Source organism: Rhodamnia argentea, chromosome 4 (assembly GCF_020921035.1).
Source record: "Rhodamnia argentea isolate NSW1041297 chromosome 4, ASM2092103v1, whole genome shotgun sequence".
Lineage (NCBI taxonomy): Eukaryota > Viridiplantae > Streptophyta > Magnoliopsida > Myrtales > Myrtaceae > Rhodamnia > Rhodamnia argentea.
In genome coordinates this window covers 4,804,405-4,876,493 of record NC_063153.1, presented here as the reverse complement: position 1 = coordinate 4,876,493, position 72,089 = coordinate 4,804,405, and the positions used below count along the sequence as shown (strand labels likewise).

Genomic DNA, 72,089 nt, shown 5'->3' with positions numbered 1-72,089 from the left:
TGATCTAATGTTGCCATTATACATCAAACAAGTTGTACTTATACCCCTCGGGAAAATGGTGTGGCCAACATAAAGAACTGTCATGTCAGAGAAGTTGCTTGTTCACTCTTGTTTTGTATGCAAGTCCCAAAATCATTTTGGAGTGATGTTGTCCTTGTTGCCTGTTACCTAATAAATCGTATGCCTTTCACTGTCCTCAATAATAAGTCACCGGTTAATGTTATGTTCCCTAAGCTGTTATTCTCTCTTATCCCTCGCATTTTCAAGTGTGTCTGTTTTGCCCATAACTTACGTCCTGGTGCTAATAAACTATCCCCTCGTGCCACCAAATGTGTTTTTTCTCGGGTATTCAGGTACTCAAAATGTATATCGGTTATAATCCTATGACTTGTACCCAATATGTCGGTGCTGATGTTACTTTTTTTGAGTGCACACCATGCTATTCTATGAGGGTAAAGAGTTTTCAAATGTCATCGTAGCCAATCCTCCTAGCCCACAATACATCCCCTTCGACTCTATTAGTCCTTCTCCTATATCTCCTCTCTTGCAGGTGTTTATATCACTAACGAAAGCGATCTACACCACCATCAATCTCGAGCTCTTCCATGCCCTCTGTCTAATCTACTTCCTTGTCTCCTAGTCTAAACGATCTTTCAATTGGCCTTCGCAAAGGTACTCATTATTGGACACAAAAATCCTCTTTTGCTTATCCTATCAAGCGTTTTCTATCTCTCTCACATCTTCTTTCCCCATTGCATGACTTTGCTCTATCATACATACTCACACAATTTGTACCTCTACTATTGAGGCCTTGTCTTAGAGAGCTATGGACGTGGAAATGAAAGCTTTTTAATCGCGCTAGCCACGGTCTTTGGTTGATCTTCCTCTTGGGAAAGATGCGGTGAAGTATAGGTTGGTATACACTATTAAGTACAATCCAAATGGCTTAGTTGAGCGTAGGGGTGATCATGGTTCCAGGGGTAGAACCGGGAACCGAGAACCGAACCGGCGGTTCCGATTCGGTTCTAGGTTTCGATAAACTAGGATCCGGTTCCCGGTTCCACATTTTTAGGAATCGCAGGTTCCGGTTCCGGTTCTCGCTTCTTTATGGAACTGAATCGGAATCAGACCCGGAATTGGAACCTAAGTGTCTAATGTTCTAAACCCTAGTTTTAGCTTTCTAGTTTCTATTTTCATCTATCGTTTTATCTTAGTTCACATTTTCCTCTCAACTCAGCGCACTTGATTTTCAGATCTCAAACTCTTGCTTCCTTGGCTATCATCGTCTCCCAAGTCTCCTTTGTTTCTTAATTCCTTGTCGACTATCACCGCAGCCGACCATGTGAAGGCACAAGTGACGAGCTCATTTGCAACGGTTTTGCTAAAGGACGGTTCAATAGAAAGAAAAAAGAATAAATCATCTCGATTTACTTCTGAAAATCGAAAGGCGTGCTCAAGGAATCGGCATAAATCTGCGACCACGATCGATTTCAAGCCCTTGGGGAAGGAGAAAACTTGTTATCCCTCCCTTTCTCGAGCCATCGAAGATTTGATCTTCGAAGGTACTCTAGAGAGTAACAAAAATGATATTTGATGTAATATAATTATATTAATTTGTTGTTTCGTTTAATTTCAAGTCGTTTAATTTCGAGTCTCGTATGATCAGAAGAGAGGCTCGGGATAAGTTGTATGCATGTGATTTTTCAATTGGCAATTTGTGTTTATTTCATCACATCATGATTTGTGATTAGGATAATTGGCTTATTGTGAGAATGATGGAATTCGTGTTTATGGGTTAGAAAGATGTCAAGGTTGAGTTTGTCTCGAAGGAAATTGGTAGGTTCGCGGGTACCTTGAAACCAGACCCTGGAACCCGTGACGGGGTAGGTTCCAGGTTTCGGGGTATGAAGGATAGGTTCTAGGTTTCGAAAATTAAGGAACCCGTACTAGCGGTAGGTTCCACACGGAATCGCTCATCCCTAGTTGAGCGTCTTAAGGCCCGACATGTTGCTAAAGGTTTTTTACTCGTATTTATGGGATGGGCTATTTTGAGACATTTTTCTCTTGTAGCACATCTCAATTTTGTTCGTGCTAATATATCTCTTACTATGAATTTTGATTTGCCATTATATTAACTATATGTGAAGAATGCTTTTTTATTTTTTATTTTTATGGTGAGTTGTATAAGGAAGTATTTGAAGTTATGATATCCTCAATTTTAGCGGTTAACACATCGTATATAGAATAAACTATTGACTTAACCATTAAAATTTAGAAACCATAACAGAGTGGTTTAAATAATGAGCATGGACGACGTGGGCTAGAGAGAGGACCGCCGACCCCGCCCGACCTACCATGACGGAGCTAGGCACAAGCCCATCCGGCGATGGACATACCCTACCGGTGTGGGGGTGGGTCATACCCTACTACTGTCTGCCCGGTTGGCTAGGCGAATTGCTCGGTCATATCGCCGAGGTTCCGTCTCCATCTCGAAACTCCGTAGTCAAAAGTCATTGGTTAAAAAGTAAGTCAATGTACAAGTTAATGCATAGGTCAATTGATAAGTTAATGTTCAAGTCAATACAAAGTCAATTAGATAAGGATAAGATTAATATCATTTTCAAGAATTAAATGTTAGGATAAGGTCAATGTCATTTTCAAGCATTAAATGTTAGGATAAGAGAAATATCATTATCAAGCATTAAATGTAGAGATATGGATCAATATTAACTATACAAGTGGACCAATCAATTAAGGATAAGTGGCTACTCTAAAACCTAAGATAGCTAGCTTAAATAATTGGACCAATGAGAAGTAAGATCATTAACAAAACTTGGAAAATAAGTTAGGAAAAAGTCAAGATAAATTAAATGCATTTCACATTAGCAAACTTGGGAAGCAAGCTAGAAACTTACTATAAATAGGGATGAGATCTCTTTAAAATTTTCACAACTAAACCATTCTCTCTTTCTTTTCCCTCTCTCTAGCTCACGCCTAGCTCTCTATTCCTCAAGTGGTCTCTCTTGTTCGATAGCAATCTCGCTCGTTCTCGTGTGTTCTCGAGCGATTTCTACATAAAAAAGATAGAGGGATTACTAGTTTTGACATATGGATGTTAGTTTAATGCTTAATTGAAGTGGATGCATGGTTATTCTTTATGAATGAGATGAAATGCATGCCGGAATGTGTGTATAAAACTTGCTAAAGATAGATTAAGAAATCACACAATTCTTGGGTGTATAACTATTTATTACATGCAGTATAGGAATTTTCTTAGAATGTATAGATGGTATGATAATCCTAATCAAAGATAATGAAGAGATTATGCATGTACAAGTATGTAATTGCCATTAAAAGACATCGACGCGCCTCCGTTAGCTTGAGAAACTACGGGGTAGGGGATCAGAGGTAAACAACGTATTTTTCTTGTGGACGTTGTTCGCAACAACGGAATCAAGTATCTTCATCCGCCAAAAGTTTACTTGAGGTGATGGCATAGATGTCGTTTATCATTATCAAGTGATTGAACAAATGTACCATCGTACACGTATAGGGACGATATTGCCCGGTACCGGAAGTCCCGATATAACCTCGAGAAAAAGGATGCCCAAGAAAGTGAAAAGAAAAGAATGCATATTGCATGTATTAACTAATACTTGGCGTGATCATTTATGTCAAACAAGATTACTATGAGAAATGAAAGGATAAAAAAATTAAGACCCAAAAGTGAAAAAGAAAAGCCCATGTCATGTATTAATTGTGTTCTTGATGTGATGACTAATATCGTGCTTGATGAATTCGAGTAATGGATTACATGATAGCTTTGTAGTTCACGACATCGGGTGTTATACCTTCTACTCTATCTCGGAACTAGTGCTTTTTCCACTAGGTCGTGTGCTCATCCCTTAATTTTTAAGGGAAATAAGCATGGCTCGATCGGTCTTGCGCATAGGCATGGACACCGGAGTGGACATTCAAGAAAGAGACATAGAGTATGGTAGCTCCGGTGTGGTGTTTACTAGAATAAAGTCTGTTGTGTGGCTTAACGTAGGTAGGATGGAGCGAGTTCCGGTGCGGTTTGTGGCCTGGTTCTTGAATAACAATGGCAAGCTAATCGGACTTATTCGAGACTTTGACGGTCCCCCAAGTTTTTAGGGAGGACACTCGCTTGCATGAGATTGAGCTGCCGTAGAGTTCCAGCCTTGAGATTTTGATAGTCATTTTATGGTGAGTCCGTGGGCCGAATCGCCTAATGAGAAGTTCAATATGTATGTTTGTTTAATGGAGTGGTCATGAGTCTTCCCTTTTCTTTTCCCCATGAGCTGGACCAAATCCGTTCCGTAAGGTAAATTGTGTAAGGTTTACATTATAGATACTTTTTAGTAAGTAGAAGGGTTGTTAGCCTCTAACGATGAAGTATATTTCCCGATGTTTTGGTTGCTTTTTGTCAACGCGTAAAAGTTTTAGGGAAAGTTCCATCACGCAAATCATTGGTTAAATAAATTAGAATGAGTTATTAAGTAGGGAATGATCCTAGGTCGTCACATCCCCATTTTAGTGGTATCAGAGCCTAGGTTTATAAGTTGGAGTAATAAGATAAAAGTGGGAGTATCTAAGTCTTAGGAAATGTCCCGATCGAAGTCCATCCAAGTAACCCGCCGGATGCACGGGGTAAGTTACATGAGTAGTACAAGTTATTTGTATATCATTGTGTGATAATTGTGTGGTGACTATTTCATTTAGTTTTAATCTTATCCAAAGAGCATGGCCACCAAAGGAGAGAACGCTAAGGGAAAGGCTAGGCACGACCATCAGATCGAGAGAATCATTCAAATTAACCTAATGGAACAACAAGCCCAACAACGTGCTAGAAATGGAAATAAGAATGGAAACAACGAATGACATTTGCAGGGATTGGTAAAACAGTTTCTGAAACCGAAACCGAAACCACTAAAGTTTGTTGGAGAAGGAAACCCAAAAGACGTAGAATCTTGAATAGAGGAACTTGAGAAAAATTTTGCCCTTCTAGAACGTGCTGATGTTGATAGAATTGTACTGGCAGAATACCAACTCCAAGGAAATGCCATTTATTGGTGGAAGCGCACAAAGGGCATTATATTTCTACCTTGTACGAAAGTGCGCTTAAGTACACCCCAAATGCCATAAGTTGTGTACGACGCTCACTTTAGTGCCAAAACTTTCAAATCGATCACTTTAGTGCTAAGTTTTTGTAACTTCGATCACTTCAGTGCTAATTTTGGATAAAATTGTGCACTTCAATGCCATTCCAACCAAAATCCCAGCGAAATGAATTATGTGGATTTTATAATTGATTTTTATTATCTTACGTGACGAGTTTTTAGAAGCAACTGCCACGGTGGAATCCGACGTGGCTTAAAAGGATGGAAATGTAAAATGACATCGTTTATGTATTCGGATAAACGACGTCACCGAGTGTTGTCTTCTTAGGTATTGTGCGAAGGAGCCGAGGGACCCGGGCAAAATCCGGTTGCGGTCGTCGCTCGTGGAGTCACAGCCGTCGGTCGCCGGCCATCGTTCGTCTTCGGTCGGTAGTCGCCACCACCCGCTCGCCGTTGTGAGGTATGCATCCATGTCCTCTGTCCCTCTCTCGCTTAGACCAGAGCCAAAATTAGGGCTTCATCAAGGTGAAATTAGGGCTTCAAGGGGAAAATTAGGGTTAAGGGCAAAATTGGGGGTGAATATGGTAAAATGAAGGCTCGAGATTGATGTGTTGGGGATGTATACTACTTTAATCACAGCCTCTATCTTCAGTTTCTTGATAAAGAAAAATAGTGGCCCCCGAGATTCCTTCGATCCATTTCGAATTTGTATTTTTTGCATCCCTTTTGGTCCACTTGTTTAATCAAACCTCTGACACCTTTGCAATGTAAAATTGCTTTTTATTTGCTATGAACTAATGAACTGAATGCCAATGGACCTCAAAATGTGGAATCGAATACTTGTGCTTTGGATGTCTATCCTATTGCTTTGTTGATACTAGACAACAAATAATGAGTCTTTAATCAAAAGCGAGGCTGTGGGGACCTCCATGTGCATTTGTTGATTGTGGTCCCAAAAGCCGATACCTTCATTGATTTTTTTTACTCTTTTCCTACAGGCATGGACAAGAATCTTGTTGCTGTCATTATTTGTTATGGTGGAAATTTTGTCATTGGCACTGGCAAGTGAGACTACGAAGGTGGAAATGAAGAAACAATTTTCCTCAATGTCGGGACGTCGTTGTATGTTTCTTTCGTGAGGGATATAGTACATTTATACAGCTGCAAAGTAGGTAAATTACTCTATTGTCTTCCTGGGAAGGGTTTGAGGGATGGGCTGAGAGAGTTGTGGGATGAGAATGGGTTTAAAGATGTGATTTATCACTATCTCCATGGCAACGAAGCAAAAGTGTATATAGACAGTGATAGTGATGATGATGCTCGAGATGAAGACATAACCGAAACAAGAGAAGTAAGCATTGATTCCACTTCTCATGGAGGTAAAATTGTTGTAGAAGGGCATGAGGAATGGGCGGAGAGGGAAGATTGGGCTAATAGGCAGAATTATGGGGAGAGGGAGGACAGTGAGAAGAGGGAGGACAGGGAGGAGGGAGGAGTAAGCAATACAATCGATGAGGCAATCACTGGATTAGATTGGGATGTTGCGGAATCCAAGGATGACGACGACGATGATGAAGTTGTGGGAAATGTCAGCTTTGTAGGAGACGACGATGACGATGAGGAGTCAGAACGGTCAAGGCAAAACCGTAAGGACTTTACGAGGAGAAAACATGTAGCATTTGCAGAATTAGAGAGAGGTGAAGCAGCAAATGGAGAAGAACCTACACCTGCTACAACTACCGGTAACGAAGAGGAAATTGGCAGTGGCGACCGGGTGGTACTTCTGATGACGAGCCCGAACAAGAAGAAGAAGTCGCAATCGTGCGTAGAAGGAAAAGTAAGTATCCTTCTTATGATCCAACCGTAGCGAGTCTTGTTTTGAGCCTTGGTATGAAATTTGAGGATGAGAAACAGTTTAAGGATGCTATTCCCAAGAGCTCTATTACTAACCGGAGGACTTTAGAGTTTCTTCGAAATACGAAAGAGTATGTGAGAGCTAGATATCTACAACGTAATTGTGGATGGAAGATCTACGCAGCACTAAGCAAGAGGAGCGGGTCATTTCAAATTAGATCATTTCGGGAGGAACATACGTGTTAAGTTGTTTTTGACAACAAAAGGATAACAAGTAAATGGTTGTCGGAGCGGTTCTTTAACACGATCAAGGCGATGTCGGAGATTAGAAGTCCTCGCTTGAAGCAGCTAGTGAAAGAACAGGTAGGGATTAATGTGTCGGAGAATCAATGCAAGAGAGCCAAGTATAAGGTGATGACAACACTCTTGGGTCAATACAAGTAAGAATATGCCCAGATTTGCGATTATGCTTATGAATGTAGGCTTTAAAACCATCCAAGTAGGGTGTATGTGGAGGTTGTAGAAAGGCCACTGCCCGATGAAGGGACTATGTTTGACGGGTTCTACGTGTGCTTTGATGCATGCAATCGTAGATTTTTATCCGGCTGTAGAAAAGCAATAGGATTGGATGGGTGCTTTTTAAAAGGCTTATGCAAGGGTGAATTGTTGGCTACAATTGATAGGGATGACAATAACCAAATGTTTCTAATAGCTTGAGCTGTCGTGAGGATAGAAAATAAGGACACTTGGTCCCGATTCATGAAAAATTTGATGGGCGACTTGGAGATTACCGATAGGAGCGGTTGGGCTTTCATGAGCGATCAATAAAAAGTAAAGCCATAGTTAATGCATTCTTTTGAAATGAGCTTATTATGGTGTATTTTCCCTTTTCTTATTATTATTCCTTGGTTTAATATTGTATGGGCTTGTTCCTACATTAGGCGACTTGATGCCATATGCCGAGCATAGAATGTGTGCGAGGTACATATATGCGAACCGGGCAAAGAAGTACAAACGGGATAAGCTGTAGAAGCAATTCTAGCAAATTGCAAAGAGCACGAACATAGTTAACTTTAGGATAGTAAAACAAGGTTTGCTTGAGCTGACCAAGGATGGTTTTGATGCGCTATTCTAAACTGAAGCAAAGCATTGGTGTAGGGCTTTCTTTAGCGAAGAATTCAAGTGCGATATCATCGACAACAACCTTAGCGAAGCTTTCAATGGCAGCATATTAGCCGCTAGGTGCAAGCCAATCATTGCTATGCTTGAGGATATACGACTTATGGTCATGACTAGGCTATGAAATAAAAGAGATGTTGTTGCGAAGTCGACTAGAGAATGTGGTCCTCGGATTGTGAAGACATTAGATGACAATGTGGCTGCTAGTAGGTTCCGCCATCCAATTTGGAATGGCGATGACGGGTTTGAGATCAAGAAGAATGAAGACACATATGTTGTTCACCTCCGGAGGAGGAAGTGTTCATGTCGGGCATGGCAACTTAATGGAATTCCATGCACACATGCCATTTCTGCCATCCACCACAAAGAAGAGAATCGAGAACATTACCTAGCTGATTGCTACAGCAAAAGGTCCTATCTCGATGCGTATAAGTTCATGATGTAACCTATTAGAAGTAGCAAATATTGGGAGCCAACCAATCGTGATGCCCCCGCACCTTTTCCATTAAAGAAGCAAGTAGGAAGGCCAAAGCGGAGACGAAAGCTGCAAGAGGGGAGATTTCAAGACAAAGGATGAGCAAGGCTAGTGCAAAGATGATGTGCTCGTACTACCGTAAGCTAGGGCACAATAAGAAAGGCTATCAAGTGAGGAAGCAACATGAAGGGCAAGTGGTTGCTACAAATCCGACACAAGAACGACCCGAAGGCCACACCGTGCAGCCAGGTGAAGGGTTGCCGAAGAGCACAAGCGAGTCAACAGTTCACCAACCGAGGATAAAATATATGGTAAGATGTTACATTATTTGTTTTCTTTGTCTTCCTATAATATTTGCAAGAACATAACCTCATTTCTACATTTCAAGGGAGAAGAAGGGCAAGAGTTAACCAAACCGCCCAACCGCCACCACCCGAAGAGCCAACACAAGCTGCCGCACCATGGTATGTTATGTAGTCACCTAAAGAGCCAACACAAGCTGCTGCACTATAGCATGCTGTGCAGCCACCTCAAGGCCAACAGAAGGACAAGTTGGACAACCAACCGAAGTGCCAATAACTCGGAGAACAACTCGGCCATCTCCACGAGACCTCGCTGAATCTACCGTTGAACAAACGAGGAGAAAATATCCAGTAAGATATACATTCTTTGTTTATGTTACTTTATGGCTCGTAGTGTAACTTTGTTTCCACACTTCATGTGAGAATAAGACCAACCGAGAGAACAGTCCGGCCACCACCACCACCACCACCTCCGGAGCCAAAAGAACCCGCTGCACGCCCACCACTTCCCCGGCTAACAAGAGGGGCTCTTGAAAAGAGGTTGAAGGAATATAGTTATGGCGTATTCATAGACGAACGCACCGGAATGACTATTTTACATGTAAGTTTCGTAAGACATGTCCATTTAAGGATATCAATTTAAAATTTTTTGAATCATTTGCTTTTGTTAGTATGTTGTTGTAGACTGGGAGAAGCTCGGAGATGCTTATTTCCAAAGGTGGGCCAACCCAAGAGTCAACGGCTGCGTCAAACAAGAGTTTGCGAAAGACGAGGACAAAAGCTGCGGCTTCGAAGCGACCACCAAGGAAGAAGCCAGCAAGAGTTCCATCTCAACCAGTTTGGGATACACCACTTGAAGAGCCGTAACCCGCACATGTTAGAAAGAGTGCTAAGATCATGAACCAAGTCAAAAAGGCATCGAAAGGAAAATGAGCTGGACTGGTTGTTAATGTTAACTGATATGATTGGAGTGGAACTTGTATTTAGTGTTGTCATTTTTTGTTGGGAACTTGTATTTGTATTTTTAGTTAATGTAAACTATAAGCTTAATGACGATGGAACTTCTTGTTGTTGAATTATGCATTTACATTGCTGTGATTCCACTTCTTATTGTGTTGTTTGGTTGTTTGTGAATGACAAACGGTTATAGTTGCTGGTTGTTGGCTGGTTATATTTAGTTGTGGTGGATGGTTATATAGTTGGGGTTTTGTTTTGGCACAAATTTGGGATCTGCAGGTTTTGATGCACCAACAACTTGCTGGTGTAATTTTAATGCACTTAAGTGATCGCTTTCAGAGTAAGTTGGCACTCAAGTGACCAATTTTCAGAAAAATTTGGCACTTAAGTGATCACTTTTTAACCCCGACCGGCACGTAAGTGATCAATATGTACAACTTATAGCACTAACATTATAACCGATAACCAGCATTTGCAGCAACAAAAAATTACCAGTAACAAGATGTTTGCAACCTTTAAACAGCTCCAAATATGAAAGCTTGCAAACAAATATCTCCCCCAATACAACTTTACATACTAGCTTCAACTCAAACAAAAAATGCAATAGCAAACCTTGAGCTCCAGCAAATTGAGACTCAACATAGCAACAGCCAAACTTTGTAGTAAATGAGTATGATCACAATACAAGATACATTTCAGGCTTCTAAAAATGGAGAAACGATTTCAACCGCGGTTGTAGTTCCATGTGAAGTAAATCGCTCACCTCAACATATGAACCAAAGTATCGGCAAAAAAACATGTCGAAAACCTCCCCAATTATATGCAACAAGACTAACAAAAAACACGTAAAAAACCCGCAACAAACTACCTGCCATTTTTGCAGCAAGCCAAACAATTAAAACAAAAACTATGCAAAAAGTATTGACAATACATAGCTAGTCCAAAAACTGCCCAAAAACTAAGCAAATACTGCATTATAACCTTCCATTTCCAACAAAATACTTCAGCAAGATCCTTTATTCATAGAAAAGTTGTCCATTACTTATACATTAGGCAATACAAATACATATCGAACTCAACTTCACCTACGGAAGACTAAGAAAGTTCCTTTCATCACACACCTTACACTTGAACATTGCATAGGTTAGACAACATAACAAAACGATAATTAAGGCTCGATCACACTTTCTTTGTCTTTGTATCGTTGACACTTCCTTCTTCAATTGATTCGCGGGAGATGTTATAGCCTTCATCTCAGCTTCCCTTGAATTGATATCATCCAATTCGTCCATGAATGTAGGTAGAGGTTCATGCCGTCTTTCAAGAAGCTCCAATATCACTTCTGTGGCTCGATTGAAGAATTTTTTATCAACCCATTTGAAATATTTGCACTTCAACCCCTCTCTATACCTGCCACATCCCATGAATCTTCTCCCGGGATTCAACCGAGTTCAAGATGTTCTTGTTGGACTTAGTAACCCACAATAACAGTAAATCTCACCATTATCTTTGCTTCGTTGAACCGAATTTGAGCTGCTACTCAAGCTCCTTCCCTCCATTTCGACCTAGGGCTGTCAATTTTGGGATGAAATCAAAATGTGGACTCAAATTTCCCTCCCAGCCACGAGTAGGGTTTCTATGGGGTTCAATTTGGGGATTTAGGGTTTATGTTGGGTGAAATCGGTTGTAATGATGCCGTATTACTCTTCAGAATGCTGAGTCGACCTCCGGCGAGACACATCGTTCTCCTTTTTTGTATGTAAAAAGTCCACATAGGCTCTACGTACACTTTCCGACGGCCACATATGCACTTAGCACTCAAGTGATCGAAGTTTCAAAAACTTAGCACTAAAATGATCGATTTGAAAGTTTTGGCACTAAAATGAGCGCCGTAGCAACTTATGGCATTTGGGGTGTAATTAAGCCCACGGAAGTGATATAGAATGCTTCTATTAGAGCATTTCTTAGAAAATATTTCTCAGATTGTGCACGTGATAAAAAGGTGATGGAATTTATGTAGCTAAAATAGGGAAACTTGATAGTAGATCAATACAAGGCAAAATTTGTCGGATTGTCAAGGTTTGTCCTTAGACCGATGGATGAGCTTGAAGATCAAGCGAAAAGGTTTAGAGAAGGCCTTAGACTTGACATCAAGAGTGAGCTAGTGCCCCCGAATCTGAAGAATTATAACGAGCTATATGAAAGAGCTCGGCTTGTGAAAAAGACATTATGGAATGGTCCCAAATGAGCGAGCCACAAGGAAGACATATTTCTCATGACCTCCGTCATGATAAGAAGAAGAAATGGCCTTTTGAAAAGAGTGACAACAAAGCTCTTGAAGGACTAGTGAAATACTCAAAGGTGATGTGTTCGTTACGTGCGAAACTACATAGGGAGGAGCCATGTAGAGTTTAGATTGGTGCTTGTTTCGGATGTGGACAACAAAAGCATATGATACAAGATTGTCCTATGACGACTCAGCAAGTGGCACCAATAGGACAACCTGTTCAACCCGGCACTATACAACAAGGAAATGCTCAAAGAACCCCAGCTCAAGGTCGAGTGTATGCAGTGACTCAAGAGGAAGCTATGAATTCCGAGACCGCCATATCAAATATGATCTTAGTATGTGGTAGGATTGCTCATGTATTGTTTGACACTAGTTCTACACATTCATTCATCTCTAAATGATTCGCACGACTAGCTGAATTGAGACCTAAGTCGCTTGAAGTACCCCATCTCTATGCCATTAGGAAAGACTCTTTTATCTACCTTATATTGCGGAGGGTGTAGAGTAACCATTAATGGGAGAGAGCAAGAGATAAACCTCATAGTGTTGGCCATGTACGATTATGATATTATCATAGGCATGGATTGGCTAAGTGGACAATGAGCCAATGTGGATTGTTATAGAAAAGTTATCTAGTTTTACCTGCTCGAACATCCTAGCTACGATTTCTCGGGGAAACAGAACAGAACCTTCAATACCTCTTATCTCAACATTAGAAGTTTACCAACTCCTTGAGGAAGGATATCTAGGATACCTAGCAACCGTAATAGATAAGTCAAAGGAAGAATTAAAATTGTAAGATATTCCAATAGTATGAAAGTTTCCTTATATCTTTCCAAAGGAATTACCAAGGTTACCTCTAGAACGGAAAATAGAATTCGTCATTGAGCTAGCCCCAAGAACAGATCTTACTTTCAAAGCCCTATACCGAATGTCTCTAGCAAAGCTGAAGGAATTAAAAGTGCAGTTGCAAAAACTATTTGATAAAGGCTTTATTTATCCAAGGGCATCACCTTAGGGGGCACCAGAACTTTTTGTCAAGAAAAAAGACGGGTCATTACGTCTTTGCATTTACAACAGATGATTGAATTAAGTTACCATCACGAACAAGTACCCTTTATCAAGAATCGATGATCCGTTCGATCGGTTATAGGGAACATCAGTGTTTTCCAAAATCAATATGAGCTCTAGATATCATCAATTGAGAATCAAATTGGAAGACATCCCCAAAACTGCTTTTCAAACCCGGTATGGCCATTATGAATTTCTGATTATGCCTTTTGGACCAACGAACGCACCTGCGGCATTCATGGATTTGATGAATCGGGTATTCAAGCCAAATCTTAGAGCACTTCATTATTGTTTTCACTGTCGATATTTTGGTGTATTCCAGAATTGCTGAGGATCATGAACAATATCTGAGAATGGTTTTATAGAAGCTTCATGCGCAAAATTATATACCAAATTCAACAAATGTGAATTTTGATTAGACCGCATGATCCAGCAAAGGTGGAAGCTATGGTAAATTGGTCAAGACCAACAACAATAACGGAAGTTCGAAGTTTCTTGGAATTGGTCGAATATTATCGAAGGTTCATCGAGAAGTTTTCAAGCATAACGGCTCCATTGACAAGTCCGACAAAGAAAGCCGTCAAATTTGAATGGACAGACAAACATGAGTGAAGTTTTCAAGAACTAAAACGAAGGTTGACAACGTCTCCAAGATTAACAATACCATCGGGATCGGGAGATTTTATCATCTATAGTGATGCATCTCATAAAGGATTAGGCTGCATTCTCATGCAGCATGGGAAAGTTATTGCGTATGCCTCCGGGCATTTGAAGCCATATGAACTAAACTACCCAACTCACGATCTCGAACTAGCTGCTATTGTGTTCGCCTTGAAGATTTGGAGGCACTACTCATATGAAGAAAGGTTTGAAATTTATACAAATCACCAAAGTTTAAAATATTTGTTTTCCCTGAAGGAATTAAATTTGAGACAAAGACGATGGATAGAATTGCTGAAAGACTATGATTGTGAGATATTGTATCACCTAGAGAAAGCAAACAAGGTTGCAGACTCTCTCAATCAAAAGTCCACAATTGCACATTTAATGGTTAAGAAGTGGACCCTCTTAGAAAAGGCTCGAGATGCGAAGTTCGCGTTCAATATCAGACAATTATCTAGCTTGGTTACTATGCTTCTAATTGAGTTAGATATTATATCAAGAATCAAAACCTTGCAACAAAGTGATCTCGAAGTCTGCAAGCTTCGAGAAAAAGCTCTAAATGGGAAGAAACCCAACTTCCAAGTTACTGACAACGGAATTAAAAGAGGAAATCCTGTTAGAAGTCCATCGGACTAATTACGATATCCATCTCGAAAATACGAAGATGTATCGGAATCTTCGTCAACACTATTGGTGGAATGAAATGAAGACAGACATTGCAAGACATGTCTCCAAATGTTTAACATGTCAATAGATAAAAGCGCAGCACTATTAGCCCAACCAAATGTTGAAACCACTTGAAATTCTCAAATGGAAATGGGAACATGTGACTTTGGATTTTATCATGGGACTGCTAAGAACTCAGAGAGGACACAACTCTATTTAGGTAATAATGGATCGATTGATAAAGTCAGCACAGTTCTTGGCAACATGGACTGATTCCACTATGGAAAGTATGCAGAATTATACGTTCAGCACATAGTACGATTACACGGAGTTCCAATCCCAATCCCTTCGGATTGAGATTCAAGATTTACGTCAATTTTTGGGAAAAAGTCTACAAACGGCGTGAGGAATGAAGCTCCAATTTAGTATGGCGTATCCTCCTTAGGGTCGACGGTCAATCGAAAGAACTATTCAAACTTTTGAGGATATGCTACGAACCTACACAATTGATTTCAAGGAAATTGGGATGAACATTTACATCTTACGGAATTTGCATACAATAATAGCTACCAGCAAAGGTTGGTATGGCATCATTTGAAGCCAAATAGGAAAACGAAGAAATTATGAAATGCAAGTACCCTCAATTATTTATTTAGAGAATAAGGTACATCCAAATTTTGAGGATGAAATTTCTTAAGGGGATGAAATTGTGACATCCTTGATTTTAGTGATTATTAAATTGTATATATAATAGATTATTGACTTAACCATTAAAATTTAGAAAACATGATAGGATGGTCTAAATAACACGAGCATGGATGAGGTGGACAGGGGGGAGGATCGCCGACCTCGCTTGGCCTACCACGGCATAGCCGGGCGCATGCCCAATCGGCAGTGGACATACCTTGCGTTGTGGGGGCGGGCCATATCCTACGGCCATCCGCCCGGTTAGCCGGTGGCGATCACTTGGTCGTGTCGTTGAGGTTCCATCTCCGTCCCGATACTTCGTAGTCAAAAGTCATTGGTTAAAAAGTAAGCCAATGTATAAGTCAATTGGTAAGTTAATGTTTAAGTCAATGCAAAGTCAATTAGATAAAGATAAGATTAGTGTCATTTTCAAGCATTAAATGTTATGATAAGATTAATGTCATTTTGAAGTATTAAATATTAGGATAAGATCAATGTCATTATCAAGCATTAAATGTAGAGATAAGGATCAATATTAACCATACAAGTGGATCGATCAAGTAAGGATAAATGGCTACTCTAAGACCAAAGACAACTGGCTTAAATAAGTGGACCAATGAGGAGTAAGCTCACTAATGAAACTTAAAAAAGAAGTTAGAAAAAAGTCAAGATGAATTAAATGCATTTCACATTAGCAAGCTTGAGGAGTAAGCTAAAAAATAACTATAAATAAGGGTGAGATCTCTTCAAAATTTCCATAAGCAAATCATTCCCTTTTTTTTCTCTCCCTCTAGCTTACGCCCTCTCTCTCTCTCTCTCTCTCTCTCACGCTTATCTCTTTATTCCTCGAGAGCTCTCTCTTGTTCAACTATAATCTCGCTCGTCTTCATGTGTTCTTAGGTGGTTTCTATATGAAAAAGGTAGGGCATTCCTAGTTTTGACATAGGGATGTTAGTTTAATGCTTGATTGAAGTGGATGCATGGTTATTCTTTATGAATGAGATGAAATGCATGCCGGAACGTACGTATAGCACTTGCCAAAGATCGGTTGAGAAATCACGCTATTCTAGTGTGTATAAGTATTTATTGCATGCAGTATAAGAATTTTCTTAGAATGTGTGGATAGTATGATAATACTAATCAAAGATAATAAAGAGATCATGCGTATGCATGTGATTGCTATTAAAAGATATCAACGCGCCTCGATTAGCTTGAGAAGCTACGGGGTAGGGGCTTGGGGGGTAAAAAAAAAAACATATTTTTCAAGTGGCCATTGTTCCCGACAATGGAATCAAGTGCCGTCATCCGCCGAAAGTTTACTTGAGGCAATGGCATAGACATAGTTTATCACGATCAAGTGATTGAACAAATGCGCCATCGTACACATGCAATGATGATGTTCCCCGATACCAGAAGTCCCGATATAATCTCGGGAAAAAGAATGCCCAAGAAAGTGAAAAGAAAAGAATGCATATTGCATGTATTGACTAATGCTTGGCGTGATGATTGATGTCAAACAAGATTGCTATAAAAAATGAAAGGTTCGAGAAATTAAGACTCGAAAGTGAAAAAGAAAAGCATGTGGCATGCATTAAGTGTGTGCTTGATATTTATGACTAACGTCGTGCTTGATGAATTTGAGTAATGGATCACATGATAGCTTTGTGGTGTACGACATCAAGTGTTACAACTTGTACTCTATCTAGGAACTAGTGCTTTTCCCACTAGGCTGTGTGCTCATCCCTTCATTTTTTTAGGGAAATAAGCATGGCTCGATCGATCTTGCGCATCGGCATGGTTACCGGAGTGGACATTCACAAGATAGCTTTGAAGTTCACGGCATCAAGTGTTATAACTTGTACTCTATCTAGGAACTAGTGCTTTTCCCACTAGGCCGTGTGCTCATCCCTTCATTTTTTTAGGGAAATAAGCATGGCTCGGTCGATCTTGCGCATCGGCATGGTTACCGGAGTGGACATTCACAAGATAGCTTTGAAGTTCACGGCATCAAGTGTTATAACTTCTACTCTATCTCGGAACGAATGCTTTTCCTACCGAGCTATGTGTTCATCCCTTCATTTTTTAGGGAAATAAGCATGGCTCGGTTGGTCCCGCGCATCGGCATGATTACCGTAGTAGACATTCAAGAAAGGCATATAGAGTATGGTAGTTCCGGTGTGGTGTTTACTAAAATAAAGTCTATTGTGTGGCTTAACGTAGGTAGGATGGAGCGAGTTCCAATGCAGTTCATGGCCTAGTTCTTGAATAATAATGGCAGGCTAGTCAGACCTATCCGAGACTTTGACAGACTCTTAGGTTTTCAGGGAAGACAGTCGCACGCATGAGATTGAGCTACCGTGGAGTTCTAGCCCCGGGATTTTCATAGTCATTGTATGGTGAGTACATAGGCCGGATCGTCTAGTGGGAAGTTGAATACGTATGTTTGTTTAATGGAGAAGTGATGAGTCTAGCCCCATGAGCTAGACCAAATCTGCTCTGTAGGGGAAATTGTGTAAGGTTTACATAATAGATGTTGTTTAGTAAGTAGAAGGGTTGTTAGTCTCTAAGGATGAAGTATATTTCCCGATGTTTTGGTTGCTTCTTGTCCGCGTTCAAAAGTTTAAGGAAAAGTTCCATTACGCAAAGCGTAAGTTAAATGAATTAGAATGAGTTATTAAGTAGGGGATGATCTTGGATTGTCACAAAAGCAACCTCCTGGAAATGTTGCTTAAGGAGAGAATCGAGTAAAGTATGCCGGCTACGTAAAGCCATTAATGGGTTGAAACGAACTCCAAGATTGTCGTTTGAGAAATTAGTTCAGTGATTTTCAGGTGTGGTATACACTAGTATTATTCTGATCATTTTGTTTATTGTTCTCAAGGAGTCGAGGTGGTCATTCTTATTGAATACGTAGATAACATAATTGTTTCCGGTAGTAATGTGACCAACGTTTCTGAGGTCAACTGTTTGCTTCAACATTAGTTTTAGATTAAAGACTTGGGAATTCTTAGGTATTCTCTAGGTATTGAAGTTTTATGAAGTAGGAAAGGTATTAGTTTATCTTAGCAAAAATATATTATTGATCTTTTGTCCGAGACCAGTACACTAGTATCCAAGCTAGTAGATACTCACATGGATCCGAATTAGAAGCTTAGAATTGATGATGGAGATGATATTAAAGATAAGCATCAATATTGTCGTTTAATTGGTAACTAATTTATCTTACTATTACACATCTTGACATTTCCTTTACTATTGGTGCGGTGAGTCAATATATAGAGTCATCCAAGAAGGCTCATTGGATTCATCAATACCTTATAGGCTCTCCTAGTAACGGATTGATTTATAAACCGAACGGTCGTTCCACTATGTTTGGCTATTTTGATAATCATTGTGCTGGGTCAGAGTGTGATCGACAGTTTACAACTGGGTATTGCACTTTTTTGTGGTAATTTAGTTACCGGGAGAAGCAAGAAACAGACTACCACCGCCCGATCTAGTGCGTAAGCTGAATCTCATGCCATGGCACATGCTGTGACTGAATTGTTGTGGCTGAAATCCCTTCTCTAGGAGCTTGAATTTTCTATTAATCTACCTATTGATATGATGGGTGATAATCGGGAAGCTATTTATATTGCTAAGAATTATGTATTTATGAACAAACTAAGCATATAGAAGTTGACTATCACTTTGTTGATGATGATGTGAAGTGGAAGTTGGTTGCTACTCCTTACGTTACCTCTAGAGATCAATGTGTTGATATGTTCACTAAAGCGTTGTTTATTTCTGCCTTTGTTGCTAGTTGTTCCAAGCTAGGCATAGGTGATATATATGCTCCAGCTTAAGGGGGAGTGCTACGTTACTTGAGTGTGTCGATTTTATTTTCTAGATTTTATTCCTTTCTACATTCATGGGGGTATTATGGGCATGTACAATTTATATAAATGTATTGTGATAGATGTAGGATAAAGAAAACTCATAAATTGAGAGCTGCTTTTTGGCTTTTAACATTTGTTTTTTCATCTTGTTTTCTCTTCTTTTCCTTCTCCTCTCTTAGCTATTTACCACAGGTTCTCTAATAATCTTTGTGACAAAAATGAAATGAAGATAGTAGATTAGAGTTACTAGTCATATGATTAGTAGCTCTAGAGTTTATGACCCATGAGCCATATGTCGCAGAAAACAAACAAGATGGATTACTTTTCAAAGTTACAGTAGGAGCTAAAGATCCCGTCATCCGTTGAGAGCGAACCAATGTATCATACTCAGCACATGTCAATGTAACGTAATCGCCCGTCTTACGTATAATAGTCAAACTTGGTGGAACCGGTGAGGAAGGAACAATAGAAATCTCTACTCCCGCATAGGCAACAAGAGTTGGTCCGAGCTCTGGGTGAAGAGTATAACAATAAGCTTCTATATGGCCAACTCTTTAACAATGATGGAAATAGTGTGAGCCACCACCATTCCCAAAACTAACGATACCACGAGTACTAACCCCTCCATCACGGCCTCCACTATGAATAAAACTACGTCTACGACCTCGGTAACTTCAATCTCAAACTCCAAATCCACTAGGACAATGAGAAAGCATAGCGCTTGTCTCCAAAGTTGGCATGGAGGAAATTTTCTCAGTGATCGTGGAATGGAAACCCCGAGAGAAGACTTCATCCACTATAAGAAGAGAGCTCTGAAACGTAGCATGTTGGCGAAGAGATTAATACTCAAGCCCCAATGACTTGAGATACAACATCACCGACAAATCCTCTTGGCGTCGACCAAAACATTTGAATCATTTGAGGTAGGAAGATAATATTTTTTCCTAAGAAGAATGCCCTTGACAGTGATGTTGTGTCGGATCTTAACCAATCGCTGGCTACGGGGTTGTGAATCGAGCATAATGATTAGATAAATTTTGATCTCCACGCTGAATATCAAAAAATGCTTTCCACATGTCACATACCTGCATCATATTATTCTATCTAGAATAGAGCAACGCACATTTCTCCCAAACGGCCTTAGCAGAGTCACACTGAAAAAAGTGAGGACTGACTTTTGGGTCATTGCTAGTCCATGAAAGGGTCCGAATCATTGCATCTCCTGCAATCCGATCGACAGCTTTATCCTTGTCAAATGGTACCATGGACGTGAGATAATCAAGTTGATTGGTGGCAGTAAGATAGACCTTAATAGCTTTAGATCAGGACGGATAGTTAGTGCCATCTAACTTGACATATGTTAATTGAAAATGGTCAAAAGGGGAGCCAGAAGTTGATCCAAAAGCCATCGCCATCAGTGAACAGGGAATGTGATCAACCCCAAAAACAGAATGAATGTCGCTGCAACTGAGACTTAAACCCAATAAGTCAATAAAAAACACAGTAATTGTTAAATAAACAATGGGGATCAATCAACCACCAACAGCAGTTCACCAAAACTTTAGAAAATCATGAAATTGACACATAACGCCAGAACATATAATGGCAAGGCATTTGACTCCTCAAGAAAATCAGCAATAATATGAATCACAAAAGAAATTCAACAACCTCATTCCCAATATTTCCTTCTACCCAATGCAATATCACAAAGAGAGATAATAAGGTAGGCTACAGACAAATCAGCCGAGAACATACAAACATTAGACTTCCTGAGTAACAGTGGACTTCAACGTCAATTTGTGACTGGACATCGCCAAATCTAAGCTCGACAAAGCTTGCAAGGTGCTAGTGCTTTTTTTTTCTTAGGGGGGAGGTTTGCAGAGAGGGGCGACATGAGAGTCGCTAGGGGCTGGACAGCCGTGCGGGGGCAAGATGAGAGTCGCGAGAGGCTGTGGCGAGGAGCCAAGTTGCACAGGGCTATGTGCTTGCGTTCATCGATTGTAGAAGCTTGAGAAAGAGAGGGAAAATGGCATTGCAGAGGAGATGGGGCAGGAAAAGAGGATGTGAGGGGTTGGGTTGTCTGGGAAGGAGTCACGAGGCGCTGGGAAAGGAGATGTGAGGGGCTAGGCTTTCGCCGATGGTGCTGGCGACGGGGGTTTTTCCGATGACATCAAGGAATTAGGTATTAGGCTCTGATACCATGTTGAAGAGATAATCAGTTTCTATTATTGAATGAATTATCAGAATAGGTTTACATATATGAATATACATGAGCTTAACCCTTATTACTGTTCTACCCTTATTACTAATCTATACTTTCCAGCAGTCCTGAATGCTTATTTGTTTCTACTGACCGCGTTTTGAATAGCATAAAGATTGTTGCTTACTTTGGTTTTCCTCTGTGAAGAGCGCGGAGCTGACAAATGAAGCTATTGTTCATGTCGTGAGGATGGTTGATTTATTTGACAGTGATGGAGAATGTACCACTCTCATTTCAGTTCTCACCAATGTTGTTAGTCACAACTAGGCCCAAGGGTTTTGACAATCCCGACCTTCAGTGTATTGCTTCATAGGATGGGATCTGTGACATTTTGAATTAGACGATCTTTTCTCCACTGCGCCAGAACGGTAATCCTGTTTCTGCTCTGTGTTTTGCTGTTCATAAGCTGCTTGCCTGCTCTCTCTATAAGAAGCGGCTTCTGTACATTGCTTCACAGGATGGGGCTCTGCTTTCTCTAATTGTGCATCCAGATTGCTCCCCCCACAGGGGATTAAGGAATCATGGTAGATGACATTAATACAGACAAGAGTTTGCAATTCAACCAGCTACATATAATGCATTGGCACTTTAAATGCAGTATACATTATCCAATAAACTGTCGCGTTGAAAGGTTGTGAGCGTCATTAATTGCATCAACATGTGATTCCTAAGCCTTCGGCAATTCTCTTAGTATCTCCTCATTGATCTCCTCCCAAGAATAATCCTTTATTACAAATTTCAGTACGTTAAAAACATCAGCAAACATCTCAACAATAGACTCTCTGTCATTCATAGTGAAAAGGTCGTATGATTGAGTGAACATGCTTATCTGAAACCTCTTGACTTTGTCAGTCCCTCCATAAGTTACTTATAACTTCTCCCAGATTTCCTTAGCACTCTCACAAGTGGATGTTCGGTTTGAATTCATTAGCATCAAAAACCCAACAAAGCAAATTTCATAGCTTTAGCATTGAACCGGACTTTTTTAGTATCATTTGCATTCCACTCAATTTCAATTTTGGATTCCATTGCTCCATCCACAGTCTGAGCTGGCTCATGGGGACCATGAATAATACCACCCCGCAAATCTTGATCTCCCAATTGAGTAGAAATTCTCATCCTTGCTTTCCAATATTTATGGTTTAGAACAGAAACAAAGTGGTCCTAACAATCGATTGCCTTTCGCCTAGGGCGGTACCTACGAAATTAGAAGCCATGATGTTTTGCTCGAGAAAATTCAATCAATCACAAGGAAAACACGCAGTTTTCAAGGACATGCTCTAATACCAATTGTTTGCCCAGGTAATCAAATAAACAAGACAAATATTCAACTGCTAAGCACCAAGGTCATAAAAGCAATTTATCGAACACCTGGTACGCATGCAGTCAAAGAGTTGAACAGATTATCAACCGAATTATAGCGGTGGCGCCCGCCTAGTGCCTGCTCCATTCTCGGAATCAGCGCAGGAGTTTCCCCCCAAATCCACGAAGTCGAATCCAAGTACAAAGGTGCGTTGATCCGGAGCCAACTCTCAAAATACACAATCTCGATCCCAAGCCTCAGAAGGCTTTTTACTTCACACTCAAGTGTCTTCACTTGCGATTTACAACAGCGATTATGAGCACAAGAGGTTCCTCGCGGTCGGCTACGTAATGCAGTATGCAATTCATGCTGAACCCAAGTAAGGCTAGTCGTCGGACACATTCCAAATGGTTGATTTTTCGACCATTGGAACTTCCGAGTGTCCGGTCTCCGAATTCCGGTCACTTGTTTGCTCTTGTAGCTCGTCGATCAAGGATTGGTCAACTGTTTAACTCTTGAAAACTAAATTTTTGTGAAACTAAAACCCATGATACCCAATGAGTCAAGCATCAATACCAGTTGGAAACAAAGAGAGTGGAGAGCGTGAGAAATGTACTCATTAGTCATTACAAGGAGATTGAAACACTTCTCTCCAAGAAATCAATTTCTGATCAGAAATTGATTTCTCTACTTCTTCTCAAAAGTAGAAGTTGATTTTTCTACTTCTACTTAAGATTGACTTCCGATAAGAAAAATTCGTATGGTAACGGTTAAAAATTTCTATTTTTGAAACATTATTAACAAAATTTTCGGCGGCGATGATCGACGACCGTGGTGGTCGGCGGCCGCGGCGGCGGTTGGCGGCTACGGCGGTGGTGGTCGGCGGCCGGCGACGGCGGTCGAGGCGGCAATGGACGGCCGTCGTGGTGGCGGTGGCGGCTGCCGGCGGCGATGGGTGGGCGGTGGCCGGCGGCAGGTAGCGGCAGCGGCAGCGGCGGCGAGCGGCGATAGGTGGGTTGTGGCCAACGGCTGCAGCAGCTATGGTTGTCCACCGGCGGTCACAGCAACGGTGGTCGGCGAAGGCGAGTGTGGTCTAAGAAGTGATTACGGAATCGAAAAGTTAAATTTTTTTACTTCTCAAAATTAGCCGAAAATCCTATCAGAAATGAAAAATCTTGCCAGAAGTGAAAAATCCCGCCAGAAGTGAATTTTTTTACCAAACGGATTTCTACTTCGATCATATTTTTATCAAACACATTTCTCCGCCGGATGGGCTTCTGGCATAAACATAGAAATTCCGAAGTGATTTCATACGGGTCCTTAGAGTCTTATGTGTCAATTTTAGAGAGAACTTTGAAAGACATTACATACATACATATATACATACATACATACATACATACATACATGTACACAATGTATATAGAAATAGAAATGGATATATACATTATCTAAGTGTGTTTTCTCATACCCTTCATTACATAAATTAGGAAATTGTCGAGAAAAAGAAAATTCTTTATAGTGAGATTAATGGAGTTGCGGGGTAGGGGGAGATCTCTCTCGAGAGAGAAGGGACTTGTCGCCGACATCGAGATCTATGACTGCCGTACTTTAAGCAAAGATCAAACAAATAATCATATCCAATTAAATGTTAATTGTGACCAAACAAAAATTAAATGTTAAATTTATCTTTAACCTATCTTTTTAGATAATTATTTTTGGTCTTTTAGATTGTCCTTTTCTTTATGGATCATGTTAACAAATGCACTATTATAGGAAACAAAACTTCAATTTCCAATAAGGCGATTACATCCGGCAAGAGTCGGATAGTGCATTTCAAGCCGCACGATTTCTTTTATTACTTAACAAATGCCGCGGGACACTCTTTACAAAAAAAATTTTTTGTTAGTTGTCATGTGAAGTCTTACTATTTGTAATAATCAAATAACTTCAACTTATCTTTTTTTAATTTCTTACGTTGATTTCTCAATTAGATGGACTAAGCTGGTGATCTTTTAGTACCACCGGTGGTAATTTTTCTTTTCTTTTTTTATGTATTTAATTTGTAATTCACTTGAATTAAGGCTAAAAAGTTCATGGTGTTTCAAGTCCTTAATTTCGGATAATAGAATTTTTAAAACGGAAAAAACAACAATCTAAAAAGTGTATGATCAAACTTGCATTAAATAGGGATAAAAATTATGTCGTTGAGACTTGTGCTTGTTAAGTATTTAATTTTGGGCCAATAGGCATGCGGCCCTACTAGTGAGGACATTAGTACCATAGGTGCGGAGCTCGACTTCCGTACACTTCAAAAATGCCGAGCTAAAATTCGAAATAGGACAGATCTAAAAAAAAGTAACTAATTTGGAGGACAAAAAATTTACAGACAGATCTTTTTTTTTTTATCTTTCTGGGTATTTTGCTAAGAGAATATTTAAATGTAAATGGGTTTTTACGTCAATTTGGTTGAGAAAATTACACGTGTTATTATCTCCATCACGGTAAATAACTGCTATTCATAAAGTTTAGAAATTTACGTGTCAGGGTAAAGTGGAATTATTCTTACTTTAAAAAGAAGAGAAAAGACAAAGACGGCGGACGCCGAGGAAGAACGGACGCCTCGGAGCCTCCCTCTCTCAGTTACCTTCTCCACACTCCTGTTTGGAGCTCCGCTGAAACTGCAAGGAATGGAAGATTGCAAAGTGACCATCTTTTTCTCGGTTTCTCTCTACTCAGTTGCTTCTAAATTTTTGTGCTTTCTCATCGTATACGATCTTACTATCCTCTGTTTGGTCGCTTTGGATTCCGTGACTGAGGAAACTAAAACGAGAACGTCTTTATCACGTAATGAATGGTCAAGAAAGCCATGTTTTCGACGAGGGATTCTGAAGAGTCCATCTTTTGATTCATGGCCATTACGCATAAGCAATGGCTAAGTGTGATGGGATTTGTGTGTGTGTGTGTGTGTGTGTGTGTGTGTGTGTGTGTGTGTGTAATTTGTGGTATATGAAGTTGTGGTTCTTATGGTGCCAAGGAAGTGTAGTGGCTTAGTTTGAGTTGGTGTAGTATGCGATGATGCTGTACTTCTCTGATTTTGTGTTGATCCTGTTTTGCATTTCGTGTTCTGGTATGAGTTCCTTGTTCATCTTATGATATAGTTGGACTGAATGTTCTTGTTCGCTCTTCATATTTTTCGTGGGCACCACGGTTTTTATTGGGGTTTTACTAGTGTATCCGAGTGGATCTTGCATCACTAATCCCGTATCTAATTGCACATTCTTTTTACATTCTTGATTGTTGGACCTCAGCATTAACAAAACGCCTATCCTTCGATTGCAGAAAAGCCCCCCGGACAGTTTATCCTGCACAGATGAGAACCATACGATAGTTCTTAAGCTCTCTAAAAGAGACCCTCTATTTCACAAAAAGAAGGTCAGGGTTTGCACAGTTTTACTTATTTATTTTATGTGCTCCACTTCTTCGGTGATCTTCTTTAGATTATATGAATATCTGCATGTGTTCAGTAGTACATTTGTCCGTCAAAAGAGCACAATGTTGGGGGAATAATGAAAATAAGTGCCGGTGAAGGACAATGAAAGCGCTAGAGAACCATGTAATTTGTATTGATAACAAGTAGATGATGAGCTGTTGTTCTACACCTGTATCTCTGTTGCAGTTGCTTCCGATGCGAGAAAATGGAAATGACATTAGTACCTTTGAGTTTGTATTCCAAAATGTCGTTGAAAGTATTTCCTTGGTTTTGCTCCTCCTATTAAGTTTTCCATCTATGTCGACTGAGTATCTTTTATCCATCCCTTATCTGATAGAAATTACTGCAAAGCAAGGGATACGATGTGGAAATGCATATTCAGCTCAAGAGTGCTTCGCATTCCAAATGGGCGCGCACTACTGCTGAATCAATTCTCCAAGTATCAAGAATTATGCACCTGGATGAGGTAAAGTGATATTATGCATGTCTCCTTCTTTGTGGCCCTTTGGCTAAATATTACCTTTAGAAAGGGGGATTAAAGAAGATTGATAAGGGGTGACAAATGTGTCTGTGTAGACCACTGGGAGTGAGTGTTGCTAATTTGAGTTGATGGACTCTCCAACATGCAGGCTGAACTCTATTTTCGCGAGGATGGTAGCTGCTCACCGACGGGATACTACACCCAGAAAAATGAACTGGAAGCTCTAAATTCGATGCTTTGTTATGTCAACAGCTCATTTCTGGATGATACTTGCTCTCACAAGGACGTCCTGCGAGATTTACAGGAAGCAATTATTCAGCTGATCTGTGACTTTGGGGATAAAAACATTACAGAAACCACAGTCATCAACTCCCAGAATTGTGACAAGGAAAACTTTCTAGTACAGTGGGGTGAAAAAAGTGGTGTAAAAAACAGGTTGCAGATAGCTTGTAAGTTTTCAGCTGAAAATATTGAATCGCTGCTTCCCGTTTATAGATCAAGGAGTCATAGTTTCTGAAGGCTGCTTTAATTTGTTTTTCTATCAAGAGAAGATAATTTGTTAAGAGGGAATTGCAGTTGAGATACCTTCAATTAAGTACAATTTTTATCTAGAGAAAAGATGTGGTAGCAGTACTACTACTGATGTACCGAGATAACTAGTCCACACCAAAAAAAAAATCAATTGCTTTTTATGGAGTTTATGAAAAAAAAATTGATGGGTATAGGCAGACATATATATGTTTCATATCTAGAGCACCTTCTTACTGTATCACAATGCTTTAGTTTAGCTTTGTCTAGATTTAGTCAATAGTGAGAGACATAAGGTTCTATACTCATTCCTTTATGCTAATCCATTCAATAGATATTGAGGGGTTTGGAAGGGGGGCCATTGCTGTCACAGATCTAAAAGTTGGAGACATTGCTTTAGAGATTCCTGTCTCTGCTGTTATTAGCGAGGATGCTATGAAGAAGTCTGACATGGTATATTTCTGCGTCTCAAGACATTTCTTTGCTTTTATAGCTTTATTAGGTTTCACTCGTGTGGGTTCAGATGAATTTGCTTTGAGAAGGATCAGATATGCACTGGGGATCTTTATCAACGGAGATTATAACCAGTGGCATACATTTATAAGATGTTGTTAGTTTTTTGTGAGATGGTTGCTCTTACTTGTGCAAATAGTATTTTAACCTGAGCCCAGTTGTAAACTCTTGGAGACTTTAGAAGTGTCTGTACTTTTGGTGTGAATGGTGGATTCCTGTGGCTTTTGCTAGTACACTTTGCTTAACATGCTGTAACATCTCACTTCTTTCTGAAAGAGTAATTCCAACATTAAAACACATTGTGTGAACTGGAAGTGTGGACCAAACGAAAGGGGGGTCAATGATGCTTAGGCCATTAAACAAGTTCAATTTAGATATAGCCTAAACTCGACTTCTGCTGAAACCATTCTTCTGCACATCACCTCAGGTGTTGTTTACCTAAACTTGGGACTTAGAGCCTTTTATTTGTATAGCTCAATCAGCACATTGTTCTTTCTTTCTGATATCATATTTTCTTCAGTTTTACATATTACTCTGCTTTCAATTCTTGTTTCATTATAATTTTTTTTCTTGGTTATAGCTCCTGTGCTTGGCCTAGGCAAACCATGGATCCCTGGCAAAGAAAAAAAATATCTGGTAATGATTGAGCTGTAAATCCTCACCAGGCTGCTAGGATGCTGAACAATTAGAATTGATGCTTCCTTGAAACTTGTTTATCTGAGTTTTAGGGCACTAGTTTGATTTTGAGTGCAATGTTCTTGGTGTTGATGATGAATCAAGTTTTGAAATAAATAGATAATGATAACTGCGAAAATCAAGTCTTTTGATCTTTGCCCAGTTATATATTGTTGGCTATGCAGCAGGCACTATCCAATTCTAGAAATGTAAATTGCACAGTCCAGTTCTTGTGCTTGCCTCTATGCTCAAGCACCATGACAGAGATCCAGAGGATGCCTCGTAGTTTTATCCTACTCTGCGAAATGATGGGTCTAATCTGTAATGAACCCCCTGATGCAGTTTCCGACATTGGAAAAAGTTGATGATGGCATTTCAACAGAGACAATGCTGTTACTGTGGAGTATGAAGGAGAGATACAATTCTTCTTCAACATTCAAGAATTACTTTGACACATTGCCGGAAGAATTTAACACAGGTATTTCCGGTATCATATACATTTTAAGAATGACTCTGGTACATTATATTAAGGCTTAGCTTGAATGAGAATTCTCATGGAGTCTTTCTTCGTCAGCGTTATAATGATTTTAATAAATTTCCTGTATATGGAGTCACTGTGGGTTGAATCATCTATATTGAGATCAATCACGGTAAGGGCTTGAATTGTTGTTTGAATCATAGGATATGATGTATGGGAGTACACTGAGGTATACACTGAGTTTCTGGTTGATTACTGCATAGAAAGTAGGCAGCACCTCAATGAACTTGCCTAGAGAAAATGGTCAAAAAGCGAGTGTATACTTTGGTTTGGCTACATGTCTCAGAAAATTCTGCCTCAACCAAAATGCAATAGCAACAGATACCCACTCATTTTGCATAACATTCCCTTTCTATGTCAGCTACAGGCAGTGTTGTTAGATTGAGAGTCATAAACCTTAATTTCCAAATAGCAAGCCGAATCAATCGTGAATTGTAAGATTCGGTAAAATTCTAAAAAAACTCTGAGGATAAGCATTTCTACTAAAATTAAGATACTAGTTGCAGTAAACACATCAAGAAGCATGATATAGCCAAGAAGATTATACCCAAAACTGACTGATCTATTCTTAATACCCCATGTAACGTCTAACTTCTGAATATTATAGAAGTGCAAATTCAGAAAGGCCCGAAACGCTTAAAAAGAAAAAGAAAATAACTGTCAACAACAATTAATAACCTCAACATACACAGAAAAATCAAAACTTAAATACTATCGATTGAATCTAACTAAAGAGACGAGACTGAACTTAAAAACTCAAGCGGTGATTGTCGTCCAAACTTGTGATTTAAACAAGCTAAGTAGGAGGGTCAGAGGCATGAGAATCCGAGTCAAAGGAAACGCTATGGCCCGTGCCAGAGGCAGCGACGTCTGGCATCAATGCCAGAGGTGGCAGTAGTTGGTGTTGGAGCCGGCGACAGCTGGTCAAGATCTGGCGAGAAGCCATCTGGCAGCTTTACGAGTTCCTTCGTTAGGTTGGCCTGAGATAACCAAGGTCTTCTGGTGTGCTTTTACATTTTCTTTTTTTCTTTCCTGTTTGTTTGTTGCTCTTTTTCAAGTTGCTTTCTTCAATTTTTGGCCCTTTTTTCTCTTTAGAAGCCAATACTTTTGAGCCAAACCTCTAGTATAAAGACAACAGTGCAAATTGTGGTTGTCCTCCTGATCTGTAGGTAATCAGAGTTGTATGGATTGTACCAAATAGTATGGTTCACTAACCATGCATGCACGCATATGATTCATGATGCAAGACAAGTTGTTCGAAGGGTGAATCAAGCCGAATTGTGCAACTTGAATCATTAATCACACGCATTTTACGACACTGGCTGCAGGAATATTATTAGGCAAGTGGAATTCATGATGAACTACTAGCTACTCTCAAGGAATCTATTCTATGACACTTGTAAAAGGAATATTCTGGAGGTGATGGTACTTTAATGCATCCAAGAAGAAGTTTTGAGGGGAAAAAAAACATTTCATAATTCCTAGTCAAAGGAAAGACCGGCCACTTGTGTAAGAATAGTTTGTTCAAGTGCCTGTGCGATTGATTTTCCCCAGAGAAACAATGCTCCGCATAAAGTATGTAAAATCAAGGATGTGGTCCATCTCTTTTCTTTGTAGCAAAGGAGTAGGTAGATCCTTCATGAGAAGTAGGTCATCATGTAATTGAAGACATTAGAGTCCTTTATAGCTGGATGCTATCTTCTAGTTTTCTTGGATGAGTGACCTTAATCCACACAAGAGGATTTGAATGCTGCGGTTGCATAAAACGAGTTAATGGACAAGGCAAATTAGCATCTGTGACATTATGAGCATTACACTAAGATTTCCTGTGTGCGTGTATGTCATTTTCACTTGGGCTCCATTTGTTTCGCGGAAAATGAATGATTTGGAAAATATTTTCCTGAAATGATCGCTTGTATCGCTTAAAATAATTAGTCAATGAAAAATATACTCAGTACCGATAACAATTTATGTGGAAACATATTCGTGGGCGATGAAAATATTTTTCGTTCTTTCACTTTTGTAATTGAGACAAGCGATCACTTTTAGGAAAATATTTTCCAAATCATTCACTTTCCACAAAACAAATGAAGCCTTAAAGAAGTTACATGTTAATTGAAAATATGGATTACATGTTCATGCACTGTTGCAGCCATAGGGCAGCACTTGGACTTTTTTCGTCGTTTTCTTAGGGCTTCTGTTGCTCTTTTTTTGCTTCAGGCTATTTGAACTGTTTCTTGAAAACCAGTTTATGTTATAAATTTCGTTCCTAAGTTGCATCATTAACTCTGCAATTTGAGAATTGATTTTCACTACAGTCTGACTAATTTCTTTTCCTTGAAGCATGCTTGATATATTTTGATTGGGAAGGGACAGCTAAATTGGCATTTCACAACTGCAACCTTGAATTTCCTGTGCCCTACCTGAACAAATAAAAGAAATACTCAGGAAATAGTTCACTTAGGGACATTACTTTACCTAGACAAGTGTATTGAGACTTTCACATAATTACTGAGCAAATACTAGGATTTACTTGCCCAAAGCTGTCTTATGGTGCATTCATAAGGCAGAGCTGTTATAGCAACATGTTTAAGAGGCATGATGGTGCTGAAAGGATGGATGATATAACACGATTTGCGTTGAAAATTAGAATCTGTCAGCTCCAATCACCATTATTTCGGTGGCAAAAATAACAGGGCCTTGGAATCGTCATTAAACTTTTAACTCAAAGTAGGACTTTATTCCATTTTTCTTTAAGAAGTGAAAATGGTAACTCTTATTGGGAATGAGGAATATCTTGTGAAATTGGAAGTTACTAGGAATGGGTACGAGCAGTGTAATTTTGTTTATGGGCCAGAACGGCCATCGAGACCTCAAGAAATCATGGCTGCAAACTGAGATATCCTTTTCTTGCGGAGCTCATGGTCAAGTATTTTAGCTTCTGATATTTAGCAGAACAGAAGAATGAATCTAGTGCAGTAGGAACGTAGATTAGTGCGGTTTCCCTGAACGCATGTTTCTTGGAATATGATTTCAGCTGGTATGACTATCAATTAGATACTGTTAAATTAGTGGAGGAGGTGAAGGCTTGGGCAGGAATGGGATCGTGCGAAGACAAAGCAGGAACTCTTATGAAAGATTTCTCTTAGACCATTAGGGTGGTATAGAGGGAGAGGAATGGAAGAACGGGTCAAGGTGCAGAGAGTGATTTTTTGGATAAGCTAAGAAGTGAGAATGTGATTGATATAGTAGACGGTCTGGCATGCAACAAGTCTTGGGTAAGGGCAACATGCTCCTTGATGCCACTTCAATGGTAGTTAATTTACACCAACAGAAAGAGGATTCCCTTTTCTCCTTTTTTGGGCCATGAAGGTTCCCTTTTCTTCACTGCTGCAATGTGTCCATATAATTGTAATGTCTGTTTGCATGACAAAAAAAGATGATCTTTCGGGCCTGTCTGCTTATTGTTATGTTGTCTAGTTTGTCATTGCTTTTCTGTGCTGCAGGATTGAGCTTCGGCGTCGATGCAATTGTTGCTTTGGATGGGACACTGTTATTAGAAGAACTAATCCAAGCAAAAGAGGTTATATGATTTTCTGTCATTTTCTCTGTATTGAAGGCCAATGGGAATATGTACTCTGCTTTCTTTAACTTCCTTCTTTTTCCCTTTTGATAGGGATTGTGTTGATTCCTTAACAACTTTGCATTCTGCTGCTTTGAACTATTGATGGCTTGATGCTTGGCAATTTTTTGTTACCTAAAGGGGGAAAAAAAATTTCTTTCCATCAATTTGGTGCTGAAGGAACTCTCACATGGAAGGAAAAAAATAAAAATAAAAATAAATAAATATATATATATAAAATCCTTCTTGGGCTGGAAATATGTCTTGATAAAGCATCTATTGAGGAATCAACCTCTTCTTGCCTAACATAGCCCAAGAAAGCAAACACTCCTGAAATTGCTTAAATAAATTTGCTTATATATGTTTTTTTCTTCCATTTCATATATTAGATTGAGTTTATAGAAGATAAGCTTAGGCTTTCTATTCAAATTTGCAGCATTTGAGGAATCAATATGACGAACTTTTTCCTGCCTTATGCGAAGATCACCCTGACATATTTCCTCCAGAGCTTTATACATGGGAACAATTTTTATGGGCTTGCGAACTTTGGTATTCTAACAGCATGAAGATTCAGTTTGCTGATGGAGCACTCAAGACTTGCCTAATCCCCATTGCTGGATTTCTTAACCATTCGGTATGTCATTATTTTTTCACGATTTCACAGGTCTCTTGAGCATTTCTCCATGTTTGTTTACTCTATGTGGCGATCTTCCAATTGGCATCGGTTTATTCTGACTGAGAATCTTTTTCCTCGGGGACCTCATCACAGCAGCAGAATTACCATGGAGTAAACAGAACTGCACAAAAAAGTTATCATTACGTCTAACGGCCCAAAAAATGCAAGAATACGAGTTCAACTGGATTTTCATGTTGAAATGTGTTTATCTCCTCCTTGTCATTGATTTTGCATCTATCTATGATTTGTATGTGTTTCTGTCTCTGGATGGGTTGCCTATGGGGGATCATGGATCTTTGGCATGTATTTTGTTCATATAATTTCACCTCGTATTACCTCTCCCACTTTTCCACTTCACTCAGCATGAGTGGGGGAACCAGTCATATGTTGTTCATATTTGCAGATTCGGTTAATGGACTTCTGTTTTAATCTGTTTGGGTTCCTCCTTGTCACTTGTTTGCTCTATTTTGACAGCTGTATCCACATATCACACAGTACGGCAAAGTTGATTCTGCAACAAACTCTTTGAAGTTTAGCATGTCTAGACCATGTCATGCGGGAGAACAGTGCTATCTAAGCTATGGGAACTTCTCCAGTTCGCATCTAATTACCTTTTATGGATTCATGCCTCAAATGGAAAACCCGTATGACATCATCCAACTGGGTAATTCAAATTTCATCATATTCATTTGGGATGACATGTTGTATTTCTTGGACAATATGCAGAATAGAAGTTCTATTCCAAAAGAAACAGGATCCAGATGGAAGTGTTCATATTTGCCCCTATCTATGGCTTATATGCATTGTTAGGATATGATTTCAATCCTCTTTGTGCAGATATAGATGGTTCTCAGGATGTTTGTTCTGGTGAACTTGACGCGTCCAGTGGGACAACTCATATGGTCAGGGGAACTTGGTTTTCAGACAACCATAGCATCTTCCATTATGGCTTGCCAGCTCCCTTGCTGAACCATCTTAGAAGTGCTCGGGAACTTTTCCTGGATGCTGTTTCGCCTGTACGATTGCTTCTCTTCTTGTGATTTTAACTTAATAAGATTTAGCACATGGCCTTTTGTGATCCATTGAATTTTTTAACTCAATACTCCATAAGAATATGTGTCCAGTCCTCAACAAGACGATTGACCATACGAAAAGCATTGCTCAACCATTAACTAAAAGGCTCAGTTTGTTTCGTGGAAAATGAATAATTCAGAAAATATTTTCTTGAAAAACGGTCGCTTATATCGAGTACAAAAGTGAGGGAACGAAAAGTATTTTCACTGTCCACAAAAATGTTTGGACATATATCATTCTCTATAACGAAAACATTCTCTATTGACTAATTATTTCAAGAAATCAAGCTATCCTTTTAAGGAAAATGTTTTCCAAATTATTCATTTTCCGCGATATAAAGGAGCCCAAATGGAAAATAGAGAATTTATGAATATTACTCTCTGCATTTTAACCATATAACCATAGGATAAATGCATCTTATGATTGTCGGAATGTTTTTTCTACATGTAGGCTTGAGTCTTAAGATATATTTCTAGTGAGTACCTTTTAGTTTCTAATTGCTTCCCGCCAATACCCATTTTTTGAGCTTGTCTGAAAATCGATATCATTTGTAATATGTATGTGGGTATGACCACAAGAGAAAGATGACGATTGGAAAAAGAAAACAAATAGTTTCTTGACCATTTGAGTTTGTTATTGATTTGTTGGTTAATTTTCTACTGTGACTTGAGTCTGTCATGTAATTGCAATGTCTAACTTTTTTCTCTTTTTGTTAGCAGCTGCCGGAGAAGCTAAACATTGAAATTGAGATACTGGAGGACCTCTGCTCGACTTTCAGTGGGATGATGGAAAACCTTGGTGAGGTGGATAGTGAGTCCAGGTATATAGCCTTCTCTGGAAAATCTTCAGGAAACTATTCACCTACTTTTCAGAGAAAAATATGTGAAATTTCAGGCTTTTCTTAGTGTGTGTACCTATATTGCTATTAATGGCCCCTGTAAAATTTCAAAGAAATTCTACACAAAGTTGCATTTTCTCGAAATCCTTTCTTGTCATCCTTGCTGATTGGAAAAGTTGATTGGCATACGATAATCTGCAATATAGTCTGCGAACTGATTTGAGTATTTAGTTATAATAATTTGACATCCAAGCATCTTTAATATGTGACCACTGTCTGTTCTACATCAGAATAGATTCCATTTTGTGCATAATTGATGATTTGACTTTGCAGGGAGAACATGGATTGGGATGTGAAGCTCGCGGCGGAGTACAAAAATCTTCAGAGGAGGATAATTTCCTCGATTTTGAGCTCATGTTATGCTGGTCGCAAGTTGGTTGAGGACGAACTTTGTAAATCGATGGCCAAGGACAGCGGCAGCCCTAGTTAGTAGAAAGAGGTCACTTGAAAGTGTCGCTCTTTACCAATCAAACCTCGTCTTCTAACCGAAGAAGATTGGGGGTTGGAACCTAAGAGGCTGACCTCGAGAGGATGCGACAATGATCTCTTATCTCATGCCTCAATACATTTCATTGTTTGGCACACCTTGAGAGCTACCAGTATCAAGTGTCTTGAGCAGTAAAATCTTGCATTTTGGAACTCGTAGTCAGCACGAAGCGCCGAAGTTTGGCAATGTTCTCCGGTTGTCTGCTAAATCAAGATATGTTGCTCGTGAGGATTTCACCTGTAAAAAGTCCGGAGTTTTTCGGTGGCTGCAAACAAGCAGGATACATAATTGGAAATTCGATCTTGACCAGGTGGGGTGGTATATTTCATCTGGTGCGGCGAAAGCTGGAAGGAACAAAAAGTTAACAAATCCGGGGGACCGGACCCTTTCTTGTGGGAAATATTCCCAGCATGTTCTGGAATTTTTTTGTTCGAGTTTTCTCAGCTTGGCAGGAGCAAAGCCATGTTGTTCCCTCTGTCTCTCTCTCTCTCTCTTTGTTCTGTAGGCATTTTTGCCAAAAACATTATGCAGAAAGTCTTGCTGTTCCAGGGAGGCATATCTCATTCAAATGCTCATTCCATTTCCTTGTTTGCATCAAGATGCAGCATGGGCCACAATTCTAGGTATCGTCAATGGGCATGTGCGACAGCCTTTACACGTGTGATTCATGGCTGGTGTTTTTCCTGTATTTTGTCTTTTAACTTTTGGTCGGATGTAGTAGTTTAATGTTTAGGTCCGGCACTTTCTGTGGTCTGGAGAGGAGAGAGGCATAATGTCAGTATTTTATTTTGATTTTTTTTTTTTTTTTTGGCTTCTGTTGAGACTTCTGAAATTATTTTATGGTTGGATGGGACAATTGTATATAGGAAGACATGATTTCGGAAATATAATCATGTGGCAAACTCAATTTTGTAAGGTGCTGTGTGATTAGACTAAGGATATTTGATCGGTCTAGCTTTCGATGTGTTCGGTGCGTCACTAAATTTATATCATATATTGAAAGCACCCCATTCAACTTTGCACATCAATCATTTCGATACTAGTTTTCCTTTGTTCCATTAGTAACAGGAAATGGAAACCTGACGCGGACGCTATCCGTCCAATGTTCGGCGCGAATTGATCACTTGCCATTTTTTTCGTATTGTCGACCGACAAGTCAGCTTCCATATGTCAAAATCGGAGATCAAATGGTAATAATGGAAGAATTATGCAGATACAAGGATATGATTGTCAGAAAAAAATAAAAATCTAAGGACCACATTTAAAAAGTAGTGCAAAGTTAAGGACCAAATGTAATATTATTTTTTTCTGTAGCTTATTCGTTGCCCATATGTGTATGCATATGGTTTTGGTAACTTGATTCGACCGCAATGTTTTTGTCATTTGTCCGAAGGATATGTAGATGTTGATTAGTTGATGGCCATTCGGATGGGAACCACTAAACATTATTATCAGAACCCACCAAACCAAAACCATGTGAATGATGGAGGAATGCTAGACCATTTGATTTCCTTTTAAGGAGTGATCATCCATGAATTGACGTAATTAATTAAAAGATAAAATAAGCACGTCGAAACCATGATTGATTAGAACTGATAACTTCCCAAATTTTCCCTCCTTTTATGATAATTCCGTAAACATAATCTCCGAGAGAATTATCCATTCAGTCCTTAACCTATTGTACGGATTTCCATTCAGTCCTAAATTTATTAATTTTGTGGGTTTAGTCATAAACCTTTGCGCAAAATTTCGACATAATCCTTCCTACCCCGAAAATCGCCGATTGAACTATCACGTCGGCAATTTTCGGTGAGAATAAACAGAAAGAACTACATTGAAAGTAAATTGACAATATCGAAATAAGTTTCTAATTGGATTAACATTCGATAAAAAATAATAATAACCATTCGTATGGAGTAATTTTACCCATAATCTCCTTCCATTTAGCAAATTGGAAAGTTTGGTGGCCTATCATTATCTTTTTGCCTTTGCGTGTAGCCGTTGTGCAACATCATTGGATACCTGAGTTTCCAGGTAACAATGTGGTCAGCCTTTTGCGGCAGGTCAACTTTTGTAGGTGCGTGAATTTTTGTCCCCGTTGAAGGAAAATGGAATTATATTATGTCGGTCAATCTTCAGGTGATGAAGTCAATTGTGGGGTATATACTATTGAAATCTTCTTCGAACAGGACAAGATCCTGTTGACTCACAGCTCAAACATTGGAACTTCCTAACAGAATAACTCCAAAACATGTCAATCCTCTCATTACAAGAAACAAAAAACCCAATTTCCAAAAAATATGTTTGAGTGAACGGTTTACTTGGCAAGTGACTTAACTTGCTTTTTGGATTAAACACACGACACGAATTCGATATCTCGCCCTCGCATTTTTAATTTAAAGATTTTGTTCACCCAGAATGAGTTTCGTGTCATTAAGAAATCAAAACATATACCATCCTGGGATTGATCCATTAATAAAGGTGTTCTCATACTTTTTATCGTTGTTTCCTACATTGAGAACTCAAATTTAAGTCTAACCCGTCGTGGCAAAGGGTTATTGGGCTAATTCCTCTCCAATTAGGTCGTGCCTCCGTATAACAACAAGAGCATACATTCCGTGATTTTCCCTTCGTTTTTTGTTATATTTATTTAACATGAGGCATCTTTATTTCGCCAAAAGCTTGGATCTTCCTACCGGTGCTTGAAAGTAACAAGCGAGCGGCGGTTTTATATCTTCCGTTCTAGGTTACCACTCGACCAACTGCTATTGTGGTAGTAGCCCAATGATAAAATGGTCACACGTCTTTTAAGGAGGCACATATTAAAATTTCTAACTGCCTTACGGATTACCTCTTGTGAGAGCCTTCCTATAGCCTCAAGCACGACGGTTTGGCTATAGCAACGGGCTTATCAATCTCGGACCTTTAAAGTTACGAGTGGACTTATAAGTCATGGCTCAAATTCGACAACTTTTCGACGCCGCATGCGAGAAGTTATGGTATTTGCTCGGAGGAGATAGCAATCCTGACTTCTCGTCCTCATTGTTATCGCCTTTCTACCGGGCAAGCTCTTTTTTATTTCTCAAAAAACCTCTTTCCATATATAACGAAATTCCTTGATTGAAACGAAATACTTACCATATGAACATTGTCCAAAAGCTCAAATTTGGCCCCTTTGGTTTCATCCACATGAAGAAAAACCGACGAGGAAGGGGAACGAATTAGGGCAAGAGGGTGATTGATAGTCAAAGGTGGGTGGTCACGTGAGGTTGGGACTTATGGGGCTAGGGAGATGGCGGCGCCACGTGTCCTCGTTCCACATCAACTTCTCCATACAAACTCTTTCTCACCAGCACTTGAAAAAGAGCATGACTCATCTAATCGCTTCTTGTTGTCTAATGCTAATTCAATCTTGATAGGTCATGCCTAACAAAGTCTTTCCTTCCCCTGCCAACCACTCATTTAGGGAAGCGAGAATTCATGCGTATTTAAATGAAAAGCTTGTTTATCTACGCTTCATCGGCGGGAAAATTATCCCAAAAAAGTCCTAAACCTGTTGTACATGTGCCAATTCAATCCTAAGTTTTTTGAATTTCTGCCAACTTAGTCCTAAACATTTTGACAACCTGTCAATTTAGTCATAAACTTTTCAATTATGCGAATTTGGTCATAAATCTTTCTTGATTTGTCAAACTAGTCCTAAATCTTTTCATAAATTACCAATTTACTCATTTTGGCAAATTACTCAAATAATAGTTCTAGGACTAAAATGGCAAACTTTAAAAAAATTTAGGACTAAACTGGCGAAAATTTAAAAGGTTTAGACTAAATTGACATAATTGAAAAGTTCAGGACTGGATTAGCAAGTTGTCAAAAAATTTAGAACTGAATTGACACAATTGGAAGGTTTAGGGTTAAATTGGCACAAGTACAATGGGTTTAGAACTTTTTTGGTAATTTTCCCCTTCATCGGCCCACTCTCGACTTCTACTTGTCATCGTGATAGTTGGTTGATTGGTTCAAGACATCATTCGCGAGCCGAATGCCACAAGTTCAATTCCTCAAACTATCATTGATATCAGGAAACCTCGTTGAGCCTGCAAAGGATGGGCTTCGGTCTAGTGTATTGCTGGTCTTGAGTTCTCCATTCGCATCGTGGCAGGACAAGAGGCGACGACTCGCCCTATAAATAGTGGGTGCACGAAGCAAGCTTGCAATCTTTGATTGAACACTGGACATCCTTTTGGCTCTCACCCCTCCCAAAAAAAAAAAAAAGCTTCCACTTATATTTTTCTCGAAAATTATATGCATCTTCACATCAATATGAAGACTATTTAAAAAAAAAAAATCAAGTGGTTCGGACCCAACATAACTTGAAGTGCGGGTTTCGCAAAATCCGAAAAAGAAAAGTCCAAAAATTTATAATAAAAAAAGAAATTAAAACCACCCGGACGAGTTCATCACTGAGCGCCGTCGCAATCGTCGAACTTATTCGTGGCGCAAATCACCCTCGTCGTTCTTCTTTCCGCCTGCTTTTCCGGCGAGCATCGTTCCACTCCCTTCGAGCTCCTCGAGCGATCCGGACACGTGGCATCGGGGCCCACTAATCGCTATATTGAGGAAAAGAAATTGAAAAATAAGGATCGAGAGGGAGGACCGTGGGACCCATCCCGACACGTTTGGGCTTGGCCAATGACAGAAGGACATGCACTGGCAGTGGCTGCTGGGAGTGGTGGTGGCTGTTGGCGCTCGAAGACAACCCCCCACCCCAACACACCACCATTTGTCCTTTTCCGCCTCCGCCTCCTCCTCCGCCGACCGACGCCGCTCCGCTCTTCACCGCCACCCTTCAAAGATTGTCAAAATCGAATTGTATTCTATTCTCCAACCACCCCCATTGGAGAAATTTAAAGAAGAAAAAAATCCCAATATTCTCTGAGCCATAACCAATAATTTAATCAAGAAGAAGTGGTTGGCGATAGCATTTTCCTTTTTTTTTTTTTTTGAAAGAAATTGGGAAGGGGAAAAAAAATAAATAAATAGATAGATAAAGCCGAACAACTCGAGGAGAGAGAGAGAGAAGAATCGCTGGGACGTCTATATCATTTTGGCCTCTCTCTCTCTCCCTGCCTTTGCTTTCTCTCTCTTCCTTCTTCGCTTCTTCTCAGCAAAGAAGAAGGAAGAGGAAAGGAAGGGGAAGGAGGGGACGAGGGAAGCTTCAGCTCGATCCCGAAGCATCTTCGGTCTCAGCAGCCGGAGATTTTGTCGGCGGGAACGTTCGGGAATTTCCTCGGCGCTCGGACGGATTGAGGAGCTTTTGTTGTTGTCGTTGTTCTTCTTCTTCTTCTGCTCGTTGTTCTGCTGTTCTCTGTGGTCGGCCAAGATGCTGGTCGCCAATAGCTTCGACATGTGGCGGAAGGACGCTTTCTTCTCTGCGGCCGAGGAGGTCCAGGAATCTGCCGATGTGTACGTCCCAATCTCCATTTCATATTCGACTGCTTGCGTAAATTTATGGACACGTTGTGGCGGCTTGATTGCGGTATTTTTTTTGCAGCGCTGTGTTCTGTTCGGTTTCCTTCATCTTCCCGAATAGTTGTTCCTCGTTTCAATCATTCTTCTTCTTTTGTTATGCTTTTGTTTTGGGATAGTCTAAAGATTCTGTCTTGTGATTCATCGATCGCTGAATCTGTGTGCTTTTTCTTTGTTCATTTGTGTTAGTTCATTTTTTTGGCGGAGGTAAATCATGTATTGTGGTCTAATTTTGTCGAGTTATTAGGTGGAGCTTTTGGTTTCCTGCGTTACTGGAACATCTGATGGTTCCATTACCCTCTAGGATTAGCTGGGGAATATAGCTTGGTGCTTAGATGCTTCTGGTGCCTAGCTTGTGGACTCTGTGCTTGATTGCTTTTGAGTTTTTGACCGATTCTTGAATATTTGCGCAAGTTCATTTTTGGGTCTAAATATGCCACCAAAATTAATGGAACGGCACTTTAATTCGCATTTCATTTAGCATCTTGTCCAGTGGATGCCAGTTTTGTATATTGTCTTGGAACTGGATGCACCGACAGTTTTGATCCTGCTAGTAGTTGGAAATGAAGAATGAGTCCACGACACGGCGAAGCTTCTATTAGATATTTAGAGTTTGCATGGCAATTGCTGTCTTGCACTTATGATTGAATATCCAGAAACAAATGCTTGGTGTGGGCCTTTCTGTTGATTGGACTATCTAACATGTATTTTTATGCATTTGCTGATTTTTATTTTAAAGTTGAAGCTATTATGAGATTGCAGTTGCTTAAACACCTAGCATGAGTAGCAACCGAGTAGAAGTTGAATTCAAAAGAATTGAAGTGTACTTAAATTGTTTCAGTCCAGCTTCATGTATGAATACTTTTGTACGCAACTTTCAAAGGCTGTATTTATAATTTCACCATTGCCGCCTAGATAGGCTATCTTAACAAGCGTACACTTGCTGTCTGGCTTGCAGCTGCCCAGTTATTTTGTCGTGTCCACTATTTGCTGGCAAAATGCAGGTGGCCTGTTCTCTTATTTTTTATTTGGTTTACCAGGATGGAATCAACATACAGAGCATGGGCTAGGGAGATGAGAGAAGCATTATCACCTGAATATTTGAATGATCTCTCTAGGGACCTCCAAACTGCTTTAGGTACAGCAAAGTGGCAGGTATTTCCTTGTTTTGCCATTCTGAACATAAGATTATTCGAATTTTTTTTACCTAATATTTTTCTGTCAAAAGTTATCATTAGCACTGGGTCCTTCAAATTCTTGTCATTGGTCTTCTTTGAGATGTAGAGTAGGTCACTACCACACTCCGTTTTGGCTTTTAGCATCTTCTACTTTGTAGATTGGCGTTTTGAGGCTTACACTCCCCTGGTTTGTGGCTTGGAATTGGACATCATATTGTACCACATCTTTCAAACTCTGCTTACACACCCATTAAACATACAGCAGAATTTTTCATTTTTTATTTGCTTTTGAAGCTATCAGCTCTTTTTTGCCTCGGAACTGATATATGTCTGCTTTTGGTTCTTTTTAAGTTGGAAGAATTTGAGAGAGCAGTCAGGCTTAGCCATGGGCCTCACGGTGACAAAACTACGACAGCTCGACATGGACAGTTTATTGTGGCCATTAGAGATCAAATCTCTCGTGTTGAAGCGGCGTTGCAAGAATTTCTTGGTGAGGGGGGAAAACAGCCCCTTCAGTGGATAAATCTTGACAAAGAAGAGCGAGATGATTTAGCCTTGTTTCTCTGTGGGACTTCGGAACTATCGCAAACTGCGAAGGATGAATTTACGGAGAATGGAACATCTTTGAAGGGTCTCATTTTGGAAAGTTATGATAAGAAGGAAGATGTGGGGTCTAATACTAATGCTGCTTGCAGCAGTGGCTTAATGGAGGAGAGCAAGAGCTTAAAGGATGGAAAATCTAATGGGGATGTTCACTGCATGATAGCTCTAGACGCAAAAGATCAAGCAGATAAAACAGGTGGTACCAGAAGGACATGGAGTTCACCCAGCATGGGGGATTGGAGAATTGCTGTTGCAGATGATGAAGAGAGCAGTAACCTAATTTCCACTTTTGTTGACACACCTAAAGAAAAGGCCCCAAGAACTCCTTTTTGGAAGAATAGGTGTGGTGAACGCACTCAAACAAAGTCATTGACTAGAATGTTCAATAAGGTTTGTTTTCATCTAATTGACAGTCCAAACTACGTCGAAATTAGGATGAATGGGTCTGTGCATGATTTTCTCAGAAATTGAAATGAAGAGAAAAAGGTTGGGCCAGTGCAATGCGTTTCTTCTTTTGGCGTGGCTGAGATGTGAAACTAATTGAATTTGATGTGTGTTTTGTTTATTTTGATCGTTGATGTTCTCCATGTTCTGCAGGCATTCGGACATTGTCATGTGCTTCAAAGACAACCTCATAGTCCACGGAGTTTGCGATTTAGTTGTTCAGTTCAATTTATGCTTGCCCTAATGCTAACGATATTCCTCATTGGTAAGAGGTTCCCTTTTACTGAACATAAATCTATATAATATATATGCCATAGTTATGGAACTTGGAAGGCTTTTATTTCTTATAATTTTTTTCTTCTCTTCTGGTAATTATTATGAGCAAAGTTCAATACAATGTTGACCTTAATAAGATGAATGTGGCATTTCATTGCTTCCTTGGATGCCATTGTGAAGTCCACTTTTTCCATAGGCCACTTTTTTTGTGCAATCCATAGGCCACTTGATGCAGTCTTTTTCTCCTAAAATTCCTCGTCAAGTTTTAATCGCATTTGATTTCACTATACACATATAATCTGGATGCATAAAAAGTAATCTGGTAGCCTCTATTATTGGAATAGTTTGTGCAAATGTTGTGCTTCTGTACTCATCTATTTGTTGCAGCATAGCTTGTTGTCCGGGGGTGGAATTCTCTCCTTTTTTTTTTTTGTGTGTACTTAGGTGGTCTTGATTTGGTTTATGATGTAACCTTGATCTGGAACACCTCTTTGGTTAATGGATTTCTTTTACTCTACTTGGGGCTAGGTTTAGGCCTGTTTAAGAAATAGTTTCATGCATGGAAAATAAGTTCTACTTTTGCTGCAATGTTTTTTTTTTGGTCGGAAACTTTTTCTGCAATGTAATGAGTAGTTTTTAAGTCCAAATGAATCCAAAGGTTCTACTTCTATCTGAGATCAAGCTATTTTTTTAATATTTGCAAACAGTGATGGATGCACAATAATCTTTTAAACTCGAAACAGTCAATGTTTGTAGAAGCATGAGGAGTCTTCCTGCTTCCTAGTACTATATGATAATCCTAATAAACTTAAGTATTTCAATTTTGTAATCATTAGCTAATGACGGATGTGTTTTTACCTTGTGCAGTGCCATTTGTGTTCTATACGTCATAAAGCAAGTGCTTTAAACCTTATGACCCACATTAAAGGTATGTTATTGCTATGTGAATGACCTTTGCTTTTTGTTTCCTTTCCTCTACCGTTAGCACTATGACCTTAATAATGGAGCTCCTAGTCCTGAACATCTTTGACAGTTGAGAAAAAGGTTGTTCTATCTGTTCTTCTTTAATTAATGTGCTATCACATGGTTCTCACCAGATTTCACCTTTGAATTAGCTATAGTGGGATGTAATAGACATGGTGATCAGTTTGTTTGACTGTAATTATTTATCAAGATTAAAGGACTAATGAATTTCATAGACATTTCAAATCTTGTCTAATTTCCCTATCGGAGATGCTCATTTACATCACATTCATGATTGCTATGCCATCTGATCACACTAGCAAATGCAAACAGCCTCGTGTTTAAACACGTGTTAGGGTCTAATCTTACCTATTTCATATGTGAGAGAGAGAGAGTAGACATTGCTTCTGTCATGTGCCAAATTTCACCGTGAGTGGGTTGCTTACCCAAAATGGCTTCCAAAACAGTCCTGCAAAGTTGTCAATCCCAGTTATTTGAATTAAATGAAGTAACAAGGTCAAGACTTTTTATTTCATGTGTATGTTCATCTGTTTATCTGCAGGTGTTGGATCTGTTCTTACGAAGATTGAAAGACGGATGATTGATTTTTTTGTCTATCTAATATCTCATGAGGATCTAGTAGACCAAGAAAACTACCTAAAAGTCTCCGGAGTGTCGGTGGTTCATATGGCAAGCCAGGCAATGCTTTCTTCGAACAAGGCTTATGCTGCTTCACAAATTAAGTGGCACGCAATACAGTTGTACTCATAACCATATAAGAGGATTGAGTCTCGAGTTCAAAATGTGTAGACGAATAGAGGGATGGGTTCATGGCTTGTCACGGGGGAACTTGGGAGCTTAATTGTACTATTCTCACTTGTAAAGAGTTTCAGAAAATCGGATTGCAGCATAAAGCTAGTTGTGTCAACTCTTTTCGCGTCATTCCCAAGCTACTGGAGATGATGCCTTTCACCCTGCAAAAGCGGCACGAAATGATTGGGGAATGCCAATTTGCCTGGTGTCCAAGCCGTAGTTGATCTGAAATGTGAAGTTAGAAGGTATCTGGATTTTGGGATGCGCCTTTTTTTACTGCAGAATTGAGTCTTCTATGCATTCAAGACTGAGTTTGAATTTCTGGGTAGAGTGGGAATGTTCGCCGAAACAGAGTGAACATCTCATTTGTAAGAAGAGTTTTAGTGGCTCGGTAGCGCAATACCTCGTGTAGTACAGAGAATACCTCTGCATTGCCGAGGTTGGAGATGAAAGAAGGCCAGACTTTCCAGAAAAAAAAGAAAAGAAAAGTTCATATTTGGCTTCAGGTAGTTTCCACCAGGAGGCAGCTTTATAGATGAGTCTTATTTGGTGAATTGCCTGCAGAAGTAAACTCATGATGGAGCCAGATGAAGAATGATAAGTATGGGGAAAAGCATTAGCTGAACGTAAGATCAAAAACTAGCAATGCATAAACTGCTAAAATTCTCTGTTTTAAGAAAAGAAAAGAGAAACTAAAGAAATTAAGCCTCTGCTTTTCCCGAGAAAAATGAGGTGTCTTTGAAAAACATTTTCCATAAAGGTTTCTTCCTAATTGCAACTTCCTAAATAGTAGGGGTGAGCAAATTGGACCAGTGGTCTGGTCCCTAATTCCCGAGGATGGTGAGCCGGTTCTCGATCCTTAAAATTGGAACCGATAGCCGAGCAATCCGATTCCCGATTCCAGGGGTACAGACCAGATCGGTTGATTTTAATTTTTTTTTTAAAAAAAAATTGAACGTAACCCTAAATCTAAGGAACTTTGATGTCACTAATGCAGCTGGGTGAGCTTTGGACTTGTCGTAAGCAACTTTAAGCTCGGATGAGAGCAGTTCTCCCATGCGAAAAGAGCTGAAGGCGTGAACGAAGTCCGGCCGGAACGGAAAATAAACCGGGTGAGGTTGGTCCTTCCTGTACCGGTATTGTTCCTGGTCCTTCTTGGAAGTCACTTCTTGCAAGAAGTCGTCTCCTCCTTTCCTCTCAGGGCACTTGAAACCCACGTACTCGAAGAACTAAGTGGAGATTCTCTCGTGGACCTTGATGGACCATTCGATCCCTCGGAAAGAAGGATGAGGTCGTCACAAGGATCGAAAGTCTCGGGGAGCTGGTTAGTGGTTACGTCTATGGTATGAACCATCTGCCTCATGTTTCCGACAATCTGAAAAGTATTTGCTTGTCTCTCTCGAGGTTATCGGTCTGTTGGACCACCCGAGAATAGGATTGGACCAGTCCTGTTCCAGCGACGGTTGGTGCGGTCCACGGTTTCAAAAATTGAAAATCGGGACCATCGGTTTGGTTCTCGATTCTTGAGAAGAGCTGGACTGGACCGAGAATCGTTCGCCTCTACTAAATAGGTTCGATTACCTTATTATTGAATTTGACGTTGTTCATATTTCGTCATGGGAAAAACACATTCAAAAGTGGGAAAAATGATTTCCTCTTTTTGATAAGAGGAAAATATTTTCTCTTCACTCCGTCATATTTATTTTCTTTTTAATTATTTTTATTTTTTTCTTTGCATTTTGTTTTCGATTTCTTAAAATTTTTTTCTTTATTTTGTTTTTTGCCTTTCTCGGTAGGTTGCCGGCCTAATGGCCACAGGTGAGGCGAGCCTCAAGGTCGGCCACCCTTATCGTGCCTGTGGTTGGTCGCCGGCGTCGCCGTGGGCCGACGACTAGTCGAAAAAATAGGGGGAAAAATAAAATAAAAGTGCGAAAAAGAAAAAAAATACAAATTTGATTTTTTTAAAAAATAAAAAATAAGAGAAAACTGTGAAGTCCTGAGTTTTCACCAAATAGATTATTAAGCGGAATGGGATTTATTGGGCTTGGATTGACGGTAAGAGTGACATTGGGGAATTATGAAATCAGAACGGAGGACAATTTGAGACTAACGCTATAGTCGGGTGCGGTGTTACTGGACGAACCGTTTGTAATTGATTAATCGTTCTGCACAAGTTAAAAAGTTCGACATGAAATTGGTTCGCGATTGAACCCCGAAGCTTGAGACCTAGGCATGCTTTTATCTTACCAATAAAAATTTTCCGCTTGTCAAGGATAATACCCTTGTACAGCTGATTACAAGGGTATTACAGACCTTTAAGAAAACAACCATAAGATAATAATGGACTCAAAGTGTCCAAATTAGTAGTTTAATAATTACTATATTGATCGTACACTTAAAAATACTAACAAAAAAAATTTAATGTTATACAGATTTTGTTCTGTCTTTTTATCAATTTGTGGGGGCAAATTAAAGTGACACTATTTACTTCGACATAGTTGTATGTTTTTTGAGAAATTTAATGGGGGCAAGAGACATTTTGAGGCAAAACATACTCCCAGAGTTTGAAAATTCAAACAGATGTTTATCGAGGCATGTTTCAATACTTGTTAATGTAACTAGATGCATATTACGATTCGGTCGAAAAATGCCATTTACTGTTCGAACGCGTTCCAAACTGTCCCCGAACGAGTAAATCTTTTTGCATTTCCGATCTACTAAGCCGATTAGGAATCGATTGAGATTTTAAGATAAACAAATTTCATCAATTAAGAAATCACAAGCTCAGTTGATGGTTAGCCGGTACCTGGTAACACGAAAAAATAGAAATTATAGTTGTTGACAAATGAGGCATTTTGTGTAAGAAAGAGAGAAGTTTTTGCATTTTTGCGGCAATTCAATTTTCTTATTAAATTTTATTATTTTTGTTTTTCTGTTTTTCTTTTTGTTAAAAAATTTTATTATTTTGTTGAAATCTATCACTTAATCGCTCTTATTTCTCGCCATAGAGTCAAAGCGGCGGACTATTTCACTAATTCAAAATACGATAATCACAATTATCTATGAATTCAACTAATTATTTATTAATTCACTAAGAATAATATCAACTAAGAACACGTATTATTCTCTTATTTCATGATGTCCTTTTTAAAATTTATTTTTTAATTTGCTATGCGAAAATTTTTTATAATTCCTGCACCGTTTGATATGATTATGTAGGTCTACATTTTTTTTGGATTGAATTAGAAAGTAAAAAATAAGATTAATGTTTAACAGGATAATTCCTAATAAAGGCCTGAAGTTAACATTATTTCAAAAAAGAGCTTGAAGTGTTCTCATTATTTCAGGGAAAAATTTCAAATAAGGGCTTGAAGTGTTTTCATTGTTTCGGGAAAAAAATTTCAAATAAGGACTTGAAGTGCCGTCATTTTCTCAAATAAGGGCATAATCAAGGACATTTTTATCATTTTATTTATTCGTTGCTTTTTTCCTTCATTTTTCCCTTTTCTTTTTTTTTTCTTTTTTTTTCCTTCCCTTCTTGCCGGTGGCTAGTCTTAAGCAATAAGGAAGGGCAAAAAAATAAAAATAAAATAAAATAAACCAAATGATGAAAATACTTTTAGTCGAGCCCTTCTTTGAAACAATGAAGGCGCTTAGGTCCTTTTTTAGACAAGCTCCATTTTATATTTTTATTTGAGAAAATGAGGACAATTTATGCCCTTATTTGAAATTTTTCTTTATTTCAAAGAAGAGTCTGATAAATAATATTTTCGCCATTTTATATTTTTAAAATTTTATTTTTCTTTCACTCTTTCCTTTTTTTTTCCTTCATTTTCATCGGTGGCCAGCCACAAGAATTGGGTGAGGCTGTCGTGACCAAGGTGAGGCCATCGTGACCCTTGCCCAGGTGAGGGTTGGCCACACCTAGGCGAGGTCGCTAGCTCTCGTCCCGTGGTTGGTGAAAGTCGTCAGGCCCTCGTCGGCCCCAACAAAAAAAGAATATATAGCAAAAATAAAAGGAAAAAGTGAAAAAGGAAAAATATTTACAAAATATAAAATGACGAAAATATTTTTTTTTTCGGTGGAATGAAAAAAATATTATTGATCAGACATTTTTTCAAAGTAAGATCCACTTCGGCACATGAAAAACTTATTTGGAATTTTCCGAAGTTTAATTCTCTCACCTCTCACCCTCTTCCTTTCTCTCTCTCTCTCTCTCTCTCTCTCTCTCTCTCTTCCCTCATTTTCTTCGACTGAGCTCTGCAACATCAGATGAAACCGAGCGATCTCGACTCAACAGCACTCCTCCCCAATTCGTCATCAAACCAATCCAATTCCGACTGAATCTCTCCTCAGATCCAATCCAAAGAACCGGGTCGATCCGCCGCCTGGGTCTCTCTCAGATCTGAGCCATGTCCTGCCTCGCCCTCTCCCTCCAACCCGTCAACGGATCCGACATCCTCCTCCAGACCCGCGAGTGGTTCCCGCCCGCCCGCGCTCTCGTCGCCCTCTCCGCCTTCCGCCACACCCGCTTCTCCTACGCCAAGCCCTCCGCCTCCTCCTCCTCCTCCGCCGCCGCCTCCTCCGCCTCCGACGCCGACCCCTCTTACTCCTCCGACTTCATCGGGGACGACCCCCTCGCTGCCTCCAGCGGCCAGGTCATCGTCGGCGTCGAGTCCCGCTACCGCGTCATCTACCGCCTCGTCAACAGCATCTACGTCCTCGGCATCACCACCGCCGACCATGACAACTCCGTCAACGTCTTCGAGTGCATCCACATCGTCAACCAGGCCGTCAGCGTCGTCGTCGCCGCCTGCCGCGGCGTCGACGTCACCCCGGAGAAGCTTGGCCGCAAGTATGCTGAGATCTACATGGCGCTCGACATTGTTCTCCGCGGCGCGAGCAGCATCCGGCTCTCCGCCATGCTGTCCTCGATGCACGGGGATGGGATCGCCAAGATGGTGCACTCCGGGATCGACACCGAGAGCAAGATCCGCGGGGCGGATAGTTGGGCCGGCGTGGAGGTGCACTCGAATGAGCGCCTGGCGGGCATCCAGGTGTTTTCCAGCACCCGGTTTGAAGTGCCGCCGGAGACGCTGGCGGCGGGAGATGAAGTCGTGGCCACCATTGCTCCTGTGACTCAAACTGAGCAGAGTGATAGCCAGGATACGAAAGGTGAGGAAGAGAGTCAAGGGCCTCAGGACCCATTTGCAGCTAGTGATGCTTTGAATAAGCCTGCGGAGCTAGTGAGTGGGTTTAAGAAGAATAGGGATCCGTCGGCGACGGATTTGACGGTGGCCTTGGCAGGGCTGGAGGTGCCGACTCTGCCACCTGCCGAGGCCACACAGTCCACGCATATTGGTGTGGAGGGTTTCGAAGGGGAATATGGTGGCATAGAGTTTGGTAATGAGCAGGCTTCTCTAGGGGAGACTTTTGAAGGGTTCGGTGAAGCTTGGGGTGGGGGTTTGGACCCATCTGAGTATGTCGGTCCCACAAAAGCTCCTAAACCTCAAGGTCTTGGTGGCCTTGAATTGCTGCAAACAGGAGACGGTGATGCGGCCAAAGCGGCAGTGGGTAAAGCGGCAGAGGGTACTCCACTTGAGAATCTTTTGGTGAAGAAAACTGAAATGAAGGGTCCTGAGATGTATATCTCGGAGGAGATTAGTGCAGAATTTAGGGAATCAATGCTTGCTAGAGTAGGACTGATGGGTATTGTTTATTTGAGAACATTACCACCTAAAACTGCTGGCGATAAAGAAACTGAGTTTTCCTTCCGGGTTGATGGTACAAGTGCTGTTAAACGGTTTGTTATGCAGAGTTCTCGCCTTAGCAGCCTCGGTAGTGGTTTATTCCATGTGAGAACGGCTCCTTCAGATGAGCCTATACCTATTCTGAAGTATAGCTTGCTCCCAAGGTTAACCCCGCTACCGTTGAGGGTTCGCCTTACAAAACGACATAGTGGGACTTTACTTTCTGTGATGATTCAGTATGCTTCCAATCCTGAATTGCCAGCACCATTGCTCGATGTGTCCTTTATCCTGAAACTTCCAGTGGACCCAAGTCTACTGAAGGTTTCACCAAAAGCTATGCTGAACAGATCAGAAAGAGAATTGAAGTGGCTCGTCCCAGAGATCCCTCCGAATGGTGCTCCAGGTAAATTAAGGGTTAGAATGCCTGTGGATACGAGTGCAGAAGAGGTTGATGAGGAGATTGAGGTTGTGGGTTATGTAAAATTTTCTTCACAACACACTAGCTCCTTGTCTGGGGTTTGTTTACGGCCTGCTTCTGAAGGTAAGACAGACTTTTACGAGGTCAACCACAAGTATGAGAGCGGGGTTTATACATGTAATTGATTACGACAAAATTGACTTTCTGGTTAGATTGTATTTCACTGTGAGGTTTGAACTAGGTGTGTGAAGCTGGGATCAGCATGTAGCATTCTTTGAATACGATCTTGTTGGCTCAAATTCCATTATTCTCTGGAGAGTTTTGCCCCTTTGGTTGTTTTATCTGTCATGTCTTTCCGGTTTAAACAAGCATATAATGGTTTGGGAACCTATATAAAGTTTTGCGCTTACCTATGTAACTTAGGAGAAGCTTTAAATGCTTTGGGCCTTTTATGGTATCACTGTGGTTCAGTTTGTTGGAGCTCATGAATGAAATGCTATCCGCAAGGCTGTACAAAAGAATTTCTTACAGTACACAGCTGCTACATACTTATCGAAGAGTATAGCCTTTGCTTCTCATTCAGTAACTAAAAGAGGAGCACCCCCAACTTATTAGCTCAACCGACATTGTTAAGATAATTGGTGACATTTATGTCTTTTCACTGAAGATAGACGTAGAGCGGAAAATTATGGTGCTGAAGCTGATCCTCTTTTTCCCCCCTTTGCCCCTCTCCCTTGCCACGGTAATGGTTCTGGAAAATCATGATGCATAATTCTTTCTAAACAGAAGAACAACTAGCATTAGCCAAAATGTGGAATGATTGCAACAATAAACAGTAGATCTCCTTTTTTTGTGACTATTTCTACTAGGTGGACGTGCACTTTTGAAGTTCTTATATCATCTTACTTTTTCCTATGCAGCTTGCAACATATATTACTACTATTTTTGCAACACTTAACTGATTGTTCTCTGGTTGCATATGCACGGATACCACATATTTTCATGTGCGTGTATTGAATGAATTTAACTTTTGTTTACATAGGTTAGCTTCTTATGATTGTAATTTTTCTGATCACAAGCGGACGATGAGGAGTAAAAGGTTACGCTTTCTATCAGCTATGATCATTTGACTTTGTTCTTAGAGTGCTCAAGAAATAAATAATAAGAACTGGGTGGTCTTTCTAGCGGAATGGCTGATGATGAAGTACGGACATATGTCCCTCGATATGTTTGTGATGATTGAGCCTGCTTATTTTGGTTCTCTTAACAGAAAGTTACTTATTTACTTTCCTGGCAAAGCACAAAATTAAAGCATCATTGTATATATTAATAATTGTACACTTTGAAAACTATTGGGGGTTTCACGTTGAAGGAAAGTCAAGTTATAAGATTTGTAAGATTTGAAAAAGGTAAAATATGTGAGAATGAGAACATTATACATTTTCCAGGTCATTGGACTACTATGCAATTGAAGAGTAGGTTGGCATGGACTCTTGGTCACTAGCACAACCAGATCCAAGTGTTTGATGGACTTCTTTACGTTGGTGTAGTTTTATAGTGGCTGTTACACATCAAGTTGTTATCCTTTACTATAAATCATGGATAAGAATACACCACAACCTAATAGATATCTAAAGACCTGGGAAAAACTACTCATGCTCAGTGGACGCCCTCATAAATTGCTGATGCCTGCTGTAAATTCCAAACTGCTGGCTCAATTTTTTTTTTTTTTTTTATAGATTTCCATTTTCTTCAGTTCTCCAAAGTTCCAATGTGGCTGTTTATATTGCATGTGGTTTCTGCTGCCTTCTTGTTACTATGAGTTTGGCTTACATGTAGCTTTGTGGTACTTCTGTAATGGCTGACTATTTGGATTTGTGGAGAATGGCCTAGGCATCTCAACAAATCATTGGGCTAGGTTGGTAGGTTTGTTGTCATTTGAGCAAAGGAAGTTGGTGATGTTTTAGTTGGTCTTTTTGATGTCTGTGATGGCTATGCATTGAATTTTCGGGTGCTGTTAAGAGCGCTAGGCGCTCGTAAGGTGCCAGGACTCCTGTAATGCCTGAGGCGCTAGACACCTAACAAGGCGCTCGCCCAAGCAAAGGGAGGCGAGGTGCTAAGCTGAATTTTTAGGATAATTCCTTCACCAACAAATTATTATATCTCTAAATAACAGAAAATAAACAGAAGGAATATCCTGGCATCATATATCATGCAAGGAGTTTCATAAAACACTAGAAACATTTTTGAAATTTATAACAAAGCTAAATCCAATGTATATAATTCTAAAACTTAAACTCAGCATGCAAAATCCCTATATATAAATTCTAAAATAACCTAATCTTCCTCAATATCAACTACATCATCTTCATCATCATCAACACCATCCATGCTTTCAGCCCCTCCATCACTATATCTAACCTTTCAGTGTCCTCTGTTTCATCTGAATCGGCTTCATCATCTTCAATGCTTAGTGCTCTAGAACTTGAAGCTCTATCACTTGTTTTTGATACAGCTTGTTGTCTCGTGTATGACCTTACTTGTAAATACTGGATATTCTCTCCACATCACCCCAATTTGGATTGCCACCACAAAAAACCAGGTCATCCTCAGCAGTGCAATGACCATCTATCTCCCAAGTCATCCATTTGTTTCATCAATGTCATTTAGCGAGACGAGATCAATGGCATCTTGGAAATCATAGCTTGTACTTGACATACATGAGATTATGATCAATGCCATCTTGCAAATCATAGCTTGTACCTGACATACATGAGAATATGGCCTTTGATGCTCAAGTTTGCTTCTCTTCTTTGTGTTTAATCTGTTGCATAAGTCGAATGGTTAGAATTCAAATTTCATAAGGAGGATAGGTGAGAAAGATTGATGTATTTGAAAACATAAATCTTACTTGCTATACACTCCAGTTACGTTCGCAACCTGGTGCACTAAAAGTTAAAGTCAAGATTCTAATGGCCAACTTCTGTAGGTTTGGTGTTGAATTTCCAAATGCAAGATAATGAAAACTTAATATTTAGCTAGCAATATTCTATTGTCAGCATAAACATTTTGAGAGAAATTAAAAGCATTTTATTTACTTGGGAATTTTCTGCTCCTTGATCTAATAGCCATTGCATTGACAAAAATCCTGCATTTTATATGTCAATAGCTCAACAAGGATTTTGTCCTAGGCTTCAATGCTTGGAATTAGCATTTATAATTTTGCACCTTGTATATCAACACTTCCGGCTACAGCATCTATTGAATATTCAATATTCATCGGCTGCCTTGCATATACTAAGCCTTTTAGGACAGAAGATTGAATGGTTTTTGGGGGTGTAATAAGGTTGTGATTTGGATAAGGGTTCAAATGAAGCATTTGTTTCCCAATCTATGGACTAAAGGTCATTCTTGACATGAGAGAACGAAACCCCCTTTTGAGCAAGAGGAATAAAACATGGGATGTAGAGGACTGTCCCAAGGCAACAGTGAGAGTCATGAGGTGCTGGTTCTCAGATTTGGAATATTAATTGAGCCCAAGAAGTGCCACATTTGCAAGATGTTGTCTGAATAATGAGAATAACTTGTGTTGGTAGTGGTTGCCCTTTGAACAATCATAGTGGTGCAGCTGTGCTGGTGGGTACAAATGTAAGTTGGTTAGTTGACCATGTTATTTTGGGGAATTTGTTTTTTTTCTTTTTTCTTTTTCCTGGTCCATATTTGCGCTAAATGTTACTGTACATCATTTTGAAGGTTATGCTTGTATTTTGTGTTGCATAGGTGATGTGTCAACTTGCTATAGTTGATTATAGTAATGTCAGGGCCAAATTAGCCCCTTGTTCATAAACCTTTCCAACTATAACGTCAATCGAATGTCGCTATGGGATAGAATTGATATGCTTATTCAAGTTCTTCATTTTATAGTTCTTTCTTTTGTAATCTGGCCAAAGTAATTTAGAAAAATTAGTTTGTTTTTCGTTCTGAGAGAAGTCAAATTCAACATAACAGATGTCATTTTTTCATTGTTCAGTATTCTTCAAAGATGATGTGCAAAGTTGCAGATGTTTTTATGCTGATTAAGTACTTCATTTTGTATTCTTCTCTTATTTATGGGCTTATTCCGAATAGTATATGGATCTTTTTCCCAATTATCATTGTGAGGAAAAATGAGGATGGTCTTATCCTAGTGGTTGGGGTAGCTGCAACTGTTGCATCTGGTGATTTAATCCTTGTGGTAGAGAAGAGACTGTTTGAAAGTGTTTTTCGTTGAAGTTTCATTCCAGTTGGTTGTCTAGTGTTTGGAGATTGTTTGACTGGGATACAGAGATGAGTTTGGATTTATTTGAAATATTGCCCTTCTGAATTGGAAAACACTCTTTATGTCCCCTGTTTTTACTGTTTGTTTGAAGTTCTTCTAAGTGTTTTTAGATTTGTTAGCATGTTCTTCATCCTCTCTCATCCTAGTATCTAATGTAAGTCTAATGCAAGGATGGAATTGCTTTTGGAGTATGACAGATGGCCATTCATAGATCATTTTTGTATCAAGCTGCTAAAACAATTCAGAATTGTCTTCTCATCTGAACTGACTAACCTTCATGATCCGTGGGTGCGTTGCTTGCACCATTCTTTTGTTTGATCTTTCTGATGTGATATTACGATCAGTACCGGTGACCGGTGAAGCAGCTTGTTTATTAGAATTTTCTCAGTGGAAGGGGAGGTGGGACGGTGTTTTCATCGATTTAAACTTTCAAAGTTTCAGTGAGGGCCTATTTATGGTTATTTGCTGGTTTAGGTGATGATGATGCTTCAATCGTGATTCCGTTCCATGCAATTCTTTGTCTATTTTTGTCTTGTTGGAAATATATGCAAAACAGTCTAGTTCTTGGCAAGAGAGAATATAAGCATCCCATGCCATTGATGAGTATCAGAAGAAAATATTGTGTTCCACAGAATGGGAGTGTCCTGTTCGTCGGGCAGTAATGGGTTTCGTTTACGGACTTTTTGAGTGCATGATTTTCTTGATTGCTTGGTAAATGGTGTCTATGGTCACTGAATGCATGGAGTACAGTTTCTACTCCAGGTTTTACAAGTTTTGGATATGTAACGGCCATTTCAATGAAAGAAACCTTTCTTTAATGTTCACGGTTCATTGTATCGTCCTCACCAGTTCGTCTGTTGCTTTTGTGATCCAATTGTTCACACATACTCCTAGCTTGACTCCAATCATGGGGTTGTCAGATAAGGGTAATCGTGCCGGGGAAGCGCAATCGCCAACAACAAAGATGTAAGCTATATAGCTAGGACTCGCCCTCTTTCCTATGCACTGATTCTATTTCTTACTGAGAGGGTTGTGCGGTGTCTTCTCCGGTACTCAGGTTAGTGACGTGCTCTCTAACTGCTCTGGTTGTTTGTTTGCTTTCTGCTGTTTAGGCCAAACATAGATGAACCCGCACGTTGCTCTCCATGATGTTTGCTGGAGTTCTCCAACTCTTGTCCTTCAAACTTCTTCATCGGCATTGTGTGAAGACTGTTTTTTTTTTTGGTAAAAAAAAATGCGGTCTTTTTACCGAGGAGAGTTGTTCCGGTGACACGCTGTTGATTTTTTATACCATTGAGGTTTTGAGGAGGGTCTTAATCAATGTGTGAAGCGGGGCTTATAGTCGCGGCTCTGGACGGCCATCGCCACGTCGGGAGCTGAGGCGGTGAGCCTCCTCCATTGCGTTGCAAAGGTCGCTCTAACACTCACCACGGTAAGTGGTAAGAGTGATGGCCTCGCCCATGGCATTCGCGGCCCTGCCGATCGTGGGCGAGGAGGCCCTTGCCCGGTCTAGGAGACGCCTTCCCGGCGGGCGAGGGTTGCCTATAATCCTCGCCGACATAGAAAAAAAAAAGCAAGGAAAAAAGGAGAATAGAAATGAAAAATAAAAAAATTATAAAGAAGTACAAAAATTTTCCCCATCATTTTTAGTTGTGCCACATAAGATGATCAACGTTCACGTCGGTGATTGGTTGGATGGATTAAATTGATAAATTATCAAAATGCTTGAGACTAAATAGATACGATTGACACATATGATTATCAACGTTTACGTCGGTGATTTCTGATCAAAATTGGCCGGATGGAATAAATTGATAAATTATCAAAGGCTTCAGAGTAAACAAGCATAACTGAAAGGTTTAGGGTTGAATTGGTACAAATGCAATAAATTCATGTCTTTTTTGGCAATTTTCCATTATAAGTGAAGTATGACTCGTACTTCTAGTTTTGGTTCTTGGCATTGAACAATATTTATTTTAAATGACAGCTATCAATGTGCGTGCATAGATAATAAGATTAGGGTTGAATGGTTCCCGGACCGGTAGATTCCAAATAAAGAGACCAAAGAGGTATTGGAATTAGAGGTGAACAATTTCAAAGTTGGGTATATTTCAAACCAAAAACCTAGAACCTATCATGTTAGAGTGATTTCCTTAGGAACCGCCCTGGAACTAAATCAGCTAGTTTTAGGTTGATCCCACGGTTGACCTGCAAATAGTATGACTATGATTTTACGAAAGCGTATCATGTGAACAAAATGTCACTTCGACAGAAAAAAAAAAAAAAACAACAACACAACAACAACAACAATATGTGACATACAGGTTAAGACATTGACGGCTTTCCGAGGTTTGCCAAGAAGTTCAAGATCCATTTTTGAACTATCTATCTTTTATTTAAAACTAAGTAAAAGCTGAAAATCGATTCGAACCAGTTCAACTCGAGAAATAGAATTAAAATAGGGAACCGAATTGGTCAAGGACGGTGCACCAATTTTTTTAATTTAGGAACCTATCCAATCATATATGAACTGACCTTGAAATCGATCGAGCAAGGCCAGTTCGGTTTGATTCCCGAGTTGAATTGCCCCGATCGCTCGCTCCTAACTCCTAACTAAAACCCCTAGATATAACTTCAATTAATTCCCATGATTCTCGAGGAATCCCATGATTCTTTCTTTCTCGAGTAAATCGGTCCCGCAAATGCATGCGGACACTGGCTTCAATCGAAAGCCCTCTCTGCTTTTTCGATACTATGCCTTACGTCGTCATGGTCATGTTGGCAATCATCTGAAGCTTGGTGAGCAGCACTAAGTGCAAATCATTACGGCAAAAATCATGTCAATTGGTCCCACGAAGCCATCTTGATTTGGATGAACTTTGCATATGCAGCTATAACTATAGGCACACATATAAATTGATGTCAAGCATATGATTTCCCAACAACCTTTGACTTTATAACGTAATAATTTTATTTCCCCTTTTTCGCCAATAGTGTTGAAAATATAAAAGAATGATGTGAAGCTTCACTAGGAATCTAACTTCTGTTCCTAGACGACATTGGACAAGGGCTATGATCCTTGTAATAGCTTTAGAAGCAAGTCATTTTGCGGACAGTGCACGATGACTATTCGAGAATTATTAGAGCTTCGACTACAAGCGTCTGCGACATGATTTTCGCACGTAATCGATCGGAAGATAACGGTTGATTCTAGATTGTCCTCATTGATGATTGTTGTGCACCGTAAGTAAAGCTTTTAGACTGCTAGCATGGACGGGACAATTAAATACAATGCACAAAGCAGGCGAGGGCTCGGTGGCCCCCGCTGGCCATAGTGAAGGAAAAAAAAAAGGCAGGAAAAGAGAAAATGAAAAAGTAAAACATAATTGAACAAAATATAAATTAAAACAAAAAATCCACGTGTACGTTGTCCGTGCCACGTAGGACAGTCGGCGTCGCACATTAGCGATTTCCGGTCAAAATTAACCAGATAAATTCACTTGTCTCAATTAAAAGGCTTAGGACCGGACTGATAAAAGTATAATAGGTTTAGAACTTCTTTGTTAATTTTTTCGAATCAAGATGGGGTCACGAGAAATTCACCGAACGACCGTAAAAGATACAACCATCCGGAAGATAAACTTTTCCATATATGGTAACGACACCAAAGGGTGCACCAAACTTTGGAGGGGGGAGTCTTCGTCAATTGAGTTATCAACTTCTGATTTTGCTTGTACAGACGGCAAATGTAATGCAACGTACCCTGAGACACCTCATTTGCCATTCTTGAGATATCTTGCTCACGCAAGTGCCGCTTAATTAATAAAGGATTATATTATGAAAAACTTCAAACTGACAAATTTATGATAAATTTATCCAAAACTAACAAAAAATATCAAACTGGTATATTTCTGAAAAATTTATTTCAAATTAATTTTTTTACCACTAAAATTCTCAAACTAGTACACTGTGATAAATTTACTCTAAACTAATTGTTTGACCACCAAAAATTTCAAACTGGTACACATGTGATAAATTTACTCCGAACTAAATTTTTTATCATTAAAAATTCCAAACCGGTACGTTTGTGATAAATTTACCCTTCGTTAGTTTTCGTTAAATTAGGTTAATACCACTAAAAGCTTCAAACCGATATACCCGTGACAAACGGAAGGTAAAATTCTCAAATTGGTATACCCGTCACCTGCCACGTATTATCTAATTCAGCAATTTGATGGTAAAATTTAATGAAAATTAACGGATGATAGATTTGTCACAGGTGCAACGGTTTAGGATTTTTTATGGTAAAAAAATTAACTTAGGGTAAATTTGTCACGTATGTACCCGTTTAGAATTTTTCGTGATATTAACCCTTTGATAAAACTTACTTTTTCTAGGCTCTATTTGTTTTATGGTAAATAATGATGTGAAAAAAATATTTTCTTAAAAAATAACCGCCCGTATCTCTTCATATCCATCATCTACGAAAATGTTCAGATATAAACTGTTGCCGGTAAATACAACATTTTCCATCTATCGGTTTTAGAAACCATTTTACAAATCATTTATTTTTTGCAAGATAAACAGAATATGGTGTCAACTTTTCAATGTCCAATGTATCTCCAAAAGTGTGCTTGCTTCTTTCATACGACACCGTAATAAAACTCTTGAAATTCGTAGGTTGGTGTCCCGAAAACATTGCATAGACAAGGCTTGCGAGTTGGACAATTGCAACTCGGAAGATGCTATCTCACGCAAATTTCCTACCTAAAGTACTGTTAGTTAGCTGTTATTTTTGTTAGTAGATTAAATATTCCGGTTTTGACCCTTATATTATATTATATTATATATATAATTTTCCATGAAATACTCATGTCCTTCATTAAGATGTATTATATTTACAACAATATGGTACAATATAAATGATAACATCGTTGTCGGTAATCTCACAAATTTTGCTTGAGAGAATTGCATTTACATCTCCCACATTTTACAATCGGTTAGATCTCTTCCATAAACTAATAATTAGCCCTTTTAAACAACCATCTCTCCAAACACATTTATTTACCTATCTATTCCAGTACGTATTCATGTGTCTTCTTTGGATGTAGAAAACAATTTAAAAGTATGGTAATCATAATTTAAAGAGCAGGACGAATGGCTAAAACAGTTACGTGTTCGAATCACTCATCTCTCGCTCGGATTGATCATATGATGCATGCGCACGAGATAGTTTTGCTTACAATTATAGGAATATTTCCAGAATATAATAGAAACGAAAAGTTTTCGAATCCTCACGAAAATCAGAATGAGTCTTGGTCATGCTTAGTCGATCCCAATCCGCATTAGTTATAACACCATAAATTTCGGATGGGATGTATCGAATTTAGGATACCAAGTCAAACATTATAATAGCGAAAAAATTTGACCTTATTCTTAATGTAGAGATATCATACATAGATACATCCGAGAAAGTACTGGGAATAAAAAAAATTCCTGTTTATTACATCAACTAGACCCACTAAATTATTTTCATGATTCCCGTTATACTCATTAATTACACGTGGCATATAGCCAGCCAATGGCATTGTGGCAGTGACGTCATCATTCTTCATCATACACACACTGAAGTGAAGAAGAAGAAAGCCATTTTCCATCCTCTTTCTTCGTCGCAACGTCAAATTACTATAATTCCTCACGTGCAAGCCGTCCAAATTTTCTTGTTTTGACATATATGCCCTCCGACCAAGGGCGCGAAAGCTATGAGCCAACTATGGGTAATATGGTCCATTCACATTTAAAGACTAGGGTCATCACGTGCCCCGCAAGCGCGAGGGAAAGCCTCACACGTGTGGCAAACAGGCGAACGACGTCGCCACGGCGACGGTCGCCGGGTCCTTGCAGCTCAGCGCCTTGATCAGCTTCCATGACCCCTTCCAACCGCCCCTGTCAACCGCAAGATTCCCGCCGACGCCGGCTACCACCGGCGGCGGCGGCGGAGCTATCAGCGTCGATGGGTTCCTGCGCAGCTGCCGGCTTCTCATGTCTCGCAGCTCCATCTCTGCCGGCAGCTTCACCACTCCTAACGGTAGCATGCGCCACCGGGGCCGCGACGGCTTCGTCACGATCGATTCCAACCTCCCCATGCTCCTGGCCGACGATGAAGTCCTCTCTGCCTCTCCCACTAGGGAGTTCGACGGCCGGCAGAGCTTCCGGTAGTCGAGCGACCGGCTGCTCCTCGCCAGCTGCGCCCTCGAGCTTCTCGATCGAGAGACCGACGATCTCTCGAGCTCGGAAAGAGACTCACAGCGACGGCCCATCGCCGCGCCGCGACTGGACGGCCACGCAGACTGATCCTGGAGGGGGACGAGCTTCCCCGAGACAATGAGGTCGTCCGCGGAGCGCATGTGGGAGCCCAGATCGATGAAGAACTCGAAGAAATCCGAAGAGGACCGGTGAGGGCGGTCGGAAAAATGGTCGAGGTCGGTGTCACTGCTGGGGTGAGTCGTGGTGGCGAGCGGGAAGTCGGAGAGCGAGAGGGCGTCGTCATCCTCGGAACCTTCCAGTCGATCCTGAACTTCGAGTGGTTCGCCGGCCATTACGAGAGAGAGAGAGAGATGGAGAAGAGGAGGAGGGGGAAGAAGCGAGCTTTATACCATTCAATCGTTCTGGGGTAGAGAGCATTATATACAAATGCGTAGGAAAGCTTAACGAATCATTATGAATTAACAAACGTATTAATTCATGCACGGTATGCAATCTGATCCCTCAATTTTGATTTCGATCATCGCCGTTAAATTTTTCATTTCTTGAAATTGGTGTGCTCAGCTCCGAGCATTTTCTATTAATCTTTTGAGTTAGAAAATTGACGCTATATTTCAAATGTCTTATCGGAGATCACGTGATATGATGTCAATTGAGCTCGACGTCGATCCTAATAAAATAATGACAAAAGAGAATCGTAAATTTAAAAAAAAAAAATCGGAAGAGAATGGAAATTAATTCTCATGATTTCGGAATCTTCTATAATTGGATAATTAATTTATATGTTTTGTCTTTGAGTTTCTTATATTGATTTGGTGCAAGATCAGAGAGTACTTATAATTGAGGTGATCCTTGTGGCGAAGTTGTAAAGGAGGTTGACTCCGCTGATGACCAACATTTCTCGGAAAAATTATAAAAAAAAGTCTTAAATTTATTTACTAATTCGGTCTTAAACCTTTTTTTTAATCAATTCATTCATAAACTTTTTGCATTTATGTCAATTTAGTCATTTCTGATCGATTTTTATCGGAAATCGCTAATGTCACGACCCGAACCCCGCGAGCTCATCGACATCCCACCTGGCCACGATTATGTACAGTTCTCCAGGATCCAAAAGCCAACAAATTCATGCGGAAGCAAAAACGAATCCCCGTACAAAAACAATTAACATCATGATGACTTGGGACGGTAAAAACAAACTTATATACATATCCACATGTTCTATACAATTTTCCAAACCTACGGCTTCAGAAGCCACTGTACAAGCCTATGACCACTAAAACCAAAAAGATTACGTGGTCGAAGCCTACTATAATGTTGACACCTGATTTTTTATCAATCTTTTTTCGATTTATTTTTTTGAAAATTCATAAAAAAATTCACAAAAAATTAGAAAATTGCAAAATCAACTTTGGTAACCTTGGCCTAGCTCAAGGAACCATTTTTGATCAAAAAATAATTTTTCATATTTTTCGCATTTTTTTTATATTTTTCAGAAAATAGGAAAATTCCCAAAAAATCAAGAAAAATATCAGTCGAGGTCACAAAAATACAGAAAAATAGTCAGTATTTTTATTTTTATTTTATTTTCATTTTGACCTCTTAAAATTTGAATATTTCAATTCGGATTTATATGTTCCTTCACAAATGCACCTCGCAAATTAGACATAAAAATACCAATTGGGGTCATTTTATTTTTCTTTCTTCACTATTGAGGGTTGTGACATGATTCTCTAGTATTCCACTTCACATTATGATCCAATTGCACGTTAATTTGTTCAATTTCGGCACTAGGGACTTAATTGCACATAAAATTCTTTCATTTTAGTCTCTAGAAGGCCAAATTCGAAATTAATTTTTTTTTTTAGAGACACCCATGGAACCCCAAGACCCCTATCCTATAGTTTTTGACCTTCTGAATCTAATGACGGGCTCAATTGATGATAATTCTTTCATTAAGGACTCCAATTTTACAAAAATCATTTTCGGATCCTACCCAACATTTGGGGTTTTCACTTAATTCATAGGGTATTTTTCACGAAAATCACATTTTCAGAGGGAATCCATGTTGGGAAAATGATTTTTGGCATCAATTTCATGAAAAAATGTTAATCGCTACCTCGATTTGACCTTTCCTTGCGGGAACCGGGTCCGCCTGGTCGGGCAGATCCGACCCGGTGACCCGGCACTATTCATCATCTTCTCCAAGGGGTCACAGGCGCAAGGGAGAGAGAGACAGTCCGTTTCTTGAGTCCGTTATTCCACGAGGAAGCTTCGAGAAGCTTCTGGAACGGCCGACGGTTAGAGGGGAGTTAACAAAACAAAAAATGCTCGCAAACGGAGGGGGGATTCAGAGAGAGAGAAAAAGAGGGAACGAACAGCAAAAAGAGAAAAAATGCCATTAGAGAGGGTGAGCGCCGAGAGCTTGAAGCTTCGTCGCCGGCCAGCTCAGGTGACGCTTCTCCTCGCCGATAGCATCAATCGATTCCCGGTGGCTTCGTGAAGATTGTCGAGCTTCAAGCCGTCGCCAACGAGCCCAAAATAGGTGAGTGTTCCATCATTTCTAGATTTGATCTCTCGCTGCTCAATCCTAATCGATCACTGTTTGCGCGAGTTCTTGAGTTAGAAATACTCCTAAGACTCTGCTGATGACATTTCTATGCTTTGTTGGCGATTTTTATGCATGAAACCTTCTATGTTGACTTCGAAAACCCGTCGCCTACTTCGAGCTCGTGAATTCGTTAGCTCCGAAATCGAAGCTTTTGGACCTTCTGGTAAGCATCTTACACTGCATTGGATGATGCTTGATGTTCTAGCTTGAAGTTTTAGCAGAGGAAATCACGTAATTAAGCCGTTTGAAGTTCGCTGGACATAGATGTTCGGTAGCTTCTGGTTTACGTAGTTGCGAAACGAATATGAACATAGGGTTGATATATGTCGTTTTAGAGACGATGAGGAGTCGTTTGACGCAAAAATCGTTGAGTTCTGGAGATGTTTTTGTGTCGTTTCTTAAGATCGCCGAAAGTTGCAGGTTTTGGCCGGATGTTGGAGACCGGTGTAGGTTAGTTTGGGCTTCTCTTTCGCGTTAAACTCGGGATATATGGATGTAGGTTAGCGGTGAGCTTGAATGAGGGAAAAATAGCGACATTTTGGGCGGATTTGGGCATCGGAATCGAGTTCCGGCGAAGCGCCGGCGAGTCTCGCCGGCGCCGATCATCTTCTCGGGCGAGCACGTTGACCGGTCAACTAAAGTTGACCGAGTCAACGTCTATGTGTCGCCGACGTGGCAGCCACGTCGGCAATTTTGTTACAACAAAAAGGAAATGATCCGACGGCTCATGGGACGCCACGTGTCGAGATCTTGTTTTTTTTGGAAAGTAAAATGATTTTTTTTGAAATTATTCCTTTTTCAGAAAAATAAAAATCCGATTTTTGTTATCGCGCGGCCCAGGTTCGGCCACGTGTCACCATTTCGATTGTTGGATCAGATTTTCGAAAAATTCAAATAAAACATAAAAATCATTTTCAGAAAATAAAAATAATCAGATTGAACGGTCGAGATTTAACTTCATTCTAATCTCGACCGTCGATTCGGAAGGGGTGATCCGACCGTTAGGGAGGCGCCACGTGGCGCAATCCGGAGCATCGCTCATTTTTTAGGCGGGAATTTCCAATATTTCGAGCGCCAAGATTCAAGCGGCGCCGTTTTGGGGAATGCCGGTCTGGGCGCGGGTCCGGACCGGGCGGACCAGTCCATGGACCGGGTTGACCCGGTCCAATTAATAATAAAAAAATTATATTAAAAAATAAAAAAAATCATTAAAAAATCCAAAAAAATTAGGAAAAATTGTAGAAAATTCCCAAAAATTCCCAAAATTCTCAAAAATTAAGGAATGGCCACAATCAACTGGCCAATCCTATTTTTGAGATTTCTTCTCCCGATCTTTTCAAAATTGACAATTTTACCCTTTAGGGGTAATTTGTCTCCAAAAATTTCCCGTGGACCTTTAAAAAATGTCGAAAATTAGGAAATGCATCTGTTTAAATGGCCAATCCTATTTTTGACATTTTTCACTCCAGATTATTTCAGAAATGACGATTTTGCCCCTCATGGGCGAATCACTTCCAAATCATTCCTAATCTTCTCATATGCTTTGAATACCTTTTCTCCGAGCCAATAGGGCTATATTAGGAATTCTATGCCTATTTGATGTGCTTTATCCGCATGTTATGGATTCCCCGATTTGCGCACTTACTTTAATTGATTGTGATTGCTAGGATAGTCACTCCCATCTGCATGAACTCCTAGATTAGGATCCGTACCCTACTCGTCCGCATGAAATCCGAGATTAGAAAAATCATTCAACTTAGGTATCGAAAGGGCGTCAATTAAGATAATTGACATAACTAAGTCCCCGAACCCACTTCTCCGGTTCTCGCAGAATCGAATGGAAACTCCCGACTATTCGATAGGGTTTCCAATCGTACCTTCCACAAAACGATTGGTGGCGACTCATTGGCATGTACACGTAGCACATGTCACTAAACCATACCGAAGATCGTTCACGTTATCCTCCGTTGCGATTTGGGTAATGGGCCTTGGGAGAGGCCCACGTCCGATGGTCCACACGCAATTGGGGCCGGAAGGACGACCCATTAGCCCTCTCCGAGGAGGGTCGCGACATATACATCCAAAATAAAACAGCCAGCAAAAGTCAAGAGGCCAACTACCTTAAGCCTCGTCCTCGCTATCCGGTACTATATCATCTCTCGCCTCCAACTCTTCCTCATTAAGCTCGGGTGGCTGTTTTGCATCCGATGGCTCTACAACCTTCCCATCTTCTCCCGGTACCATGACCTCAGGGAATACCAAACCTTTGAGGCGGGTCATTCATACTTGCGGCGGAGGGTTTGAAAAATAACGAACCCACGACGGGGTGAGATAAAATTTCAGTAGGAAAATCTCTAACCCTAGATCGGGTCGCTAGTGCCTCCAGACACATTTGCATTGAAAAATTTCAGACAATCCCTCTTTCTTACCCAAAAATTCACAATTAAAATTTCAGAAAATTCCATTCTTTCTCCGAAAATTTTCACACCTTCTCAAATATTCTACGTTACTTCCATCTCGGCGTTCCACGCCTCAGCCCGACAATAAAATATTCTACGTGCTCTAGGGTCCGTTTTTTTTACACGTCAGGCCATAATATAAATATCCACATTACTCCGAAAATATCCACGTTACTTCCAAAATATTCCACGGTACTCCAGAATATTCCACGTTACTCCAAAATATTCCACGGTACTCCAGAATATTCCACGTTACTCCAGAATATTCCACGTTACTCCAAAAATATTCCACGTTGCTCCAGAATATTTCACGTTACTCCAGAATATTCCACGTTACTCCACCGCCATCAAATAAGTTCATAACATTAAGCCTCGGACCTTTATGGAACACGACTCTATGTATATATCGGGGTCTCGGACACAAAGGAATACGACCCATAAATTTCGGTCTCGGACACATAGGAACACGACCGGATTAAGTCTCGGACAATTAGTCGAACACGACTCACTTTGGTCTCGGACGACTTAATTGAACACAACTTTCATACTTTCTCGGTCTCAGACAATCGGACGAATACGGCTCACTTTGGCCTCGGACGACTTGATTAAATACGACCCTCATATTTTCTCGGTCTCAGACAATCAGATGAATACGGCTCACTTTGGCCTCAGACAACTTGATTGAATACGACCCTCATATTTTCTCGGTCTCGCACAATCAGACGAATCTTGATTGAATACGACCCTCATATTTTCTCGGTCTCGAATAATCGGACGAATACGGCTCACTTTGGCCTCGCACGACTTGATTGAATACGACCTTCACATTTTCTTAGAATCGTTCGGGACCACGTGATTCACTCACGCTAGAGAATTAATAATTCGGGATCACCCGATCAATTCACATTAATCCAAGAATTAATCCAGACTACCCGATCAATTTATGCTACCATAGTATCCAATCCACGCCATGCGACCATATTATGCTAACGTAGCAATTTATAACTCACGTGCCATTAAAATTATACTAACGTGGAAATTTATCACGGCCGAACAATAATAATTTTCTAACATATAATTAATTTACGACTATAGTACTAAACTATAGTAATCATGCCACATTTAATTAGTACTATGGCATAACAACTTTATGTCACATAAAAGTAACCCTAGTTAATATAAAAACTAACCATGGTTCAAAATTAACTAGAGTCAATATTTAACCTAACCATGATTAATAAATGGCATAAAGTAACTATAGTTGGACATAAAGTAACTAGGGTTGGTGAAGTAACCATGGTCAAACTTTGACCAAACAAATATCCTCTTGCAATTACTATTCATCTCAAGAACAAGCTTCTCTCTCCTCCAAATCTGTAAATTTTCGGCCAGCACCAATTCAACCTCAAATTCACTAATTTCTTCATAAAAAATTCACAATTTCAAGGTCTCTTAGCAACCTAACCACCTAATTTAGGTTTAGAAACAATCCTACCTCAAAAACTGGCAAAAACCTCCGTTGAACGGTTGAGGAAAAGCTCGAACCAAGCGGCGATTCCGACGATCCTTGCACGGCCGGCGACTAGTCGACGATCTAGCAACTCCAAGCGACCCAAAGCGACTCCGGTGAAAGCTTGAAGAATTTTCGGCAATGGAGGGTGAGAGAGAGAGAGTTCGGCCAAGTGAGGGAGAGGGAGAGAAAAATGAGCTAGAGAGAGAGAGAGAGAGAGAGAGAGAGAGAGAGAGAGAGAGAGAGAGAGACAATGTGTGTGTGTGTGTGTGTGTGTGTGTGTGTTCTTGGATAATGAAGAAGGAGAGGGCCAAAATAATAAATAATATAGGTTAAGAATAATTAATTATGTCCACAAAGTCAAGAGGGAAAAATAATTTTCTCCCCACATTGACTAGTCAAACTCGGCCAAAGGGAAAAATGACCAAAATACCCTTCGGTCCAAGTGAAAAATGAGGTATTTTTCGAGGGCAAATGGGTCCTTTCCCATATCCAGTGCAAATCTACTTTTCCTCAACCTCTTTGGGGTGAACCGCGAAAGAATTGCACACGGGATGAGGAAACGTCCAAAATTTTTATTTATTGAAACCCCTAAAGGTCCGACGTCAAATTCCCAAGCTCGATTCACGATCAATTTCGATCAATAGAAATTTCAGCGTATCTCAAACTAACGGGCGGCTTTTAGGAGTTACGCGTATCGACCCGTGATTAAAATCACGTTTAAGAATTTCTCGAGCCATGGTGACTTTGGTTGTCATTCAATTGCGAGGGTCAATTACTAGTCCCGATAGACACGATCGTTAGAAAATAATTTAGGAACAATCAGAACCCATACGAGGTCAAACGGAATCACCCGTGATCCAAGCGTAGGGTATTATCCAAATCGTTCCTTAATCATTCTAGGATCGGCCTATATTGGTCCAGAATATTCCCTCGACAATTTTCATTGCCAAAGAGTCAATCCAGGATCAAGTTCTTAGGTCCACGTATTTGATTTTCCTAGCTAGCCATTCCCATTTGGTTAGTCTACTCGAGAGGGATCAATTCCGAGTGAGATTAGACTGAAATACATCAATGAGACCTTTCATTTATTCAAAGCTTCGAAAGTGGGTCAGAATTCGGGATGTCACGGCTAACGTGACGCGACGTACGTTGATGTGGACAAATTTTGATAATATTTTAATAAATTTTTTATTTGTTTTTTCTTTCTCTTTCTTTTGTTTTCTTTCATTTCTTCTTCTTCTAGCAGGTCTCGTAACCGGCCGGAGGCAAGGGTTGTCGATATCGACCCGGCTAGCCTTTGGTGAAGCTTGGCCCCGTCGGCCACCGGAGAAACTCGGCCCCATCAGCCACTAGCATGGGCGAGCATAGCTTGCCCAGCCATGGTGAGGCGTGATCACATCGAGTGACAATGCGCTTCACCAAAGGTTGGTGGTTCAACCTCATCGGCCCTCGCCTTTAGCCGGTCATCAAGGTCCAGCAACCGACTGGAGGAAAACGAAAGAGAAGAAAAAAATGAAAGAAAAACTAATAAAAATAGAAAAAAAATTACATTATGATAAAAAAAAATTCTTCGTGTCAATGCCTGCTATGCCACGTCAACGATTTCTGACAAAAAATGACCGAATGGATGTAATTGGTATAAATGTAAAATGCTTAGGACTGAATTGATTAAAAAAAAAAGGTTGAGGATTGATTTGACACTACAATAATTTTAAAACTTCTTTTATAATTCTCCCAACATTTCCACGAGCTTTTGACTAGCGAAATGGGCGAAACTTCTATTCAAGTTTAGGGAATGGAAGGCACCGATCTGGGCCGAACTGCTATAAATCGACCGAATAGTTCTCTCTCCTTACTTTTTAAAGAAAGTACACATATCATGCGCTTAATACATTGTCCAAGTCATATTTCCGTTTATTTTAGTTGACTTATTTAAGTATATTTCGAATATCTGAGCCATCGCCAGTCCAGAACCACATTAGCATGACGCGCGGGCGCGCCAACAATGCCACACCAGTTTTACCTCGGAAATCCGACAAGATATCAATCGAAGCGCATCAATTGCCGAAAAATAAAACTCCTAGCACGTGTCGATGGTTGGAAATCGAGCTCCATCGGTCCGATCGCCGGAAAAGCGCATCGATTTAGCGACCTCCGGCAGAGCTCCAGAAAATCTCGCGGCGGAGAGAGAGAGAGTAAGGAAATTCGATGGATCCGCAATGGAAAAACAGAAGATGGTTCCTTTCATTTTTGGTTCCTGCTTCACTGCCATATTGTGGTTAATCAAAGACACGAACGGCACCGTCTTGCCTCCCATGGCCTATGGTTTCCAAGAAGGGGGAGATTACAATAGAGCAAGACATCTATCTAGGATCGGGCGGAGAGACAAATGAGTCTGCTTGAGAATAGAGAATGGACAAGAGGCAAGTTTATTATTCGACTTCTGTTTTCCTAGAGCTAAGGACTCTACTGTTGACACGTGGCTAATGCACATTGCAAGTTTGCTTGGAGATGCCCAGCCGGTTTTTTCTTTTTTATAATGAGAACGATGCATTTCATTTATTGAACATCGTAAGAATAATATAGATTATGGACTTCTGGAACATAAGAAATCCTATAGAGATAAATGTGGTGTTAATAGCCAGTTTTGGGGAAGAGCCTTCATTCTTTAGGCCTTGGCAATCCAGTCTGCAGCCTGATTGGACTCTGGTGTGCAGTGGGCCAGAACAACAGATTTAGACCGGCTAAGCTTATCTTTGCACCCTTTCTTACATATTTTCTTTTTACCTCACTTTGTGCTTTAATTGTGGTTGGCGAGGGTCACTGAGGCCTCGATAATGGTCGGCGAGGGCCGCTACCCCGGTCTGTCGCCGACCGCAACGAAAAGAAAAGAAAAGAAAAGAAAAGAATTCAAAAATAATTAGGGTCTTTGCACTTTGTCTATTTTCGTTTGGTGATTCAAAGGTTTATGGACGGTCAAGGTGGCTAAATCCTTGAAATGATCTATTAAAGTGGTGATTCACCTCGTCATGGCCGGGCAAGGTTCGCCTCGCTAGATCCGGGCCGGCGAGCTAAGCCTCACCTCGATTGTTGGCTAGGCCCGTCATACCTCTTTAGCAATCGGCCATCCCTCCGAAGACGAGGGAACGGGAAATAAAAAATAAACAAAAAAAATTCAAAAAAATATTAAAATATTTGGCCATTTGCCGGCCAAACTCCACGTCGGTGTTGGTCGGCCA

General features: G+C 40.0%; 4 protein-coding genes across 6 annotated transcripts; 3 read left to right on the top strand and 1 right to left on the bottom strand.

Moving 5' to 3' along the window:
• Positions 1-25,348: 25,348 nt before the first annotated feature.
• LOC115750812 (ribulose-1,5 bisphosphate carboxylase/oxygenase large subunit N-methyltransferase, chloroplastic) lies at positions 25,349-36,621 on the top strand. 3 transcript variants are annotated; one of them, XM_030688372.2, is made up of 12 exons: positions 25,349-25,431; positions 26,069-26,161; positions 26,557-26,685; positions 26,849-27,149; positions 27,563-27,681; positions 28,759-28,894; positions 32,461-32,537; positions 33,013-33,210; positions 33,727-33,916; positions 34,090-34,268; positions 35,046-35,146; positions 35,498-36,621. In XM_030688372.2, the coding sequence occupies exons 1-12, from the start codon at positions 25,417-25,419 to the stop codon at positions 35,652-35,654; spliced, it is 1,695 nt and encodes a 564-aa protein (XP_030544232.1). In that variant the 5' UTR covers positions 25,349-25,416; the 3' UTR covers positions 35,655-36,621. The 3 variants fall into 3 exon arrangements, with proteins under 3 accessions (XP_030544232.1, XP_048134332.1, XP_048134333.1); XM_048278375.1 differs by lacking the exon at positions 25,349-25,431 and adding an exon at positions 25,438-25,794; XM_048278376.1 differs by lacking the exon at positions 25,349-25,431 and having other exon boundaries at positions 25,438-26,177.
• A 4,166-nt stretch (positions 36,622-40,787) lies between these two features.
• LOC115750813 lies at positions 40,788-45,776 on the top strand. The gene is made up of 6 exons (XM_030688373.2): positions 40,788-41,177; positions 42,281-42,395; positions 42,770-43,411; positions 43,619-43,730; positions 44,609-44,669; positions 45,267-45,776. Exons 1-5 carry the CDS (start codon positions 41,095-41,097, stop codon positions 44,632-44,634), a joined length of 978 nt encoding a protein of 325 aa, XP_030544233.1. The 5' UTR covers positions 40,788-41,094; the 3' UTR covers positions 44,635-44,669; positions 45,267-45,776.
• A 3,951-nt stretch (positions 45,777-49,727) lies between these two features.
• LOC115750811 lies at positions 49,728-52,145 on the top strand. The gene has a single exon (XM_030688370.2). The coding sequence runs from the start codon at positions 49,930-49,932 to the stop codon at positions 51,868-51,870; it is 1,941 nt and encodes a 646-aa protein (XP_030544230.1). The 5' UTR covers positions 49,728-49,929; the 3' UTR covers positions 51,871-52,145.
• Positions 52,146-61,474: 9,329 nt separating this feature from the next.
• Positions 61,475-62,631, bottom strand: LOC115750790. The gene has a single exon (XM_030688346.2). The coding sequence runs from the start codon at positions 62,600-62,602 to the stop codon at positions 61,847-61,849; it is 756 nt and encodes a 251-aa protein (XP_030544206.1). The 5' UTR covers positions 62,603-62,631; the 3' UTR covers positions 61,475-61,846.
• Between the last annotated feature and the right edge of the window lie 9,458 nt (positions 62,632-72,089).

Coding starts and splice junctions, on each gene's coding strand:
- LOC115750812 (XM_030688372.2), top strand. Junction 32,538..33,012: donor AACTAATCCAAGCAAAAGAG/GTTATATGATTT, acceptor TCAAATTTGCAG/CATTTGAGGAATCAATATGA. Junction 35,147..35,497: donor GAGGTGGATAGTGAGTCCAG/GTATATAGCCTT, acceptor TTGACTTTGCAG/GGAGAACATGGATTGGGATG.
- LOC115750813 (XM_030688373.2), top strand. CDS start 41,095: ATGCTGGTCGCCAATAGCTTCGACATGTGGCGGAAGGACGCTTTCTTC. Junction 41,178..42,280: donor GTCCAGGAATCTGCCGATGT/GTACGTCCCAAT, acceptor TTGGTTTACCAG/GATGGAATCAACATACAGAG. Junction 42,396..42,769: donor TAGGTACAGCAAAGTGGCAG/GTATTTCCTTGT, acceptor GTTCTTTTTAAG/TTGGAAGAATTTGAGAGAGC.
- LOC115750811 (XM_030688370.2), top strand. CDS start 49,930: ATGTCCTGCCTCGCCCTCTCCCTCCAACCCGTCAACGGATCCGACATC.
- LOC115750790 (XM_030688346.2), bottom strand. CDS start 62,602: ATGGCCGGCGAACCACTCGAAGTTCAGGATCGACTGGAAGGTTCCGAG.